A 72089-nucleotide genomic window follows, 5' to 3' on the forward strand; every position below is an offset into this window, starting at 1 on the left:
AATTTGATTCAAACAAATTCATTTTCCAATTCCAATTCATTTACAAACACTTTGTGAACCAAACAACGTCTAAGAATTATATATATTTCACTTTTGAAACTATATTTGCACTTCGAAATTGTAAGTAATATAAAATTAAAAAAGAAATATGTTCTTGTAGGTATTATGAAAAAAATATATTACATAAAAATATTAACAATTTGTTTTATGTAAAAGAAAATTCATTCACGATGAAAAAAAACCAAGGTTCTAAATGGCGTGCGACGTGACTTGTTAGCAAGGTCAAACCTATGTTATGGTGAGCCTTGGTGAGCCATGACGTTTTTCAAAGCGTGATAATTTTATATACATTAAAACAAATAAATCATATAATTATAGAATTATATCAAATATATCATGTTTTAGAAGTGTTATATTATCATTTAATATGAAAAAATTAACAAAAAAAGTCAATTGTTTTAAGTCCGATAAAAAAAAGAAATCCTGCGTCTTGAAAAAACTCACGTCATAACGCAATAAGGTACACCTTGACACGTTATTTGGTCGTCACGCTTAACAAACCCGTCTTAAACGTTTTCATAACGGCTACACCATGGCGTGCCTTTTAGAATCTTGAAAAAACTAAGGGTCGTTTGATAGTTGCTGACCGAGTTAGTGCTGACTGAGTTAGTGCTGATTGGGTTAGAACTTCTGACCGAGTCCACGTCTGACTGAAACCATGCTGTTTGATTATATCTCTGACCGGTTGTGATGAATGATGCAAAATAACCATATTATCCTTTGATGGAAATTTCTTTATAGTGCCAAAAATAATGAAGAATTTTATTCATGATTCCAATAAAAGCAATGAACTTTGATGATACATGTACATACGCAAAGTGAACATAATAAAAAAAAACATGAATTATTTGTTTTAATCAAATTATAAAGCAATTTGGAACACCAACTTTGACTTTCAATTCAATATTTCACCTTCATTTGAATCATTCTCAACTCTTCTCCCTGATAAAAATAAAAGTTTAAAATCAACAATAAAAATCTTTTTAACAAGAATAACAATATATATTAATATAAAAAATTGCAAGGCCATTTCTATGTTCATACGATTCTCCTGGTTCAACCTTTTTGGGTCCATTCAAGTTTCAATTCGCACCACTTGAGAGATAGAGATTAACATATATAGAATATATATCATGAAATCTGTGAATGGTTAATCTGTTGAGCAAGTTCGAACAACATAACATAGTGCAATATGATACAAGATTTATTTAATCATAATACCAAATCTTTATATTTCCTTACATGTGAATTAAAGAGTCACATGGAATCTATCTTGGTGGAAATTCAAAGAGTTGAACAATTTTTTTTTATCTCTTCCATTAATGTGGCACTGGAAATGGTGGAAACAGAGCAACAATAAACAAGTGTATCAACTGATTTTCACAACAACAATTGACAGCAAAAACCAAACAACAAAAAGGAGCAAAAATCGATCCTAAATTCAGACATATATTCATCAGAATTTCACACATAAAAATTATGAAAACCTGCTATTGATGGAGATGCTTACCTATCACACTATGTATATAGATTTCAAAAACGATTTAGTGAAACCGATTTCATGAACTGATTAAAGAAGAAGATTAAAAACGTCAGAGCTTACCAGCGATTGAAGAAGTCCCCGACAAATAAGATTCATGATGAAGAAGGCGTCGACGATGGCAGAAGGGAGTTGCAAACTCGATGAAGACAGAAGCAGAAGCAGGAGATAGAGAAACGGTGGGATTGTTGTTCACGTCCTCACGATGTAGCGTAAAAAGAATCAGGGGTAAAGTGAGGAAATGTTCCGGTCAGCTTCCTTTTTACCATGGACCGAATCAGCCAATTACCTAGGACCGAATCAGAACAAGGGACTGGGTCTGAAAGGATTAGCCCCTTTATCAAACAGGCTGACTGGACCGAGTCAGCCAAAAGTGCTGACCGGACCCAATCAGCTGCGTATCAAACAGGCCCTAACACTTACTACTGACTTGAACATGAACGAAAAGGAAAAGAAAAATTGGACCGAAACCGGTCTTTAAAAAAAACTCATATTTTTTTTTCATGTTTAGAAAAACCGAACCATTAAAAGTAAATTGAAAATGATATTTGTTCATCTCTACTTCCAGTCAAATATATTTTTAGTCCCACAACATAACATTTTGGAAATGGTAACTTAGCAAATTGCAAATCCTAAAAATTTAATCATTTTCCTATATTCCGCAATAAGATTTGATATGTTTTTTGTGAATATCTATGTATCAATTATTTAAAATTTAATAATCAAATGAATTGTTAGTTGTTTTGTAAAAAGAGATGGGAGACGAGGGCAGGGCGATGAAGGCGGATGTAACGAATTTGATAAACCGATCACGTCCGGATGCAAAAGCCAAAGGAAATCAAGGAACACCACTAATATCCCATTTGCTGGTATATAACGCTAAAGCCAAACTCCATTCTTTTTTCCATTTCATTCCCCCATTTTTGATTTTTCTCTCTCTACTTCCCACTTCTCCACCTCCCAAACAACCAACAAATGGCGGAGCAGCTCACCGATGATCAGATCTCTGAGTTCAAGGAAGCCTTCAGCCTATTTGACAAGGATGGCGACGGTATGTTACGTCTTCCCTTGTGTGACTGTTTTGTTATTGATTTGTGTTCTTAATGGTGTTTCTCCATAGAATCCTATTGATAGTTTCTGATAAGCTTTATATAGATTTCATTTTTTTTTTTTTTTTTTTTGAGAGAGAGAGAGAGTTTGTGTTCATCTGATTTAGATCACGATTTGCCTTTTGAATTTCTTAAACAATTCGAAATTGCTTTTTCTGGATAGGTTGTGATTTGAATCGTCGATGTATTGACAAAATTAGAAAGAAAAACAAAAAGATAACTGAGCAATACATATCGAGATTGAATTGAGTAATCATCGTTAGCCTATCTAGATTCTTTTAATTAATAGTTGATCTGATATTCTGATGATTATATATCATTTCTTAATGGGGCAAATGCCTTGTCCGTACATCCCGAACAGGGAATTCCGTGTTTTCTTGTATAATCGGTTGCATATATTCAATGATTTTGTTCTGGAATAGAATAATAAAAACAAAAATCCTTCAATTATTTAGACGAACTCGAAAATTGATTTGAAAACTGGCATGAATATATAGGTTGCATCACCACAAAGGAGCTCGGAACTGTGATGAGATCCCTAGGGCAGAATCCGACGGAGGCTGAACTCCAGGACATGATAAACGAAGTTGATGCTGACGGAAACGGAACAATTGATTTCCCGGAGTTTCTAAATCTGATGGCGAGGAAGATGAAGGACACAGATTCCGAGGAAGAACTGAAGGAGGCGTTCAGAGTTTTTGACAAGGATCAGAACGGCTTCATTTCTGCTGCGGAGCTGCGTCATGTGATGACGAATCTTGGGGAAAAGCTTACTGATGAAGAAGTCGATGAGATGATCAGGGAAGCTGATGTTGATGGTGATGGCCAAATCAACTACGAGGAGTTCGTTAAGGTTATGATGGCCAAGTAATAACCCTATAACCCTATATCTCTTTTCTTAAAATTAGTATTGTTTTTAAGGGCAAAAAGGGTTTGAAAAAAACGTTAAAACCTCAAGAGGATGATGACGATGATGATATGATGATGATGATTGAATATTGATGATGATGATAATGTTTATTCTACTGGAGGCCATGATGTTTAATTATGATGTATGTATTGTTGACAATTATATTCACATCTCCTTTTCACTTCCCCTCTTGTTCGTTGGCTATTTCTTAAAGATTTTTCAGGCCAAAACTTTCAGTCTGTTGTTTCGTTTCTAGGAATCGGTGGATTTGTTAACATTTTCTGATTGGTATTATTCATAAAATGACTCTTTTTTAGTCATACTATCATAAAATATGACCATTTTTTTTGTAAAATGAATTATGCGAAAGTACATCAGTTTGTGAAAATTTATTCTCTGGCGCAGAACAATTTGCAAAATCATAAATTAGACGTAGTCATCGACCCAATAGATTTTATACTTGAGGAATTTCGGTTTTTGATATGGGCTGTCATTTGAAAGCATATAAATACCACTTTATTTGACAAAAGTATATGTGTGTATATGTTAGAATCCAAAAGTCAAAAGCTAAACTTTCCGCATATAAATACCATTTTATTTGACAAAAGTATATATCTGTGTGTGTATATGTTAGAATACAAATTTCAAAAGATAAACTTGCTCTTACATTCGGACAATAAGGGGAAAGTTTAAACGAAATATAAACTCTCTCAAACCATAAGCACGTTAGGGTCTTGACATCGAAGCAGGAGATGGCATCAAGAATCAAGGTAAGGGAGAAGGGGGGGAAATTAAATAATGATGATCCTAATTATGAATTGGAGTTCGATCATGAGGTGCTTTTAAAAATATGCCCATGCATTACGAAAGGGAAATGGTCATAGTTGCAACCTTTAAATGTGTAACGAACTTATTTCCTATAACCCTTTGTGAAAATCAATATGAGTTTTTGGATGAAATAGATGAACATCTTGATGATTAATTGAAGATAACATAGCCCATCTTGATGATGATGAGAACTACTTAGTGGTGAAGTTACAGTCCATGATCCCACCATATACAAATAATCCATATCAATGAAAGTTTTCAAAAAAGTTATGTTAAATAATTAAATCGATCATTCCAAATAATTAAATCGATCATTCCATACAAAAGCTTTAACTTCAACAAATGTCACTTCTAAGTTGTAATCAACCATCCAAACAAATTTCAAAACCAAAAAGTTACAAAACCATTTGCAATCATTTTACACATGCATTATTATAGTCTAAGATATAAACCACAAAATTTAACAAAATCATTCATTACATTACATAACCTTTTTTATACCAAAAATACACATGAAGCATCATTTAGATGATTAATTTTTCCAACTTATTCTCAACTTAAACTATGCTCAAATTCACTCACAACACTCACTAAACCTTCACAAATCAACATGAGAAGCATGATGAACACACATACACCACCTCCCGTCAATCTTCTCAAACACATTAGTCGCAAACTGTCTTCCCCAACTTTTACCCGTTGTTCTAACCATTTCAACACAAGTAACATACCCCATCTCACCTTTCACAAAAACTTGCACATCCTTCACATCAATCGATAATGGAAACTCATAATCTGCCCACACAAATTCCCAACTTCCCATCACAAGTTCATACCCCGAAATCCCACTAACACCCGGATGCACCACACACACGTTTTCGTTTTTTGACCATAGTTCTTGCATGGCGGCTAAATCACCGTTTCTGAATGAGTTATAGAATCGGGAATTGGCGGCTAAGACAGCGGTTTTGCTGTCTTCTTGGAGGAGTTTAAGGTTGTCTCGGATTTTGGCGGCTTGGGTGTAGTTTTCATCGCGAATGGCGATTTGGAGTTGTTGTTCTAGGGTTTGTTCATCGTATATGATGCTTTCGCTGCTTAGGGTTTTATCCGAATCTTCTCTTTTCACTTGACATGGTTTTGGGAAATGTGGAGATGCGTGTCTCAAAGGTACTGCACTGAACAAGTATGAAATTAGACAGATGCAGAACACAGGACATGACATGACATGACAGTACAATACAAGACAAGGCAAAATGTTTTTTTTTTTTTCTTTTTCTTTTTCTGAGAGAAGGTAAAAAGTAAAGAACGCTTACTAGGAATTCCCTTTTGCTGATTGAAATGAGAACCAGAAAAATGTTTGAGCTTCATTTCTCTTTTAGGTTTCCAGATTGCAACCAATTTGTATTGCTTCCAAGAAGACTGCAAGGAAAGTTTATCTTTTTCCCCAAAACCACTTACACAAGAACAGGGTATGCTACTAAAATCCTTGTTATTACACCAACTCACCTAAGAATTAAAAGGACTAGCATTAGATATATATTATGGAACAAAGGTGATCATATACGTGTCTAAAAATCAGCGAACATACATCTACAAATAACAAAAAGGCTAACAGCATGCACATTATGATATTAGAAGAAATAGAAACGTACTTCTATTGATTAATTTCTTATATCATAAGCATCCATGTTCAAATCAATTTCATTGCTACAATTGGGTTAAGATTGTCTAAAGTATAATGTCTTAATAAAACAAAAAGAAAGTGCAATGCTATAATTGAGTAGTTTTTTCCAAAGTACGATACCTAATAAAAAAATGAAAGTATAATGTAGTAATAGAAGTAAAAGAAAGTAGGATGCTATAATACACAAATAAATAAAACTATGTTGCTATTTCTTGCATTTAGCCAATTAGCCCTATGAAATTATAATCATGTAAGTGCTGAAACAGAACAACAAATCTCACATATGTCACACAAGTCACAACTTCTATTGGTCTTGAATAAAGTAGAAAACAGTTTCCTCTTTTCCCTAAAAGAAGGTAGATTTTAACTTTTCATGTTAAATCTATTTACATTCCAAGGTCAAGAAGGTACTATGTATTTAAGGAAGGATCACCCAAGTTGAGTTGGCATGAGTTTAAATCAGAAAATTATGTATTGTCTCATTTATGTTTGAAGGGTATCCCATAGGAGGACTCAAGATCTGGCAATAAAGGAGCACAATGGATGAGTATCTCAAAGAAGGTTGTTTTTGAAGTAATATTATTTGTACTACATCTTAATCTCATCATCAGATAAATATATAAAAAGATACGTGATACAAATTAGGAAGAAGCATAACACTTTGACTTCTCTAGAAACCTTTCAAATGGTAATTTTTCTATATGACAAATACTAGATCCAAAATCAGATCAAAGCGTAGTTCCTTTACAAGAATAAGGGTATAAAGTTTTATCATACTAGTCAAACTCTTCTCCTATTCTTCGAGCTTTGCATCATGTTTAAAGTCAAAAATCTAGAAGTCAAGATGCTACATGATCAAAAACTAGAAATTGATGTTGCAGACAGTAGTAGAAGCTGCTACGATCTCAAGAAACTCCAGCAAATTCCATAGTAACAACTAAGATAAACAGCCACCGAAACTTCATAGTGAAATCATTAACTTAGGAGAAAATGGATTTGTAGAGAAAATAGGATATGTGTGTGCTTACATTGTTGATAAAGGTTGGTCGGATAATCCCAGGCCGCCCTGACAGAGTAGTGAAATTTGATACTTCCATCAATCGCGGAAGAAGACGATTGAAAGGATTTGCTGTCGATTCTCAGGGATAGGATTTCAAGGGATTTGTTGGTGGTTAGCAGGAAATAAGCCGTTGCGCTATTTCTAGGGTTTATAGCATTGACAATTATTTTGTATTTCATTAAATATTAATCTCATTACTTAAACCATTTTTTTTTAAATATCTTACTAGGTGTGAAAATATACGGGTTAATTTAAAAAATATATATTAAACATTAAAATGTAATCAGTAAATATTTTTTAATGTAAAACATTAAAATTAGAAAGGAAGAAATATATTAATTGCAATTTAATTTTATATATACTATATTTAATAATTTACATATATAAGTATCTGACTTTAATTTTAAAATTTGAAACAAATCAGAAATTGACAAGTGGATAATATTTATTTCAAAAATACCACAAAATGACAAGTGTCAAAAACTCAGTAAATATTTTTTAATGTAAAACGTTAAAATTAGAAAGGAAGAAATGTATTAATTGCAATTTAATTTCATATATATTATATTTAATAATTTACATATATAAGTATATATGACTTTAATTTTAAAATTTGAAACAAATTAAAAATTGACGAGTGGATAATATTTATTTTAAAAATACCACAAAATGACAAGTGTCAAAAACTAATGAGAGATTGACAAGTGACAAAATTATTTTCATTTATTAGGTAGGATTGATTCAACCCTAAATTTGTTTTCATTTCTAAAAGTTTCGAATTCTTAGCAAACCTATTATTTGGATTATGATAACTAATTCATGGTCTTTTTTTTATTAAAGAGTAATTGCATGGTTTCATAGGAACCAAATTAAGTAGAACTAGTTGATATGATATCCGTTTTGCAGAGTGCGTGATCTGTAAATTTTGTATTAGACAGAGATAATTTTTGTATTTTTTTTAAACACGTGAATCGTTTTCTGTGAAAAAATATGGATATAAACATTTTTCTATAAATTACAGAGATAAATTTTGTAATTTATTTTTCTAAACATGGACCAAACCTACCAAAATAGGAAAGTTTTAAATATGTGGACCTTTTCTAATAAAAAATCGGCTTATAAACATTTTCTATAAATTAGTAGGACTGTTTTCGTAATTTATTTTCTATGTAAGTACCAAGCCTCACTTTTGTAAATTTGTTATTAGGAAGGGGCATTTATATAATTCTTTTGAACATATGCACCATTCTTGTATATACCATTGTGCATAAGGACTTATTTTGTAAACTACATGGAACATTCTTGTAATTCATTTTCTATGTAGGGACCAAACATGTCAAACTTGAAAACATGCCAATATACGAAATGCAAAGGGATGGGAAATATAGGTGTTGAAATTTAAGAGTGTAAAAGTGACATTTTATAAAGTTGGGAGGTAGAAAGTGGCATTCGACAAAGTAATGGGGTGGAAAGTATGAACGTATGAAAGTCTAAGGACCTAATCTTCCAACATAAAAAAAATTTGTGGTCAAAATCTAAAATACAAAGGTTTTACGGTCATAAATTTATTTGTTGCCAAAGTCCTAAATAATAAATTTTTGTGGTCAAAAACCTAAAACCCTAAAACTATACTTTGTTACCAAAGTCTAAAATAAAAAACTTTTGTCACCAAAATCTAAAACAATAAAAGTATACTATTCAAGATCAATTGGTTTTAATACATATAGTAATATAGTAATGTCTAGTTGGTTATTGAATATGTTAAACTCAATAATACTAGAGCGATAAGTTGGATAAGTTGAGGCTCAATAAATCTGGATTTTTATAAGAAAAAAAAAAGCTTTTTATTAACTTTTTAAAAAAATATTTCACGTTTCACCGAAATTGGAGTTTAATGGGAAAAACAGATGCTTTAAAAAAAATTAAAATATGTTTTACTGCATTTACAAAGTCCATTTCTTTAGTTGAATCAATATTCCTTAATATTTAACCATTAAATATCAATTTTTCTTTAACTGTGAAACTTTTGAATTAATATAAAATTTAACAATAAAACTCTTGGTTGCTTGTACAAATTTATAAGTTTATGGTTTAATACAATTGTTTTTGTGAGCATCATAATGTCAACGGGATAAATAGTGATATTAATAATGAATTTGATGTTCTTAGTTATGAATTTAATATAGATGTGTTGTCCAGATGTAGTGGTATGCATTGACCACTTTATAATCGAAAGAGCAATTTAATTTTAGCTTCATATAATTTGTTAGGATGAATATATCGGTGGACATAATGATGCCAGCTAGGATGAAACTTACATTACTTGAAATGGTTTACATAATTTTATAACTTGGTACACAAAAAAAGTAGCACCAAAATAAAATTTTACAAATTTAAGCATGCAACCAAATATAGAAATATTTATAGTTCAATACATCTAGTAAGAAACACACTTGAATCCCAATTACAGAAAAAAAAATGATAGAGGTCTTCAACAATATGTAATATCCTGAGATATTAATCCAATAATAACTTGGATTTGAAGAATCAAACATATGTCTTTCATTTCTGTGTGAATGATGTGCATCACGCTAACTTTGGCGTTATATATTTTGTGTAACACCCACAATTTGAGAATAAATTTTTTACCTTTATGTGTGAGAACTTCACCAATGGTTATTCAATCAGACTTTAAACTGATGAAGTGGAAGTTAAACAATACATTTTGATGAAAACTTTACTAAGGAGAAAGGTGAATAATGTGTGCAACTTGATGAATAATGTATGAGAAAATTTCTAAGGAGAAAGTTGAAATTTTTTTCTCTGTGGATTTCAAGTTCAAGTATAGGTTCTATTCAATGAATTTGTCTCTTTAAAAACAACAGGTTCTATAAAAACTGAATCTTATTTCTATTAACACTTGCCACTATCTTCCAATTTTCAAGCATAACATATGAACCCAAACATGATAAAAAGATTACTATACCCTCCCAATATGTGAGACAGGTGGTATTTTATTATGTACAGTGGTTTGACTTTTGACTTTCCGATGTCTTGCAATTATGGGTTTACTGAAATCAAATACATCTTGAAAATGATTAACTTGGAAAATATGAGTTAAATTTTGGCTACTTACAACTGCAACACAAATGGAGAATACTTGCAACAAAGATATTGATGCATTGTATTCCACTGAGTAAACACCATTCTCAAGTGAAGCCAAACTAAAAGCACATTTGTTGTTCCCCATTCCCTGAAAATATAATCATTTACAAATTATAAACATATTTCCATTGTAGTTGGAAAAAAAAAGGCACATTGCTATTATAGGAAAGAAAAAAAATACCTGGTAAAAAAGATGAACACAATCTGAAGTAGATGGATTTAGAATTTCAGTTGATTCACTCTGATTAGTAAGAACTTTTAGCTCACAACCAATGTCCCACCCTCCACAATCACATGCTCCACCAGATTTCCATCTGCTAATCAAAGAAGAAGGTTTTCCAGTTTTTGGCAAGGTATGAATATCTCCAGGAAGAACAACCACTGTGCTTTTTGACCTCCCTAAACCTCCATACTTTTCTTTACTTGTGTTCTTGACAACAATGGCAGCAAGTTCGGATTGACCAAAATCAGGATCATACAATACTGATTCTCTTTCCACAAATAAATCTCTTTCTAGTCCACTAAACTCAGCATGATATGAACTAGAAATCTTCATATGCCCCAAAATCTTGTTCTTGATTTCATGAACAGAGTAGAATGTGTAAGTCAAACTTGAATCGTCTTTCCCAGATGGTAACTTTTTCACAGTGGCAACTAGAATGTTATTGGAGCTATCTGCCATAAGTTTGAAGAAAGGAATATCATTCTTCATTGTAAGCTGTAGAAGAGCTTGTAGATTAGATGATTTACTTTTTTGTGCTGGATTATTGATGGAGATTGATGGTTTTGTAATGCGATTTGTGTTGGACTTCCAGTTTTCTAGAAGATTCCAGTCAAGAACTCCAAAATCAAAAGTCTTTTCTTGGATATATCCAGTTTTGCCCCCACACTGGAGATAGCTAGGAAGATTGCTACTGTGTTTCACAAGATCGCCGACTTTATGTACAATACTTTCTGACCTCTGGTTCTTGTAAGCCATGGCACTTGTTTTTCTTTCATGATGTTTGCTAACATGTAACCGGTTTCCCATTTTAGAACATTCTGTAGATTCTCTAATCTTGTTTTCTTGTAAAGATGGAGTTTTCAATTTCTTCTTCACCTCTTTTGAGGTTTTCTGTTCCCCCTTTTGCGTCTTCATTCAATCATGCTGGCTGATGGAAGATAGTGCAAGAAAGGGTCTCAGTTTATGTGTCATGTAAAAAATCTGATAAGTTTCATGTATGTGTTCATATTATCGACATCAAAAAGACTTAGCATAGCACATAGCCTGGGATGCTACAAAAACAATATAATCAATTAATTGAATTCATGTTCAATACTATTGCAGATACCAAGAACTAAAAAATTCCTTAAATTTGGAGCTGTTGAAATCAAGAGTTAACAAGAAACATTTATCGAGAACACTATAGTTCCAATCTATCTCAAATTTGGTATTTCAGATGCTACAGTGGTTTTACCTGCAACTATTGGTGCATTACGTAATTTTATCTCAAAAACATATATAAATTTTGGAATGACTACTTTATAATAGTGATTTCTCTTTTGAAATAACAACCTGAGGGAGGGAAAAGAACCTAGAAAGTAGAAACCGATCAAAGATCAAACACAGATAGGCGAAATGAAAATTTTGGAATAACAAATTCAAAGAATGAAGGTCTAAATAAACTAAAATGTAGAAAATATCACTTACTTGAGTAGTGATCATGAAACGAAATCCAACAAAACAGAGAAAAGAAGACCAGAAAGGAAGAGAACATTATAAAGCAAGCAAAGAAATGAACAACTAGAAAGGGAACCTAGGAAGCTACTTTGATTCGACGCGTCAGGAGGTGAGGTTTCTTTCTTCTATGTACATAACATGAATTATAAACTACGAAAGGAATCGATCGCCGAAAACGCAAAAGGGAGTTGGAAGAAAACGATCTTACTCTACAGTAGTTGACCGATTGTTTGCTTCAGCGATAAGATGGTCCTTCTTATTGTTTTTGAATGGCGTAGAAATCATAGCAGATGGTTGTAAAACTGTGGAATCGCCGTGTGATTCGATGGTGGAAGAAAACCCCGCGAAATCAGCTCCACATTGACTGTGTTGAGAACAGATGAGAGATGCGTTTCGTTTTGAATCGAGCGGGTAGAGGACCAACGGTTCGGATAGGATCAGATATGGGCATGGGGTATGGAGCCTTTAATGCCATTAATAATTCCTCTTTGATTATTAATGTCTATTAAAACTTTCGATTTTGATAAAACGAAGAAAATGACATTTGAATATATGCCTTAAAGACTATTTATTGTTAGTTGAGAAGACAATTTTTTCATTAAAAATCTAGAAGACTACTTAATAGTCAAAAATTCCTTTCTTAAACACTTCATTCCAGTTCTCATGCAATTAACTCTAATATTTTTTTTTTTCTTGTAATTCATAAAACTCTACAGAAGTTCAATATATATAGTTCTATAAATAAAACATTTTTTTTCTTATAATAACTCTATATTTATTAAACTTAATTTATTGAAAGTATCATTCCATTAGACAAAATACTCATATGACAAAAGGACAGGCAGAAGAGCCATTCCAAATATAAAATATATGATCATTCCAATGTAACTACAGTCCAAGTCCCTACCTAAGTCAGAACCAATGACATTCACCACCCTCACAACTTGATGGAAATCAACCAAGTCTCCACTCGTCTAAACCTATCTTCTTCACAAATCACAATAGCAGACTCGAGAAATGGCAATCACAGGTCTGGATGTGTTCTTAGGGAACTTGAAGAGGTTAATTTACGATAGCAGTAATAAATTGATTGCAAGCAACCGACTGATCCAAGCCAGAATGTTAGAAATCCAACTATTTTATGAGGAACTTGGCTACCTTATTGAATCTGGTTTCAATAACATGATCAACAATGATGAAGATCCACTCCGTGAGGTTGACGATATTGAAATTAACTGGAAAAGAAGACTTATGGATGTAGCACACAAAGCAGAAAACATTATTGATACATTCATATCCACTGCCATCCACAAGCAAAAGTTATTCTTCATTAGTATACATGCTAATGTCGTTGATTGCCCCCTGCACCTTAAGGATGTTTTGGAAGACTTAAAATCTATCGGGGAAGAGATGAGTCATAATAATAATACTATCCAGCACCATGTGGAGTACTCTCCAAGTGAAATTAGACCACAAGTTTCTGAAACTTCGTTCCACAAAGTGAACCCATGTGAAACAGAGCATCAACATGAACAAGTCATTGTGGGCTTCGATGATGATGCACTGTCAATAATGGACAGACTTACCAGAGACGGCAAGCATCTAGACTTCATCTCGATTGTGGGTATGGGCGGAGTAGGTAAGACAACTTTGGCTACCAAAGTATTCAATGATCCGTATGTTGTATACTATTTTGGCGTACGTGGGTGGATTACTGTTTCTGAAACATATGCAAAACGAGATCTGTTGATAGAATTATTGGCATCAATTGGCAAACCTGTTCATGAAGCAACTACTGAACTCAAACTCTGTGAAATGGTGTACAAGAGCTTAAAGGGTAGGAAATATTTGATCGTAATTGATGATATGTGGAGGGCCACAGCATGGGATGATCTGAGACTATATTTTCCAGATGATAAGATTGGTAGTAGAATCTTGATAACCACTCGCGTTACAGAAGTCGCATGGCATGCAAGGCCTACAGGCGGTTTTACTCATCATCTACAATGTTTAAACGAAGAGAGAAGTTGGGAGCTGTTGCATAGGAAGACTTTTAGGGGATATGATTGCCCTGAAAGTTTGATTGAGACAGGGAAGCATATAGCTAAAAAGTGTGGAGGATTGCCACTTGCATTGGTTGTGATGGCAGGTGTATTGGAAAAGGGAGAGAAGAGCAAAGATCTGTGGGAGAAAGTTGCTGAAAGTGTGAGTTCACACATTGTCGAGGACCCTAAAGGATGCTTAGATACACTAGCTCTTAGTTATGAACATCTACCTCGACATTTGAGAAATTGCTTTCTCTATGCTGGCGGCTTTCCGGAAGACTGTGAAATCCAAGTATGGAGGTTGATCCGCCTATGGATGGCTGAAGGGTTTATTAAAGAATCATCTGAAAGAAGCTTGGAGGAACAAGCTGAGGATTACCTCATGGATCTTGTTGACAGAAATCTGTTGATTGTTGTCAATAGAAGGTCTGATGGTGGAATCAAATCATGTCGTATGCATGATATTTTGAGAGAGCTATGCTTGATAAAAGCTTCTGAAGAGAAGTTCTTTATTAAGAAAATAGATCTCTCATATGGCTATCTTTCATCTTATTTTACTTCCAGCATAAATGAGCAACACCACCGTCTATTCGCAGATTATAAAGTTTTATGTGAGATATATAATTCAGATGATTGTACCACACACATGCGATCAATTTTGTGTTTTTTTAACACTCACCCATTCATGAGATTTGAAATTACAAGGTGGGTTCCTTCCTTTTTGCTACTTAGGGTGTTGGATATACTAAATATTCGGTTGGCCGATATCAGTGACATATTCATACTAATTCATTTAAGGTACCTAGCAGTTTGGCGCCCGAATGACGACTACTCATTCTCAGTTGGCAATCTCTGGAACCTTCAAACTCTCATTCTCAAAGGTGAGGTTTTTTATTCCAAGGATCTAAATATGGAGAATATGGTGGATCTTAGGCATTTATGGAGTGAAAGGACCATCTCTATTGATTCCCGTTCTTATGTATTATGCAACTTGCAAACCCTGTCAAGGGTAAGATTAGTTGTTGGAGATCATACTTTGATGCAATCTTTTCCGAATATAAAGAAACTTGCATGTTCTGTTTCTGGGACATTCAGAGATCATGCATTCCTTAACTTTGCCTTGTTAGCTTATCTTGAAGCATTGGACGTGGAGTACATGGATAATCCATCACCTCTAGTGAATCCAGTCAGGTTGCCAGAAACCTTGAAAAAGCTTACTTTAAAAGGATTACGTCTTCCTTGGACTTATATGTCAAAGATTCGACTCTTACCTAAGCTTGAGGTTCTCAAGTTACTAGACTCTTCGTTTGAGGGAAGTCAGTGGGTTACCGGTGATGAGCAATTTCGCAAACTAAAATTCCTGAAATTAGAGAATCTGAACATCCAATTGTGGGAAGCGTCTAGCATGAACTTCCCCCAGCTCAGGAAACTAGAGATGAGAACATGCAAAAATCTTAAGCAAATTCCACTAGAAATAGGAGACATCTCTACACTTGAGCATATTGAGATTGATGACTCAAACTCGTTGGTACTCAGGTCTGTTAATGAAATTCAAGAAAAGCAACGTGAAATCGGAAACTATGACATCCATGTCAAGGTCGTTGACACTGCTCCACAGGAAGTTTTCTTTGAGGGAGACCCTTACTATGAATAATTTTTAATATCATGGTTGTATTCAGCTCTTTCTTATAGCAATAATAAGGCGATTGCATAGACAATTTTACAATATCTACTATCATGACCATTTTACCTCATAAAGACCGTATACCCGGTTAATTAACTTGATGATTTGGCTTTTATTACGGAACTAAAGCTAGCCACCTAATAAAAACAAGGAAACAATTGATTAAGGTTTGATCGTAATTGTAATCATCGAGCTTTGAGGGGCGATCGAAGGGTTTCAAACATTTGAAAGGGAATCAAACAACGTTTAGACATTCTAACATAACTTACTAAAAATGATACATTGTCATGTATCATTCCACATTGGCATCCATGTAGTTGGGTGTTAACTTGCTAAATGGATATAATTGACATAATTCAAATAAACTTGTGGTTTTTGTGCAAAAAAAATGCCCGAAATGAAATGCTAAACTATAAGGGTGCACGAAATTCATGTAACACCCGGAAATTTGAGAAACAATCTTGAGCATAATTCCCTTTTGAGAATTTGACACAGCATGTCATTACAAGAAAATGCATTTCCAGCAACGACTTTGTAGGAACAAAAATAAATGGTTGCTATAGATATATCCTATAGGAACAAAAATTTGTTGTAATAGGGTTTTAGGTATTTTTCATCGTTTTTCACCAACCCCTGCCTTTAGGAACAAAATTTTGTTGCAATATCATAGGCGGGAAATTTTCCCTCGCGTAAAAGTCATGAAAATTTTATAGAAACTACAGTTCATTTCTATAGATTTATGTTTTCTGTTTTTAAATTAATTTGTTTTCAAAAAATATAAATAAATGAAAATGATATTTATTAAGCCTTTGTAGAAACAAAAATTTGTTTGTACAACTAACCCTAAAAGGCCAAAGTCTTTCCCCTTGTTCACTCCAACATACGCCTAAACTAAAATCAGGAGACGACCGACGACCAAGGCGAAGGAAGCATCATCGTTTAACTATTTCAGGTGAAAGAAGCACCGCCGGCGACGAAGTATCTCCAGTAAGTATTCTTCAATCTTCTCGTCCCTGCTTTTCTTTCAACCCCTTCTTTTTAGATTTTGCATGTTTGTTTCTATTCATGATATAAGCTGCTATCTTCTTACCGGATTCAACTTTTTTTTTTCTTAATTTGCTGTTCTAAATAGAGAAGTAGGGTTCGACATTGACTTCCGTCAAAGAAAAGAATGCCTACATCGTCTCTCTCACCCCCCAATCGTCGATTGTGAAACTCAACTCACCCTCACCGCTGAGTCGCTGATCTCTGGCGACCCCTCCGACCTCCACTGTTTTACCATCTCTCATCGAGTTCTGAGCTCAAAAACTTCAGCTTTTAAGGTTGTTGTTGTTGTTGTTTTTTTAAATGTTTCTATGTTTTTTTTTTCGTTTTCAGAAAAAAAAAGTTCACTATAATCTTTCTGATTTCTATTAAGTTGTGAACTTGTGATTATAAGCTATTAAGTTGATGAGCTATTAATCAGTTTTGATCATAAGTTGTTAAGCTATTGTGATTATAAGTATTCACAATTTTTATCTATTTATTATTAAACTATTAATTTGTGATTCCATCACATGGACCTTTTTTTTCACTTTCTTTTTGTAACATTGTAATTTATATGTATGTAATGTACTAATATATACATACACTGTACTAATGTATCACTAATTAAGTATGTATGTGATTAATGTATATGTATGTACTAATGTATATTTTCAGTTTCCTTTTTCCTGTTAAGCAATAAACACTTAACTATTAAGTTGTTTATTCTTTTGATAGAAGTCTCAATCAAGGTTATGGTAGTTATTGCGCGAGGGCATGGCGGAGATGGCGGGGATAGACCACCTTTGGGGATGGAAATCGTCTCCTGACAGCATGTGAGTCTTGTATGCTATTTGCTTCCTTTAAATATATGTATTTATATTGACTAAAATTTTAAATTGTTAACGTTTGAATTCATGTGTTGATGTAGCAAAAAAACAAGTGTGGAAAGGGTAGAAACCTAAACCACATTCAAGACAAAAAACGATAAAACTCCTCTACCTGTACCACTGTTGAAACCTTCAAGTGTGTGAGAAAAAGTCATAGCATGTTTGTTAGGCTAATTTCCAACGAGATTGCAACTAGCATCCCACCCTATTATACGAGTTGGTATAAGGTTCCTGATAGTGCTAAAGACCGCATATATATGAGGCTTAATGTAACGCCCCGATTCTCAGGTATTGATTTAATGTGTGAGTTTCTTGATTTCAAGGGCTACTCGACGAGTTGATTTCCCTACTCGTCGAGTAGCAGCGGGTTGGTCCACTTATTTTAATGACCTACTCGCCGAGTCCAAGAAGGGACTCGACGAGTAGGAGCTGGCAGATGAAACCCTAAATCTCGAAGTTTTGCACCCTATTTAAAGGATCATTGGCCTCCCCCAGCCTCCCCTTTACTGCTTATTGTCCCTCTCAAACCCTAACGAGTGTGTGTGTTCCATTTGTGTATTTTTGAGCTTGGAAGAGGATTTTGTGGAGAAGGGAGCTTGGAGAGCAAGTATTCAGAAGCAAGGAGCTTGTGGGATCTGAAATCTACCATATTGGGCATCTTCTGGAAGGTATAAATCGTTACCCTGACCTCATTTCATTCTAGATCCCCTCTTTGGACAAATTCTAGGGTTTTCATGGTATGATTGGAAGCTATTCTTGTGTGCAAGCTAAGATCTGAAGTTATAACTTCAGAACTGAGCTCCCTTGGGCTTCTTAGTCCATAAAGTTTCCAGCTTGTGCAAGGATGAGACTCTCCCAAGGTGTAAAGCTCCATTGCAAGCTTAGATTGGTCATTTAGGGCCTTTAGAGCCTTGCATGTGCGTAAAGTTTGCAACTTTACGTGATAAACATGCCTTAGAAGCTTGGATCTGTAATCTGGAACCTTGCCATGGCTTAAAAAGCGTCTGCATGGATGAAGGTCTGCAAGGACTCGGCGATTTGGATGAACAACTCGGCGAGCCCGTTGAAGATGGCCATGAACTCGACGAGTTGGATGAACAACTCGGCGAGTCCGTTGAAGATTGCCTTGAACTCGGCGAGTCGTTCGAAGACTCGGCGAGTCGGCTAGGGTTTCTCCCAATTCTTGGACACGTATGAACTCGGCGAGTTAAAGGGGAACTCGACGAGCCAATCAAGGATTTCACGACTTCTCGAGTTCAGGAAGGACTCGACAAGTCGGTGAACTGCACTGGACGAGTCGAGTCAACATGGACTGTTGACTTTGAATGTGGACTTTGACTTGGACCAAGGGTTGACCAGTTGACTTCCAAGGGTATTCTGGTAATTTGGAGATTTATGAAAAAGGGTTTTATGGTAACATTCCAGACTCATACTGAGGACTCGAGAGCATTCCAGATACGAGTTGAGGGCCCGGTAGGCATTCCAGACTTGTACTGAGGGGTCGATGGCATTCCAGATACGAGCTGAGGGCCCGGTAGGCATTCCAGACTCGTATTGAGGGCCTAGGGGTAATCCAACTCTTAAAGCTGTGGACCCATACTATATGTTGTTTCAGTTTGTTATGATATGTTATTACTGATATGGTTATGTGGACTGTATGTGTATCGGTATTTTGGGGGTAACTCACTAAGCTTTCGGGCTTACAGTTTCAGTTTATTGTTTCAGGTACATCAGGGGATCGCGGCAAGGCGAAGGCATGATCGTACAGCTCCTCATATTATGTTTATGTTTCTGGGAATACTCTGATAAATAATATTTTGAAAACAAAGTTGTAAGGTTTTGATGAACTTGACATGTTTTAAAAGTTTAAATTTGTTTGAAATTTTTGGGTGTTACAAGTTTGTATCAGAGCCTTGGTTTGAGTGAATTGGAGGAACACTCGTGTAACTCCAGTCTCAAATCAAGGAAAGGGTTTTCAAAAGGATTTTTCAAAAGTTTTTCAAAATAAGTAAAGGAGGATGCAGGGTGTACGATCAGCCGGAGCCAGTAAGTAGACCCCAAAATACCATACAAGTTATTTGATATTATGTGATATGTTAGAACAACATGCTAGTAATAAGATAGGGATCCTTAGGACTCGTATGATAGAATTGCCTGATCTTTGATGCCTTATCTTATGTAGAGTACCTCAATTGATTGTTTGTGACTCTTTCGCGTGTGAACTAACTATTGGGTGAATACTCTAAGTCACATGCTACATGGGTTAAATGGTCTTAGGGTAAGGGATTTGGTCCTGCTGCGCAGCTCTTGTCTGAGTCCAACCGTTGTGGGGTTAAATCTTTTAGTCTAAGATTGTTTAATTCGTATGGTATGTGATTGTATTCATGCAATAGTTAACTGGCACCAATGGAGGGTCGTGTGGCAGTTGGTGGATGGATGGGTAGTGAGAGGCCGGGAGGCCAGTTATGAGATATTTAGCATTCCTCTAGGAGTGAGGATTTATCGCTCGCTATGTATATGTATATTGTTGGGTGTTGTGGTGATACTTGAGACAAATATGGGTATGTGTGGAAGGTAGTATGGGCCCGTACTACTGAAAGCACAGGACCCATACACGTATCAAGGAAGTCACAACCCCTAGGGTTTGGTTGGGAGTAGGTTCCCCGTCGTGTATGCGGATTATCTGATATCTTTCTGGTATATGTTTAGTATGGTGATGGCGAATCGATTTGAGGCGGGATTCGGATCAGGAGCAGGAGCGAGTGGCCAGGGTAGGCCGGTATTGTCCGTCGATCAGATACAGGAGATGATTTCTGTGGAGGTTTCTCAGATTTTGCGAGAAGAATTGTTCGGTGTCGTGGACCGGGTCACCGCCAGGGTGATCGCCAAGTTCGAGGAGCATGTTGCAGCATTGCAATCTGTGAGAGATGTTGCTACCGGGATGGCTACTGGGGGAGTGCCGGTGGTGGGGTCACAACTAGGAAAGAGGAGGAGGGACTTTTCAGCAGAGGACGAAGAGTTGGAGACAGCTAACGTAAGTACTGGAAGTCAGGAGGGTCAGGAGGTGTGTGGCAAGTGTGGGGGAACCCACAGATTTGCTTGTCACAAATTCAGGTGCTACAAGTGCGGGGAGAGAGGGCATGTGCAACGGGATTGCAAGAAGAATCAGATGTGCTTTCACTGTCACCAGCCAGGTCATTTCAGGTCCAGCTGTCCTGCGTTGAGGACGGAAGGAATTCAGATTCCAACGGTCATCGTTCCTCAGGAGGTCAAGGTCGAGCCGCAAGAAGTCTCTGGTATGTAATTGGAAAACCCCCCATTATGTAATAATATTGTGGTCAATCGTCCATGATTGGTATTTATTTTTTTCTGGTAATATTGTTGAATATGGATAAGCAGTAATTTCGGGTTAGTTGCCTGTCCTGTCTGATCTATGTGTTGTGGAGTTTCATGAGTTGTTAGGACATTGGAGGTGTCGGGATAAATTTTATTATCAAAGAATTGTAGGTGATTAGAGTTCAGGGATTCATTAGAAGAGGGGAGGTAGAGTGATTGATTAGAATTTTATCATCTATGGCAAGGGTTGTGCTCTTTCAATTTTTCGAGTTCGAAGGAGTGAGCAGGCTTGTGATACCAGGATCAGACTGTATTCCAGCTCGGGTCAGTTCGTTGCAGAGAATGGCGATATTATTTCAGCGCCGGTGAGCGCAGGTGGGTCGATGTGACATAAGTATTTTGTGAGGTTCGGTTTGCCTTGGATCTCTGTTATTAGGTGGTAAGGATTGATTGTGCGGTCTATTGCACTTTTAGGATTGCAGACTCTGTTTTGGGAGTTATTTGTAGCCCGGTTTAGGGCAAAGGTTGTTTCGGCTGCTGCAGTTCAGCTGTGGATGTTTAAGCTGGTAAGTGAGTCAGGGTGCGAACCCTGAAGAGAATGATTCTAGAGCCCGAGAACAGGAAACTTGTTTGGAGCATCTTGGGAAGAAGAGTATTATGTGGGAGGTCTACGGACAGGGTTCCACAGGATGGTTATTCAGCTTTGTCAGGATTCAGTGGTTCTAGCAGCCGTTGGTGGTTGACGGACTAAGGCGCCAAGGGAAGTAACCCGTCGACGAGGTATTAGTTGGAGCATCTATCTTTTGGTCTCCAGGACTTGAACGTGGGGTCATCCAAGCATTAGGGACTGTCGGTTTCACTGGGATTCAAGAAGTGTTCATCTAGTTATTAGAAGTGTGTGATCATTTGGGGCAGCTAGTAAGGAGTATTAGTGGGTGGGGTCTGATTGTCATCAGATCGATCGTTGGAAGTAAGAAGGATTGGGAACTCTTAAATTTCAATGTATTGTGAAGACTTAGTTGAATCTAAGTGGGGGAGAATCGAACCGGAATGCAGAAGTAGGATCGGTTTTGAAAATAGGATAAGTTTCGCATCGTTGTCAGGAAGGAAGACAACCCAAGTGGCTGCTTGGTTTGAGTGTTGTGTGAGTTGGGAGTTCTGTAAAGCTCCCCAGCATGTGAATCGCGTCTTCTCGGCGCTTGATAGAAGAACTTGGGGAAAAGCAGGATGGGATTCTAGCCATGAATTAAGTTCAGTTGTGTGTTAGGCTTAGCGCGTGTTCGACCGGTATGGAAGTGTTGTAAGACTGCGGGGGTAGCCGTAGCATTCACTAGCAGCAAATAGTGCTAGAGTGATGTAAGTCTGTGGGTGTAGCCGCAACATTCGCTAGGTTGGTGGATATTATGAGCGCGTTGCTAGGACGCGGAGGGAACAATAGTATCCACCAGTTCGGGTGTAGCAGTGAGGATATGGAAATCCACAGATTGGTTATGGGTTTCCCCAGAGGGATTAGACCTGGTTAAGCCAGCGATAAGACTGTAGGAATGCCACTACAGTTAAGAGATCAAGGGAGCAAGGAATTGCTTAAGGTCATTGTGATATAAGTCTACCGTTGGTCAGATAGCAATCACTTTTAGCCCTGGATTTGGTGACGTCAGGATTTGATGCATGGATCCGATCGGTTGGATCAGGAGGTTGTTAGAGTCGCAGAGGCATGATATCTGGTGCCAACTAGTTCCAGGGAAGGATTTCGTTCGGAAGTCATGTGAGGCAACTATGTGGGAATCCTTTAGCTCCGCGACGGGCCGGAACCCGGTATTTCAGATGAGTGTTACTCAGTTGTGATGAATCAGAGGATTTTGGATGAGATGCAAGGATAGGTCCTTGGATTTCAAGTTATGGCTTAGACCCGAGTTACGTATAAAGTGGTATTTCAATCTAGGGTATTCCATCGTGAGGATGACCAGACCCTACGATTGAGTGGAACTGACGGGTTTGTTATTCCAGCCCGAGGCTGATTGGGCCAGGTATGAGTATTTGTGCTTATGAGCCGATTATTATATGTATGAGGATAGCAGTGGATTCTTCGCTTGTGAGTCTGATCAGAGACGCCCAGGTTGAGGGCATGCGACCAGAAAACTGGAAGCTGGAGAGGATCAAGGGTGAGAACACTCAGTTTGTGCAGGATAGCCGGGGATTATTGACCCGATGCGGTCGGGTTTTGGGTTCCGATATCTGGTGGGGACAGACAGACAGTCATGGAGGAGGCTCACAAGTCTCATTTTTCTATTCAACTGGGGGCCACCAAGATGTATAGAGACCTGAGTTGACTTGCTGGTGGCCATGTATGAAGCAAGAAATCGCTTAGTATGTCGAGAGGTGCTTGACCTATAGGATGGTCAAGGCCGAGTATCAGAGGCCGCATGACAAGCTGCAGCCCCTGGAGAATTCCCATGTGGAAATGGGAACAGATCACGATGGATTTTGTTACCAAGTTGCCGAGGACGGCGAAGGGGTTTGATACTATATGGGTCATCGTGGATCGATTGACCAAGTTGCCTACAACAACAGCTATCATTCCAGCATTGGCGCTCCGCCTTTCGAGCTGTTGTATGAGCGGAGATGTCGCACCCAATTTGTTGGGGTGAGGTTGGACACAGGGTGATGGGACGAACGGAAGTAGTCTTGCGGACTACCGAGAAGATTCAGCAATTAGGCAGCGACTGCAAACCGCTCAGAGTCGGCAGAAGATTTACGCTGACAGACGCCGATCTGAGCTAGAATTTCAGGTAGGTGATATGGTTCTCCTGAAGGTCTCACCCTGGAAAGGTGTGATCCGCTTCAGGAAGAGAGGGAAATTAGGTCCCTGTTACATTGGGTCGTTCAGGATCATTGCCAGGGTTGGCAAGGCTGCTTACAGGCTAGAGCTACCGGAGAAACTTAGTCGGATCCACGGTACTTTCCACGTTTCGCAGCTGCGTAAAGTTTGCAACTTTACGTGATAAACATGCCTTAGAAGTTTGGATCTGTAATCTGGAACCTTGCTATGGCTTAAAAAGCGTCTGCATGGATGAAGGTCTGCAAGGACTCAGCGAGTTGGATGAACAACTCGACGAGCCCGTTGAAGATGGCCATGAACTCGACGAGTTGGATGAACAACTCGGCGAGTCCGTTGAAGATTGCCTTGAACTCGACGAGTCGTTCGAAGACTCGGCGAGTCGGCTAGGGTTTCTCCCAATTCTTGGACACGTATGAACTCGACGAGCCAATCAAGGATTTCACGACTTCTCGAGTTCAGGAAGGACTCGACGAGTCGGTGAACTGCATTCGACGAGTCGAGCCAACATGGATTGTTGACTTTAACTGTGGACTTTGACTTGGACCAAGGGTTGACCAGTTGACTTCTGAGGGTATTCTGGTAATTTGGAGATTTATGAAAAAGGGTTTTATGGTAACTATAGGTGGTGGAGTTCGTGTTGGTGATCCGGGAGTTAAGCTTTCTAGTTTCAGACGACAGTCGCAAGGTGAGTTATCCTCACTATACTAAGGGGTCTAAGGCACCAAGGCCGGCCCATTGGATGTGTTATCCTAGCAGTATTGGATGTTGAGTATGAGTTAGTGTTGCATGTTAGTGGTTATTCCAGTTAGGTGGATATGTAGGACTACCTATGATGGTATATGATTATTGCATGCTCAGTAGTTATGTTATATGTTACATGTTATGTGGGATGGGTTGAGGTTGTACTGCTCCGTGCGGTAGCTAACAAACCGTAGAGTATTCCAGATATGAGCTGAGGGCCCGGTAGGCATTCCAGACTCATACTGAGGACTCGAGAGCATTCCAGATACGAGCTGAGGGCCCGGTAGGCATTCAAGACTTGTACTGAGGGCTCGATGGCATTCCAGATACGAGCTGAGGGCCCGGTAGGCATTCCAGACTCGTACTGAGGGCCTAGGGGTAATCCAACTCTTAAAGCTGTGGACCCATACTATATGTTGTTTCAGTTTGTTATGATATGTTATTATTGATATGGTTATGTGGACTGTATGTGTATAGGTATTTTGGGGGTAACTCACTAAGCTTTCGGGCTTACAGTTTCAGTTTATTGTTTCAGGTACATCAGGGGATCGCGGCAAGGCGAAGGCATGATCGTACAGCTCCTCATATTATGTTTATGTTTCTGGGAATACTCTGATAAATAATATTTTGAAAACAAAGTTGTAAGGTTTTGATGAACTTGACATGTTTTAAAAGTTTAAATTTGTTTGAAATTTTTGGGTGTTACACTTAATGTAAGTATAAAATGTTTTATTTGTTTATTTGTTCATAATTTTTAAATATGTTTACTAGTTTCTTTTTTGCAGCATTTTTTTTAACATTGAGCAACATAGAGGTACTGATGCTTGGGGAGGGATTGTTGCAGAAATTCAAAGAGATTGTGTGAGTCGGTACAGGGGTAGGAAACGAAGTATCAAAGAACATTTTTTAAATTGTGGAGGTTATGGGGATGTAAACAGGACAAAAGCACATCCTCCATAAAACATGGATCTTGGGGTATGGGTGAAAACTATTGATAAGTTGTTTCTAGACTCAAAATATAAGAATCAATCTATAGAAAACAACAGTAATAAAAAAAAAGCAAAAGTATGGGAGTAATCATGGCACTTCGTCTATAGCGCAAAAACGATTTGAAGAGGTAAGAATCTTCAAAATATTATTAGTATTACTTATAAAATTATTATTACTTCAAGAATTCTACTAATATTTTTATTTTATAGGAGCAAACAAATCCAGATGAAGCAAGTTTGGTGTGTGGGTGGCAAAAAAGGCATATGAAGAATGGGCACTGGTGTAACCAAAACGCGAAAGAAGATTTTGTAAGTAACAATGCTTTACTGTCCTAGCCTCATCTTTGACACTCCTGACCCCAATCCCACTGTAAAGATCATTGGTCTCTCCTTGAGTGCCCTGCTGGTGTTTTTCAAATTCTTTTCATATTTTGACTATTTTTCCCTTGGTACCTGTGTGAATGCATTATGACTTGCTGATGCATTCTTTCTGGTTCATTGTTGGAGTATGTGCTCCATACATAAGAAAAGTCATATGGTGTGGTTCAGGTGGTTGGCCTTCTCATCTTTGGTTTTTGTTTTGACATTTTTTCCCTTACGTATAGACACATTTTAAGGTTATTCCTTCCATGAGCTGCTTAGCCTATTGTTAGTTGTTTCCCTTTTTGTTATATTTTTTTACTTGTTCAAACTAACTCTTGTACTGGTATAGCTTCCCATTGACATTTGTTTATTTTTCTAATAATAAGCTCAACATATATCATTTAAGTTGCTATTTGTTTTTGACTTGGTGAGCTAAATGGGTTAAGAACATAAAACTTGGACAAATATATATGATGGTTTCTTTTTCGCTAATTAACCTGGATATGATTTTATTTTTCCATCATTATTACTTACTGATTAATTCATGCACCAATTATGCAAGGGAAGATTTTGGTGGAGTTGGAGGCACAACAACAAGCCGCTGGATCATCTTTGGTGGATGAGGTTGTTGCCCTAAAAAATGCTCTCGGGGAAGGCCCAACTACCAACTGCCAATGGAATTCAATGATCTGACACTAAGATTTCATCAATTTCGAGAAACAAATGACCAAGAAAATACTAGTGACAATGAGTAATTTCACATTTTAGACATTGTACGATTTTGTTTTCTTAATACCTTGACCGGTTTGTATGAAATTGGATGTTAACTTTTGTGTTAGCTTTGATAGCTTTTGGATTTAATGGATAATATTATGTTTTAGTACAAAATCTAAAAATATAATTAAAACGCTTTGGTACAAAATCTGGATATTTAAATAAAAATATTTGTGTACAAAGTTTTGAAAAAAAAACGTAATATATTTATTTAGAACATGCTATAGAAACAATTTTTTTTGTTTCTATAAAGTAGTAAACAAACATATAAAGAGAAATCTATAGAAACAAAACTTTGTACCTACAGTACGATTATGTTGAAACAAAATGTTGTTTCTATAGAGATTTTAAAATAAATAAAAAAACATGCTATTGTTCCGGGAAGTATTAAAATAATGAAAATTAAACAGGCTATAGAAACAAAAGTTTTGTTTCTACAAGGGGAGGGGACCTATAGCATCGAGCCTATAGAAATGACACTTATAGAAACAAAATTTTATTTCTAAAGCCTATAGGAACAAAATCACGACATCTAGGAACGAAAAAAATTGTTTCTACAAGTGACTTTTCTTGTAGTGTGTTGGAGGCACCAACACGGCGTGTCTAGTTAAGGAAAAGGCGCGAGTTTCATATAGGCAACACGACGTGTTCCTCTTGGAACAGGGCGTGTTGATGGCTGGGAATGAAACCCTAATTTTTCTGGGTTTTGCCCCCTATTTAAAGGAAAGTGGAGGCTAGGGTTCATTCACCCTCAGCCCCCATCAGCGCCTCAAGCCATGAAGGAAACCCTAATCATATTTCCCTTTCATTTTGAGCTAGTGTAGTGTTTTTGAAGCAAAATGAGGAAGAAGGTGGAAGAATGAAGCAAAGATCCAGCAAGCAAGCTTCCATACATCAGTTTGGCACTCTTCTGGACCTTTGTAAGTGTCCAAGATCCGATTTTTATTCCTCTATGTTGCTAGATCTTGAGTTTTTTCCCTTTTTCTTGCTGCTCTTGAGTGGGGGAATGGGTGGATCTCATAAAATCAACAACTTATGAATCTCCATGTATAAGTGACCTTGTAGAGTCTTGGCTCTGGCCTTTAGTCGAGTTTTGATGAGTTTTGATGCCATGCATGGAGAGTATGTCATAAATCCCCATTTTTTGACCTATTTTGGGTTCAAGACATGCATTGTACATGCATGACTGTAAAGCACCGACCTTTGGGGTGGTTTTGGTGCTAGAATCTCTTCTAGAAAGGATGGATTTCAGACTTCAAGGATTTAGTGCTTATTGGTTAAGCCCTTGAATCTTCAAGCCTTGTGGTTGGGTTTTTGGACCTTTGGAGTAGTTCCAATGTATAAAGTTGGAAACTTTATCCTTTTTGTTAGCATTTGGGTCTAGATCTGAGCCTTGGAGTGAAACATCCCAAAAATACTGTCAAAAAATTTCATTTTTAATTTATGTATAAAGCCATAGTAACTCAAATCATCTCAGAAAACATAAGTGATAATATCTCAAAACTGTTGGGTTTTAGTATACTACAACATCCTATGGTGCACATACAACCCTAAATACCTTGGATCTATGTTTTCTCTATTATACATGCAAATGGTTTCCAAGGCATTAAACCTTTAACTACCATGCATTTGACATAAACCATATAATATACTAGTTAGGGAAACATACCTTTTATGTGGCTTGAAGTCTTGATGTATTTGGCCTTAAGAGCTTAGCACCAATAGTATGAAATGCCTCAAATGGAATCACAACACACCTAGGACAAAGGTGGCTCTTGAGAGAGAATTCCATGCACCAAAACACCTCCATATTTCTCTAAGAAAAGAAGTGGTGATTTTGGCTATGGAGTAACCTATTTATATGTAGGATTCCAAGGGTCATGGGTATAACCCATAATCCATACCCATGGGTTTTACGATCCATGGTTCATGTGGCCCAACTCTTTATGTATCCATACATAAACTTGGTCCAACATGGATCATAAGCCCACCACATATAAATATAACTAATTATCATAATTAGTCCCCATAGATTTAATTAGTCTCTTTTGATCACTAAATTAATTCCAAATTAATTCTTGATCGATACTAATTAAAACATATGATTTCATATTAATATATTATAACTTATAATATATTAATAAACCATAAATAACCTTCTCTCAAAAGTCCATCCTAACAAATTGTCCTGATGATATGCAACCCAAATGGATCATGCTACTCTCGGGTCAAGTACATACCAATAATAGTTATGGGCTTAGACATCTAATCCAACATAAACATCATATCAAAACACTGTATCAAAATCACATGTACAAATATCAGACTAAATCATCCCAGGCTAAACATTGTGGTGTGTGCAATGCAGTCATCCCGAGCTCTTCCCCTTGCTACCGGAAGTACCTGAAACCCTATGAATATAAATAAACACTTTTATTTATCACCATACTGATTACTCATTATTCATTGTTTCGGTTTTATCAATTTTATACTTGAATTAAAAACACTAGTTGTCCCATACTCCAAGCATGTACACTATGTTTTTCTTAAACAATAGCTTTACCATACACCAAGTATGCACTCTATGTTTGTCTATGATCCTTACTTTGTGAAATAAACCAATTGAACATAATTTCAATGATTCTAATTTCACACTCCCAAATCCTTATCGAAAAATGTGAGAATTTCAAATTCCTATCATTTATCGAAATCTGTTTAGATTTTAAACTTATATGCGCTGACCCTCCTGTAATGAATATGTACAAAGTCACAAAGACTTGTCAACAGTCATTATAAGGTATTCCAATGGAGATCAACTCCATGGAAACTAAGTCTCATATTCAAAGTACATTGCTTTGGACATGCTTCTTGCATTAAGTTTTCTAATCTTACACAGATAACTTCCACCTATGGAGACAACTCCATATTCTCATTTTGACTATCACTTCTGAATAAGAGATGCCTCTTTTCAGAATATGTCAATATGGTCCTTCCAAAATTAGCACTATACTTCCAACTGTTCCTGAGCAACCAATCTTTGGTAAACCTCAGATTGTCCTCGACAATTGCTTAATCATTTTAGTCATATCCAATTCTAGACCTTTTCCCTTCTTAATGCCTCTGGGCATTTGGAAAAATTTAGAAATGACAAATATTATAGCACATGCAATCGATCTTGTACCCAAACCAAATGGTACACGATTCATGATGTCTCACATAAAGACATGATTCTAGACCAGTCTTTTGCTACAATATTTTTATTTGCCATGTTTTCAAAATTTGACTATGAAGAGGGATGTCGTAATCATAATCGAATTTTGAGAACGCAATATATAGAATTTCCTTAAGTTGAACCAATCCAACATGAAATTCATATATATATTCTTGACTAAAGATGATTAAGGTCTCAATCTAAGCCTTTAGAACTGAAATGAAGTATATCCTCTCCCTTAATTATAGCAAAATAACTTTTTCAATCCCTGCAGCCTCACGAATTGAAACTTTTGTTTTCTATAATTAACATTGCTAACTTGCAACACTAACAATAATTATCATGCTCCCACTAACATGATGATTATTAGCATAACACTTATGCTCCCACTAGCTTTGACATGTACTCAGAAATCAGTTGGACTTCTAGAAATCAATACTTTATTGACTTTCTTACCAAAGTTCAGATTTCTGATACGAGATGCTTTGATAAAACTTTATCAAAATCATACACCTTTCCTTAGATAGCATGCATGTGTGTCTAAACAATTTCAGAACTATGAAAAGGGATGACGTAATCACAGTCTCAATTGTTTATACCTTTTGCCATCTGCTTCAAATCTACTTGGTGGAAGTGTTTCCTCACCATCATTTTCATGAATCGGAGAGAAACCTTATGACCCTTAGATTTTATGGTGTATGTGTTCTTATCCATGTGAATCGTCAAAACCATAGTCACAAGACAAGGATAATGACAAATCCAATCTCATATGGACTGAACTTATGCAATCTTAACTTCTTGCCACCTGGCAGTACAGGGCTTGCCATTGCTTCCAAGTTGTTATGCAACCAATTGAAAACTTTCAGAACTCCTATGCAAAGCCAACTTTAACTGGAATGGGTACAGAATATGTCAACACGATAGGTTATAAACCTCAAGTCGTGTGCTAGTGAAGAACCTCAGGTTTTATTCTTGATTAGTTCTTGAAATTCTTTTTAGGATCTTTAAGACTCCCACTATCCTCTTGACATATAAGACTATCTTGCCAAATATTCAAGAGATAGTGCGGATTCTTTATCAAGACAAACACTTCACACAATTGGCCTTAGTTGGTCTTTGTTTTATCCAAAACATCACAACTTACCAATTTCAAATGTACAAGAGTAGGACACTTTTACTCTTACATTTGACAAGTGTTTTAAACCTTTCTTTAAGATATGTCACTCAAGTTACAATCTTGGAGTATGACTCTAAGAATTGTTTTGGAACGAAGTATGACTCATCTTCTTGATCTAACCATTTCAACAATTCATGACTCCTCTTCTTAGTCATAAGAATGCACTAAGATGACCTTTAGAGGACTAATTGTGATATGATTTCTAAATCATTAAGATGATCACAAACATGATACTAAAGTACTCTCCCATCTTTTCAGATTTGAGAAACTTTTATCTTTCTACCTAATTTGATTCTTCCCGTTCGTTCTGCCATACATTGAGGCTTTTCCAATGTTTCAGAATTATACTTAAACTTGTAAGTATAACCATATTTACTAAACTTTAGTAAATCAAATAGTCTTAACGAGCTTTGTGGTGGACATGACCAGTGCACAAGAATGTGTACTCGATCCCTTTAGTCCTTCACTTGACTCACACATCCATGTGAACAAGTAATTAGTCTTGATTTTCCAATGCTTGAAAGTTCTCATTCATCATACTATTCAACTTGCATGATTCCAAGTTTCGGTCCAATTGAAACTTGGGTGATGAGGAACTTTCCTGATTTGGTAAATTTAGACACTACCACAAATGAAAGAATCAAATCCATTTTCCAATATTGCTGTCAGTGGAATCATATAAGCAACAATTTTCCACAAATGCCATTGTAAGGATACTTCAAATAAATAAAATTAAACAATTTTCTTTTATTTTAAAACTTTGCGAAAAAACTTATCCTTACAATCCACATGGAAAATTGTTGTTATCTATTCCTTAGCAATATATCATAACTTCTTAAGCAACTGCTCAAAATTCTGATGCGATCGAAATCCACCTTCGCAATCAGAATCAGCATATACTTCCTTTAAGATTTCTCTCTATTCTTTGATTCTTAAAACATCAACATGTGACCTAGTCACATCATGTAATGAGGATCTCAGAATAGAAACTTAACAGAGTTAGATAATGGGCTCTACCTGATGTAGAGTCAAACTTATTGACTTTAACATCCTTAGGTAAATTTGGCAGCTTTGCAATCAACGCCCCTTCCTTTGGCAAAATAAACATATGGACCCTTTGGTAATGGGACTATCTCAGACTTAGCCTTTTCTCTTTACCATTTGGTCAACCGGGTTGACTATGGCCAATCCCTTTCCATTGGGAAGAGAATGCTTTTTTTGGATTTCCAGTGTCACCATTGTCACTGTCCATAAAGTTTTTGGGAAGTTGATCTTCTAATCAAATTTGCTTTACTATCGTTCCAAATCATTGCTGATTCAGCAGCACCAAGCAAATAGATATGATCATTAAGGTTCATGTCATAGTCTGTTTCATAGTAGTCCCAAAGGAACTCACTATGTGACTTAGAAAGTGATTGAACATCCAACTTTCTCAAGACTTTGACACCCAACTCTCCCGGCTTGTCAATATGTGACTTCATCTCTAAGATGTGATCACACATAGACCTTGCTTGCCATTAGGGCTTGAGTGACCTTGAACTTGTGGGTTAGGGAGAATAATTGGAGGAGGTGGAGGAAGAGAAGTATGACTTCCATGAGCCAAACTCGGGAAGTCATATTCATTAGGAAAGCTTGGTTTGGGAAGATCATTGTTGTCTAAACCAGACATCAACAATGGGAGAAATTCACGTAAAGTTGATTTAAGTCCTTAATATAACACCCAATATGATATATTAAGGCTAGGACCCAACAAACTATTTTATAACTTGGAAGATGGATGCCGTAATCCAAGCTATAAAATATTTGAAGGTAGGTGAATGACGATTCACCAATTTCCACCAAGATAAACGAAATGTATTATTAGGTTTTAATTGGTTTTGAAACTCCTAGATTCTTTTGAGATTCATTGAACTTTTCAATGGCATGTTTCAATCTCGAGTGTGCCCTTCAGGTTTTGTGACTGGGATGCCGAGGATCACAAAACAAGGTGTGAAGTAACCATGCAAATATACTTGGTACCCTTAATATTTACCCCTCAATCGATGTGCCGGTTAACCACACACGCTCCAACGATACTATGATAAACATTAAGTTACCCTTTACCTACCTTGTTAAGTCCAGGTTAGTGTGCCGGTTAACCACACACGCTCCACTAACAGCTTAAACAAAGTGCAAAGTGTAATTTCATGGATTAGCACCTTATTCACATTTTCCTAAGTAACTAAGATTGGGAATTTATAAGTGTTCAGTTACTTAGTATTTATCATTATACTTATAATGAAGGGAGAATTATAGTCCTTATCCTACCTGTTCGGCTAACGACCCTCCACCGGTCAAGGAAGCGGTGAGTGAGAGTGGACACCCATTAAACTGCCATTTTATAGGCATTAACCTTATACCCCCCTTATAGACCGGCTTCGTGAATGAGGCCTACTAATGGTAAGACGACTTGTTCTTATACATATAATATATTAAACTTTTAATATTATAATAGTATAAGGGTGTATTTTAGACATTTAAAATACTTGGTGGTTTAATCTATTAATTAAACTAGACTTTTAATTTAATTAAACTCAAACCATATATTTATGGATTAATAATACTCTTTTAATTAAACGCTTTAATTAACTATTAATAAAGTCCATAAGAGTTAATTGAATTATTCAATAAAAACATCATAATTCCAATTATTAAATTCAAAATTAAAAACATTTAATTAATTGTTTAAGTTATGAACCCAAGAGTTTTAGAATTCAATTCCTTTTTTTTTATCATAAAAAAACTTTTTCCAAATTCCAAAACTTGAGGGCAAGTTTTGTAACTTTTGAAAACTTTTGGATTCCATAACTTATGGAGTTAAATACTTGTTTTATGATGAAACTTTTCATTTCCATAACTTAAGAACAAGTTATGGAATTCTTTAAAACATTAAGACCAAGTTTTGTAACTCCATAAAGAACTTTGAATCAATTTTTTTAAAAACCTTTTCATATCCATAACTTATGGAGGTTTCAAAAAACTCTTTAGATCAAACTTTTAAAATTAATAAAATAATCATATCATTTTATCTTTTACTAAATTTGACCTGATTCAACTCATATAGCAAATGATTCAAATTTTACAAATAATTAGTTTTTCACAAAAACAAGTAATTATCTTAAAATTTGACAAATGTCATGTTTTTTTTTTCCTTTTTTTTCAACTTGAAAATAAAACATTTGCATCAATATAACAGAAAACAACTCATGGCTCTGATACCACTGTTGGGTTTTAGTATACTACAACATCCTATGGTGCACATACAACCCTAAATACCTTGGATCTATGTTTTCTCTATCATACATGCAAATGGTTTCCAAGGCATTAAACCTATAACTAGCATGCATTTGACATAAACCATATAATATACTAGTTAGGGAAACATACCTTTTATGTGGCTTGAAGTCTTGATGTATTTGGCCTTAAGAGCTTAGCACCAATAGTATGAAATGCCTCAAATGGAATCACAACACACCTAGGACAAAGGTGGCTCTTGAGAGAGAATTCCATGCACCAAAACACCTCCATGTTTCTCTAAGAAAAGAAGTGGTGATTTTGGCTATGGAGTAACCTATTTATATGTAGGATTCCAAGGGTCATGGGTATAACCCATAATCCATACCCATGGGTTTTATGATCCATGGTTCATGTGGCCCAACTCTTTATGTATCCATACATAAACTTGGTCCAACATGGATCATAAGCCCAACACATATAAATATAACTAATTATCATAATTAGTCCCCATAGATTTAATTAGTCTCTTTTGATCACTAAACTAATTCCAAATTAATTCTTGATCGATACTAATTAAAACATATGATTTCATATTAATATATTATAACTTATAATATATTAATAAACCATAAATAACCTTCTCTCAAAAGTCCATCCTAACAAATTGTCCTGATGATATGCAACCCAAATGGACCATGCTACTCTCGGGTCAAGTACATACCAATAATAGTTATGGGCTTAGACATCTAATCCAACAAAAACATCATATCAAAACAGTGTATCAAAATCACATGTACAAATATCAGACTAAATCATCCCAGGCTAAACATTGTGGTGTGTGCAATGCAGTCATCCCGAGCTCTTCCCCTTGCTACCGGAAGTACCTGCAACCAAAACTGAAAAACTGTAAGCACGGAGCTTAGTGAGTCTCCTCAAACTACCACATACCATGCACATAACATGCAACTAGGAGATACGGGCCCCGCCCACAATCAATGAGATACGGGCCCCGCCCACACTCAACTACTATTAGATACGGGCCCCACCCACACTCAGCTACCATGAGATACGGGCCCCTCCCACACTCAGCTACCATGAGATACGGGCCCCGCCCACACTCAACTACTATGAGATACGGGCCCCGCCCACACTCAACTACTATGAGATACGGGCCCCGCCCACACTCAACTAGTCATGAAAATACATACAAGTATCACACATATAACAAGTATAACTAAGCATATAAATTTGTACCATATCAGCTACTGTGAGATACGGGCCCCACCCACACTCAGCTACTAATCATATCACATATACGAGCCGACCTTGGTGTCGTAGACTCGTTCCTACTGAAGGAAACTCACCTCATTGTCATGAATAGTTGAATATCCCTGCTCCGCAACCGGCTCTACTCACACCCTATACAAAACAGCCTCTAAGTTAACATTCCATACTCAAAACCCCTTCACGGGTCAACGTTGGTCAAAGTCAAAGTCAAAGTCAAAGTCAAAGTCAAATTAAATATTCTAGGGTGACTCAACTCGCCGAGTTGGTCCATCAACTCGTCGAGTTCCATGAATCATAAACCCTGAAATCGTGATTCAACTCAACGAGTTCTTTCAGAACTCGTCGAGTTCCTCCTATCTACAGAATCAGGACTTTTCCAGTCAACTCGTCGAGTCATCCTTGAACTCGTCGAGTTTTTTCCCTTAACAGAATCGGGACACTTCGTACCAACTCATCGAGTTCCTCTATGGACTCGACGAGTTCTTCAGTCTGTTAAGCCATCTTAATAGATTAAGCCCCTAATCTTCAGATCTAAGCCCTATACTCCACTTATACACTGAAATTGTCCTTTTAAGGGTAAAATTTCCAACTTTACCTGTTACTACCCTTATTTGAAGAATCTAGCTAAAACCCTAATTCTTTAGAATCTAGATCTTGGTCCACAAGCCATCCATACTCCAAACTAAAGCATACAAACAGAGATCTAGACCCTAAACACTACATGAACACGTAAATATTCCACCTTTCTCTCCATGTATGGCCTTTTGGAGCTTAAAAGGCCAAAAGGACATCCTATAGCTTGCATGGGGCTTCAATGGCCATAAAGTTTGCACCTTTATGCCATGAAAGCCCTCCATGCTTCCAGATCCTATGATATACTCTCTTAGGACGTCCATAACCCAAAGATCAAGCTTCTTGGACCAAAAACCCCATAAAATGATAATAAAGAGATCTAAGAAGTTACTAAGCAAGTTTGAGACTTTCTTACTAGAAAATGATGAGAATGAAATAGAGTCTTTGGATCTACTAGCTTCCTCTTGAATCCTCAAGCTTCGCCTTCTTCCATAAGCTTCAAACACACAAAACTCTCTCAAGAATGGCTTAAAAACTCACACAAAGTATTAGGGTTTATGAATCTAGGGTTTGGGGCTTGGAGGCTGTAAGTGAGGCTGGAATAAAGGGATTAAGATGCTTAAATAGGGTGCAAAACCCCGAAATTAGGGTTTCATTCTGCCAGCCCTACTCGTCGAGTTGAAGCTTCCAACTCGTCGAGTAGACTTCAAAACCCGTGTCCAAATCCAATCCATACTCGACGAGTTTGGGGCCTTCAACTCGTCGAGTTCCTACATAAAAATGAATAAATTAATAATTTAAATGTGTATTAGGAACCATGCGTTATAATTCTCCCCCACTTGTCTTAGACTTCATCCTCAAAGTCTGCTACCTCGAATAACTCTGGATAGTGCTCCCTTATCTCCTCCTCTGGCTCCCAAGTCCACTCTGAGCCCTTACATTGCTTCCATTGCACATTCACTAACTGAACAACCTTGTTCCTCAAGGTTTTTGTCTTGCGATCTAGAATCACCACAGGCCTCTCAATGTAGTTCAGGCTATCGTCAACCTGGATATCCTCTAAAGGAACAATCACTGAATCATCCACTAAGCACTTCCGTAGCTGGGAAACATGAAAAGTGTTGTGGATCTGGCTAAGCTCTGCTGGAAGATCCAATCGATACGCCACCTTGCCCACCCGGGCTATAACCCTGAAAGGACCGATGTACCTGGGGCCCAACTTACCCCGCTTCCTGAACTGGATAACACCTTTCCAAGGTGACACCTTCATGAGAACCATGTCACCCACCTGAAACTCCAAGTCTGAATGACGCTTGTCGGCAAAGCTTTTCTGCGGACTCTGAGCAGTCTGGAGCCTGCTCCGGGCCTGCTGGATCCTCTCAGTAGTCTGGAGTACCACCTCAGTACTCCCCATGACTCTCTGACCGACCTCGCCCCAACAGATTGGGGTCTTACACTTCCTCCTGTAGAGCATCTCGAAGGGAGGTCAGTCTATGCTGGTGTGGTAACTGTTGTTATACGAAAATTCCGCTAACGGAAGATACGTATCCCAACTGCCACCGAAATTCAAAACACATGCGTGCAGCATGTCCTCAAGAGTCTAAATCGTCTTCTCATTCTGCCTATTCGTCTGAGTGTGGAAAGCGGTGCTGAAGTGGAGACGAGTACCCATCTCATCGTGAAACCGCTTCCAAAATCTGGAAGTAAAACGAGCGTCTCGGTCTGATACAACCGAAACTGGCACTCCATGACGTGCCACCACCTCTCGAACGTAGATCTCGGCTAGCTCGGTCTGATACAACCGAAACTGGCACTCCGAAACTGATACTCTCCTGGATCGGGATGAAATGAGCACTCTTGGTCAGCCGATCCATGATGACCCATATCGAATCCACTCCATGTGCGGTCCTGGGAAGCTTCCTAATGAAATCTAGAGTGATATCTTCCCATTTCCACACGGGAATCTCCAACGGCTGCATCTTGTCGTGAGATCGCTGGTGCTCGGCCTTGATCTTCCTGCAGGTCAAGCACCGCTCCACATACCATGCGATGTCCCGCTTCATGCAGGGCCACCAATAATCAGGGCGAAGATCCCGATACATCTTCGTCGCCCCGGGATGGATGGAGAACCTTGACTTGTGATCCTTATCCATCAGAACCTGTCGTACCCCGCCATAGTAAGGAACCCATACCCTCCGATGTTGGGTCAACGACCCACAACTGTCATAATTAAATGAGGCTACTTGGCCTACGATTCGCTCACACTTCCGCCGCTCTTCCTTCATATCCTCTACCTGCGCCTCCCGAATCCGTTCCAGCAACGGAGTAATCACTGTCATCCTCAGACGTATATCCCGAATCGGAGTTGCCACCACCTTGCGGCTAAGAGCATCAGCCACCACATTGGCCTTCCCCGGGTGATAAAGGATCTTACAGTCATAATCATTTACCACATCTAACCACCGACGCTGCCTCATGTTCCAATTCGACTGATCCACGAGGTACCTCAAACTCTTGTGGTCCTTGTAAATGGTACAACGAACCCCATAGAGGTAGTGTTGCCAAATCTTGAGGGCGAAAACTATAGTCCCCAGCTCCAAATCGTGTGTCTGGTAGTTCGCCTCATGAGGCTTCAGCAGCCTCGAAGCGTAAGCTATCACATGACCCTGTTGCATCAACACTGCACCCATGCCCGTGATCGAAGCGTCACAGTAAACCATGAAGTCATCAGCGCCCTCTGGCAAAGTCAAAATCGGTGCCTCGCATAACCGTTGTCCTAGTGTCTCGAAGGCTGCCTGCTGCTCAGGCCTCCAACGGAATGTCACCGACTTCTTGGTCAATCGGGCCAAGGGAACAAGAATCTTGGAGAAGTCCTGGATGAATCTCCGATAGTAACCCGCCAGACCAAGAAAACTCCGAATCTCAGATGGAGACCTCGGAACCTCCCACTGCATCACGACCTCTATCTTGGATGGATCGACCAGAATACCCTTCTGGTTGACAAGGTGTCCCAGAAGCTGCACCTCGCGCAACCAGAACTCACACTTGGAGAACTTTGCGAAAAGTCTCTCCCTCCTCAGTGTCTCCAGCACCTCCCTCAGGTGCTCCTCGTGCTGCTCCTGAGTCTTGGAGTAAACCAAGATATCATCTATGAAGACTATCACAGACCGGTCCAGCATCGGTCTGCACATGCGGTTCATGAGGTCCATGAACGCGGCAAGAGAATTGGTGAGCCCAAACTACATCACCACGAACTCATAGTGACCATAGCGAGTCCGAAAGGATATCTTCGGCACGTCGTCGTCCCTGACTCACATCTGGTGGTAACCTGATCATAGATCAATCTTGGAGAACCAATATGCACCTTGTAGCTGGTCAAATATATCATCAATCCTCGGGAGGGGATAACGGTTCTTCACCATTACCTTATTCTGCTCCCGGTAATCTATGCACATCCGATGTGACCCGTCCTTCTTCTTCACAAACAGGATCAGGGCTCCCCATGGCGAACTGCCCGACCTGATGAATCCCTTGTCTAACAGCTCTTACAGCTGTGTAGACAAATCCTGCATCTCGGGAGGAGCCAACCGATATGGTGCCTTGGCTATCGGAGCCGCACCAGGGACTAGGTCAATCCTGAACTATACTTGCCTCTCCGGAGGTATCTCAGGCAGATCCTTTGGGAACACGTCCAGGTATTCCCTCACGATCGGTACATTATCCACGGTCGCCTTACCCTTATCCTGGGTATCCATAACATAGGCGACGTAACTTGCGCAACCCTGCTGAAGGTAGTGCCTCGTTCTCGCTGCTGAACATAGGGTCGGTCCATCCTGCGGCCTCTTGCCCTGAATCACTAACCCTCCCCCACTAGGAGTCCGAACTCTCACTAGCTGCTGCTCGCAGTCGATCACTGCTCCATAAGGACTCAACCAGTCCATACCCACAATAACCTTATTCCTTATCAGGGGAATAGGGACCAAATCTACTAAAAACTGATCGTCTAACAACTGTAGTGTACACCCCCGAGAATCCTGGCAACCCGCACGGTCCTATCATTTGCTATCTCTACATCCAGCGGACAGTCTAGCTCCCTCGGAGCTCCAACAAATCGCTTACTTAGCGGGTAGCCCCTGAATCAAACAATACCAGAGCAGATATATCGTTCACTAAGAACGATCCTATAATGAAACACATAAACATGAGTGACAATAAATATAAATAAAGAGATAAGGAGAATATACATAACCGTAACGACATCATGAGCTGCACGTGCCTCCTCTGATGTCAACTGGAAGGCTCTGCTCTTCGCCACTGGCGCCTCTGTCCGGCCCTGTCGGCCGTCTGTAATCCTTAACGTAGCAGGGGCGGGTGCCGCCACCTTCCCTGCTGCTGCTAAACTCGGACACTAGGACCTCTTGTGGCCCCTCTGATTGCACTGAAAGTAAATCAGACCAGATACAATGGTGGTGGTGGTAGCAGTGCAATCCCTGGTAACATGTCAAGTTCGGCAGCACTTGAAGCAGCCCGAACTACCCGCCCTGCACGTGCCCTCATGCATAATACTACACTTGTTGCAGCGGCCACAACCCTGCTGAACTTTCCCTCGGGAATCTACCTTGGGCTTTTTGCCCGAGCCCTCCACGCCAGGCACCGCCTCTGGCTTCCTCTTCCTCTCCATCTCTAAATCAATCTCTCTCTCACGAGCCCTCGCTATCATATCCTCCAGCATCTTGCATCTGTCTGATGTCGCTCCTCAACATCTCATGATATCGGGCCTTTTTCATCTCCTCGTCCGCCACATACTGCGGAACGAGAAGGGCCCTCTCCCTGAACCTGACGGTGATATCCGCCACTGTCTCAGTCGTCTGCTCGAGGTCCTGGTACTCCCTAGCAAGTTGTTCCACCTCGATCACAGGTGCAAACTCGGCTCTGAACCTGGCCGAAAAGTCACTCCAAGTCGTCGTATCTAGAGCTGCATCATCTCCAATGGCATGTCCGACCTCCTCCCACCAGTCATGTGCTTTGTCCTTCAGAAGACATGAAGCAAGTCACACCTTGTCCCCCTCGGGACATCTGCTTGTACGGATAGCGTTGGCGACATCAGCCAACCATCTACTGCTAGCAATGGGGTCCCAAGCCCCATGATAGCCTGGAGCTCCGCAAGCTCGGAACTCCCTGAAATTCATAGTGTGTGCCCCTAGCATGGCCGCCACCTCAGTGTGGAAAGCACTCAACCTCTCGTCAAGAATGTCCAGGATACCCTCATTGACCGTGCCAAAGATCACAGGAGTCTGACCAAAATGTTGCACGTGTTCTCGGATGAGATGAACTCTCTCATCTGCTCATCAAGCTGCCCGACTCTAGATTCCGAGCATGATCCCTCACTGGCTCCCGAAGTGCCGACTGGTGTAGTGCGTAGCGTCACCATTCTGAAAATACACAATAACAAACATCAGAATACTCATCATAACTCGAGGGATCACACACACTATTAGTTCCCTGGATTCATCTCATCATTCCATGATTCGAGTACGGATCCTCTACTTTCAGTAGTATGGGCCCATACTACCTTCCACATCTATCCGTACTTTCCTCAAGAACTGCCTTGACTCCACCAAGTCCCTTCTACTGCTACTGTTGTTCTCACGCTAATCTCATCCTAGGCTTGCCCTAGGGTAATCACCAACCCACTCTCCTCCATCAGCTGCATAAGTAGTCCCTGCTATCTCCCCCTAACTAGCTTGCGAATACCATTACATATCACTAAGACTAGATAATTCTTCGAATGAAAGCTCGTACCCTACAACGGTTAGACTCAAACGAGACCTGCAAAATAGAGCTAAACCTAACCTTCTGAAATTATTTAGTCCTCATAATATGTAACTTAACATATTCGTTTACTAGTTGGTTATACATAACTAGGACTCCTAAAAGCACAAAGCAAGCAACATTTGAGCATCGAGTAAACATAATCAAGCATATCCTTATCATGTCATCCTATCACTGGCTAATCAGTACTAGCATGCAGTTCATAAAGCTCATACACATATAACAGGCACATAAGGCATCCTTCCTAGATCCTTAGTCCTAATCTAGCATGCAGTTCTCATAATCATATCATAACATAAACTTGTATGGGTAATTTGGGAGTACTTACTTGAGCTCGGCTGATTGCATGCACCACACCCTTTCTCTTTACAAAATTCTTTTCACTTTTCAAAATTCTTTTTATAAAAATGATTTTCTTTTGAAAATTTTCATACCAAGTCCTCAGTTTGAGTTCAGACACACCCGAGAGTGTGCCCGAATCCCTCAAACCAAGGCTCTGATACCAACTTGAAACATCCCAAAAATACACTCCATAAATTTCATTTTTAATTTATGTATAAAGCCATAGTAACTAAATCATCTCAGAAAACATAAGTGATAATATATCAAAACATCATATCAAAACACTTTATCAAAATCGCATGTCCAAATATCAGAGTAAATCATCCTAGGCTAAACACTGTGGTGTGTGCAATGCAGTCATCCCGAGCTCTTCCCCTTGCTACCGGAAGACCTGAAACCAAAACTGAAAACTGTAAGCACGAAGCTTAGTGAGTCTCCCCAAACTACCACATACCATACACATAGCATGCAACTAGGAGATACGGGCCCCGCCCACACTCAATGAGATACGGACCCTGCCCTCACTCAGCTACTATGAGATACGGGCCCCGCCCATACTCAGCTACCATGAGATAAATGCCCCGCCCACACTCAGCTACTATGAGATACGTGCCCCGCCCACACTCAGCTACTATGAGATACGGGCCCCGCCCACACTGAGTTAGTCATGAAAATACATACAGGTATCACACAGACAACAAGTATAACTAAGCATATAAATCTGTACCATATCAGCTACTGTGAGAAACGGGCCCCGCCCACACTCGGCTACTAATCATATCACATATACGAGCCGGCCTTGGTGCCGTAGACCCGTTCCTACCGAAGGAAACTCACCTCAATGTCGTGGATAACTGAATATCCCTGCTCCGCAATCAGCTCTACTCACACCCTATACAGAACAACCTCTTAGATAACATTCCACACTCAAAACCCCTTCACGAGTCAACCTTGGTCAAAGTCAAAGTCAAAGTCAACATCCTGGGTTGACACAACTCGCCGAGTTGGTCCATCAACTCGTCGAGTTCCATAAATCATAAACCCTGAAATCGCGATCCAACTCGACGAGTTCTTTCACAACTCGTCGAGTTCCTCCTATCTACAGAATCGAGACTTCTACAGTCAACTCGTTGAGTCATCCTTGAACTCGTCGAGTTTTTGCCTTTAACGGAATCGGGATACTTCGTCCCAACTCGCCGAGTTCCTCTATGGACTTGACGAGTTCTTCAGTGTGTTAAGCCATCTTAATAGATTAAGCCCCTAATGTTCAGATCTAAGCCCTATACTCCACTTATACACTGAAATTGTCCTTTTCCAACTTTACCCTTTAGTACCCTTACTTGAAGAATCTAGCTAAAGCCCTAATTCTTTAGAACCTAGATCTTGGTCCACAAGCCATCCATACTCCAAACTAAAGCATACAAACAGAGATCTAGACCCTAAACACTATATGAACACGTATAGCTTCCACCTTTCTCTCCATGCATGGCCTTTTGGAGCTTAAAAGGCCAAAATGACATCCTATAGCTTGCATGGGGATTCAATGGCCATAAATTTTGCACCTTTATGCCATGAAAGCTCTCCATGCTTCCAGATCTGATGATATATACTCCCTTGGGACGTCCATAACCCAAAGATCAAGCTCCTTGGACCAAAAACCCCATAAAATGATAATAAAGAGATCTAAGAAGTTACTAAGCAAGTTTGAGCCTTTCTTACCAGAAAATGATGAGAATGAAATGGAGTCTTTGGATCTACTAGCCTCCTCTTGAATCCTCAAGCTTCTTCTTCTTCCACAAGCTTCACACACACAAAAATCTCTCAAGAATGGCTCAAAAATCACACAAAGTATTAGGGTTTCTGAATCTAGGGTTTGGGACTTGGAGGCTGTAAGTGGGGCTGGAATAAGGGGATTAAGATGCTTAAATAGGGTGCAAAACCCCAAAATTAGGGTTTCATTCTGGCGGCCCTACTTGTCGAGTTGAGGCCTCCAACTCGTCGAGTAAACTTCAAAACCCGCGTCCAAATCCAATCCCTACTCGATGAGTTTGGGGCCTCCAACTCTTCGAGTTCCTACATAAAATGAATAAATTAATTATTTAAATGCGTACCAGGAACTAGGCGTTACATGGAGTCCCTGGAATCGAAGAAAACAGCTAAATGTTTTAAGTTGCTGGAAATCGGGAAAACATGACGTATTTGCAAGCCAACACGACATGTTGGCTGGAGTTTTCCCGATCGTCTGGATGCTATCGAAACACAGTGTGTTTTCTAGTAAACACGGCGTGTTGGGTCAACATTGATTGTTGACCTTGATCGTTGAATTTGACTTTGACCAAGTTTGACCTTGAGGGTATTTGAAGTATTTTGGAATTCTGATGGAATTTGAACATTTGATGGATTTAGGTATCGTGTAGAGAGCTGAGATTCGGAGTCAGGCCTCATCAGTTCTACTCAGTTTGCGAGGTGAGTTTTCCTCATTGTACTTGCGGGTCGAAGGCACCAAGGCCGACCCATTGGTTTGATAACCTGATATTGTTGATATGTAGAGTATGGAATAAATAAGCATGTTAGTTTTGATATGCTAGTCTGGTAGACCTGTATGACTACATATAATATTGTCTGTTTATCTGTATATGATATTATCTGTTATATGTTGACATATTGTGTGGGTTGGGTTGAGGTTGTACTGCTTTGTGTGGTAGCCAACAAACCCTGGAGCAATCCAGATATGAGCTGAGGGCCGGGGAGAGCATGTCAGACTCATACTGAGGGCTCATGAGCATTCCGGATATGAGCTGAGGGCCGAGAAGGGCATGCCAGACTCGTATTGAGGGCTTAGTGGTATTCAGTCCAGGGACTGATCTGGTCAGGGAGCAAGCTAGACATAAGCTGTGGGCTAAAGGGGCAAGCCAGACTTATGTTGTGGGCTTAGGGGTAATCTAGTCTGTTAGTTGTGGACTCATTGCATGCTGTTATTGTATATGTGTTATTTGTTGTGTTGGTATTTGGGGGGAACTCACTAAACTTTGAGCTTACAGTTTTGGGTTATGTTTTAGGTACTTTAGATAATCGCGGGAAGGCGAAGGCGTGATCGTGCACCTCCTCGTGTTTTGATTTATGATTTTGGGAAAACCCTGATATTTAACATTTTTGTAAACAATGATGATTGTGGATTGATTTTAAAAATTTAAATTTTTCATGAATTTTCTGGGTGTTACATGTCACTACTCTGAGACAAAATTGGTACCGCTCCGATGGTTGTATGCGGGTTGATGAACCCGTGAATCTTCCAAAGTTAGAAATTTTGAATGTTTTATTTTTTTTAATAAAATTTCCTATTATAAATACCTTCTACCGTTACAAAACCATACATTTCTTTCGTTCAATTTCATTCCATTTTACTCAATTTTCTCTACATTTCAATTTAAAATTTGAAAATAGATATCATTCATAGACCACTTATATTCGCAAAATGGTCCGAAATCAAAGAGGTGACGTTGGCTAGAACATACATCATTGACACTTTCGAAAATAGGCAGATTACTCAACATTAATCGTTATATTTTTTACGATTAGTTTTGGATCATTTGAAGCAACAATTTGGAGAGTCGGATCGTTCAACACATCAACTTGCTTCCAAATGGAAATGTATGCATCAAAAAGTAAAAGAGTTTAATGATGTTCTCACTCACAAGGTGAACACCCGGTAACTAAAAATTTTGAACGGAGAAGTTTTAAGCGCAACAAATGTGAGTATCGCAAACACTATAACGTGAAAGATTTTTTATACGATGTGGCGTGAAATATTTTAAAAAAATCATTATCTTTTTTTTTTTAGAATTTAAGTATTTTTGTTAATTTGTTGTTTGTCGTTTGTAGTATGGTTTTTTAGTTATTTCGTTTGTCGTTTTAGGATTTAATTAATGTTAAATGTTATTTTTAGGGAATAAAAAAATAAAAAATGTTATGTTTTATTTTATTTTATATTTTTTAATTTAATTAAATAAATAATGTTATGTTTTATTTTCTTTTTATATCTTTTAATTTAATTAAATTAAAAATAATGATGTACCAAATGGTTTGGAAAAATTATCATTTTCATGTATCGTTGGAAAAAAAAAAAAAAAAAAACTGATGTTGAATCACTCCTTCCATCCTATTGCAATAGTACTTTTTAGGGAAAATAACTCAGGAGGGTAATAATTTATCGTTTTTTTCATATTTTGATCACTTTTTTTTTGTATACTATTTACCATTGAACATGTTTTTTATGTTTACAAAACATTATGAGAAGTTATTATAGGTTTAGCAGGTCAAGTTGAATTTTCTGGCCAATATATGAATTTTTTGGTGACTATATGAATTTTTCGGCGAAAATATAAATTTTCCAGGGAAGCTATGAACACTATTAATGACTTCATTCCAACATTAGATCGACCTCAATTCTCTTTTTGTATATCTGGAAAATTGACCCATATCTGTTAAAAAACACAAGCATGTGTGTGTGTCCGATCTGATAAACCCATATATGTTCCCATGTTCATCATCTTCCAAAACACCACCTGATACAACCCTAAACCCCTTTTCCAGTCGAGCAACAACCAACATAAACCATTTGTTTCATTCATGCATTTTATCAATTTGTAGATCTGAAAAACATAGAAGAAGAAAAATCGAGCATTGGAAGTAGAAAATCGAGCTTCCTTTCAGATCTAAACACATCGATTTAGGGATTTTTTTGGGTTCTATACACACGATGAACACAAGAACAAGTTATTGGTTTGTTTTTCATATTCATGCTCGTTTTCGTTTGGTCGTATTCCAGCTTTGATTTTTTGATTTAGTGTGTGTATGTGTGTCTTGAGATGGGTTTTAAAGAATAGACTCATAAATTGTTCCCAAAATCGTTTAGTTCTTTGAAGATTTGTGTTCAAACCAAAACTTTTGTGAAACTCGTTCACAGATGAATATGAGTACATCAGATTTCTGGTCTTCTTTTAGCTCATCAGATTTATTATCTTATCTATTTGAGTTCATCAAAGTTCGTTTTGGGTTGAGTACATCTAAACCTTTGAAAGAGACAAACCCAGATCTTCATTTGAACCTCTGAAACAAACTGAGATCTTTATATGAACCTTATGAGTACATCTAAACCTCTGAAAGAAACAAACTCGGATCTTCATTTACATTTGGCCGGAAAATAGTCAGAAAACTCATGGTGGCCGAAAACTCGTCGGAGAAGACAACTGGAATGACATACTCGCCAGAAACCTTCAACACCCGGTAATAATGATATTTTTTAACACCTACAACAAGTTTAATGGTAAATGGTGTAAAAAAAATGACCAAATATGAATAAAAGCCATAATTTGTTATCCTCATGAGTCATTTTCCCTATTTTTATTGTTTACCATTTTGCACTTTTATATGATGTCTAAATTTTCATCTATATTGTGTAATTTTTATTTGTTTTATATATTGTTATAATAAATATAAAATAACAATCTCCAAATTCTTTTCTAATGGTATATGTATATGAGTTTTTACTTATACGAAATACGGTAAATGTCACTATTAGTGTCAAACTAATCCGTTAAGAATTTCTTCTATGTTTCTTAAATACGTGTGTTGTTATCGGCTATCTTTGCAATGGATGGCGTCCATCGCAAAATACATGAACATATGTGTTCAAAGTTCAAACATATCCACTATTGAAAAAAAAAAGTAAGACTAGTAGATCATTATTTTTTTAAAAGCATGGACTATTATATATTATGGCATGATTAGAAAAGAAAGAAACAAGTAAATAAAGGATTAAAGTAGATTGATTGACCATCATCATTAATTTCACTTTCTTTCTCCTTCATCCACCTCAGTCTCTTTTCCCCCCCACGCCCCAATTCTTTTCCTTTTCCACCTCACATTTTCAAAGACGTAATGATGATGCTTTTCTCCTTTTTCCAAACTCAACACCTTCTGAAACAGCCAATGAACCCACATCATTCATCAATCACCACCTACAAAACACCCACAATGATCCTTGTTTCTCTCGTCGTCATCCACCTCACAATCACAGTCACTTCAAGTTCACTCACCGGAAAGATTATGGACGTCACTACACCTATAACAACAGTTCCGACCATAACTACCGGAAACCCAAACCCAACTACGCAACCCAAAACGACAACCTCCCCAGTATCATCAACTTCATCTGCAGGCCGAAGCTGGTGCGTTGCAACCCAATCTGCTTCACGAACGGCATTACAAGAGGCTTTGGATTACGCTTGTGGTCACGGTGGCGCTGACTGCTCGGCGATTCAGCAGGGTGGTGAGTGTTACAATCCTGACACCCTGCGCCACCATGCTTCTTACGCGTTCAATAGTTATTATCAGAAGAATCCTGTCCCAAGTAGCTGCAATTTTGGTGGCACTGCGATTACGACGAGCTCTGATCCAAGTCAGTAAATTTCTACTCTGTTTTTAGTAATTTTCTTTGTATGCTTTGAGTTGAAAAGAGACATGAAGAAGAGAACATTATAGGCTCAAAGTTTTGGTTTGAATGTGCGTAGTATAACATAGTCACTGCAGCTACACCTAAAAAAGGTTGGTGTACATCGCCGACGAAAAGGGCCGTGACACCCGGCTTTGCCCAAAAGCATCGGCTCCATGTTCGCGTCGTCGTAGGGGATGTTATAACTTTTAAGAGTTAACAGAAGTTAGTCAAAAGAGTTAAATTTCTAAACCTTGCTTTATATAAACTCATACAGTAGTCTAGGCCGGTTTGTCGGACTAAAACGTTTTTACTAGAAAAATATTTGGCAGCTGATAAGCTACTTTATGAACTAATAATGTTTGTTAAAAAAAAATAGTTTATAAGTTCCATTGCAAACGTAAAATGACATATATGGACATTGAAACATACAGTTAAACGAACAATTAAAAGTATATTTTAAATATTTTTGAAAAAGCTTTGTAGGTTGTCAAAAATCAGGGTCGGTCCAAATATATTTTGAGTCCAAATATATTTTGAGTCCGAGATAAAAAGAAAAAAAAAGGCCCCCTAAAGTCATTAACATGATAAAGATTCGAAACTAAACATACCAATTACAAAAATCATAAATAATAGTATTATAAAAAAACACAAATAGAGCCACAATATTCACAAAAATAAGTTAAAAGAAAAATATTTCTCTTAGTTTTTGTATATGCAAAATCATTAATAATAGCATTAAAATCAATTTTACCTAACATATTTTATATACATAATATTGTCAAGTCATTCAACTTTTATTGTGATATTGAGGACCTTAGATAATTTTCTACAGTAACTTTAGGTTGAAAAACTTCTATCTCCATAGTTAATTAGATGTTATATGTTAATTCAAATCAATATCTTCTTCATTTAAATTATCAATTTATTATCATGTTCATATAAATCAGAAGAAATGAATGGTTTAAAAAACTTATCGATATATGCTTTTTGAAATTTTATAGAAGCATGAAGAATTTGTTGTTTATTCCTTTTTTTGGCTCTCAAATAAATGTTTTTTAGGAAACATTGTATTGATTGTAAATAATTAAAAGCTACTTTTAAGGAAAGAATAGACATGATTTTTTTTTTTGTATCAAATTTATGGAAACTGAATAACAAGCACGCTGCAAAAAAAAGTATGAATCAAATTCCCAAATCAGATAAAAAAAAAATATATATTATAACAAACAATTATGCTTAACATTTTACCTTATCAAGTCAGAAATATGATATATTAAAGATGAAACTCAACAAGAATTAAATCACAAACAAAATTCAGAAAATTTAAAACATAAACTTCTATTATACAAATGCTTTTATCATAAAAAAAATGATATCGAGGAAGAAACAAAATCAAAACCTAATGGATTGAGAAATCAAGAAACTAATGAATCCAGAAATTAGAATGGGAAACAACAAAAAAAAAACCAAAAACAAAAAGTCAGAATTCAAGAGTGATAATGAGAAACTAATCAATTCAGGACGCCACCACCAACAAGCAGATCGCCTCATTCAGAATCTTCGGCAAAGCTCTACGCCTCTTCTTCCATGACTGCTTCATTGAGGGTTGTGACGCCTCTGTCAGAAACTAATCGACGAGATTCAATGGAACTGATCAACCGAATCAGATGAAGGCGAGATTAAGGGTGGTTATATCTTGTAGATGAAGTCGGAATTCAGAAAGTTTGGACGTCGTCTTTATGATGAATAAGACTAGTGGGTGTGATGCCACACTTGTCACAGTTCACGTAGACGTCACGTCATTTTTGTCACACTTTAGCCAAAACTTGTCATTTGCATGACGTGGGTTGCCACACTGGCCATGCTAAATACATATTTTCTTTAATTAATTTAGAAAATAAATATTGCAAACATATTATTTTTTTAAAACTTAAATTCCATTAAAAAAACATATAGATTAAAAAAAACATTGAAATTCAAAAAAAAAAAACATTGAAATTAAAAATATCACAAGACCACTAGAAATTCAGAAACATCACACTAGAAATTCAAATACACAACCCACTAAAAATTAGAAGACAAAGACTTCAAATTTGACGTCATTTGGGGCTCTGCCTCACAATTTGCCAAAACTCAATAAACTTGAAATCTTTGTCAGTTTCAATACGGTAAGCCTCAAGAGCATTATTTAGCAAAATATTTTCGATTTCACCATTTCCGACATCATGCATCACCTTATGAAACACAATGGTAAACCGAGTTGCGATTGCGTGTGCGTTTCTCCATTTGGCGCAGAGTAGATCTTTTCTTCGAGGTTGAAGGGCTTGGCGGTTGTATATGTCGGCGACTCTACTCCAAAAGTAGTCGAAGGGTAGTCATTGTGGTGTGGATCTTCTACTACATCAATCCATGAACGAGCGAGTAAGATCTATTCGTCAGTAAATAACCATTTTTAGGGATGAGGTGTAGAAAATGATGGAAAAATAAGAAAGTTAAGAGAATAGAATTAAGGAGATTTGAATGGGGGTGAAGAGTGAATAAGGATGAATGTATTTATAGTTGAAGATTGAGGGTTTAAAATTTGAAATTTTGAAAAAAAAAAACGGTTATATTTTTGAAATTGGGTGTTTTTTTGGAAAGAAGGTAATTAAAAAAAAGAGGTTTAAGTAATAAATGGGTTAAAAGAAAAAAAAAATCAACAATCTCTCTCATCGGTGAACCATCGCCGAGTTTCCGAGCTAAGCTCGGCATGCCAAGGCCTCAGCCCGGTGTTCGCCGAGGTCACCGAGTTCGTAGCCGAGTCCACACCTGCTAGCCTAAGAGTTAATGAAAAAGAGATGGAGAGAGAGAAGTAGATCTAGGGGATGAAGAAGACAAGATCAGAATCAAAATGAGCAGATGGGAGAAATCTTCTAGGTGATGTTGATTTACGGGGTTAACCAGTAAAAGAGGACCTCGATTCACAAATTGAGGACGTTGATTCGATGCTCCCGCCTCTATGGATGTGCATTTGTGAAAGGCGCGTTATATTATCCATTGTGACTTCATAAATTCTAATCGATCCATTAAGTCTTTTTTTTTCTTGAGCTAATTTGAAGTTGGGTTTACTTGGGCTCCTAATAGACATAAAAATAAATTATATATATATATATATATATATATATATATATATATATATATATCCTAAAAACTTTAGGTTCCTTAAAGACATGGACCTTGGATGATCTTCTGGGTTATCCACCGTTAGAATCTCAAAGTAGTTTAAAAAAAGAGAAATTAAACATTTTCCTATATTTCCTCCATACTCATCCTTATATCCGTGTTAAATATTGACAGGTGTTATATTTAATGAAATTAATAATATTTTATTTATCATAATTTAACATGGGTAAGAAGATGTCAAGATGAGTACGAAAAATATGATAATGATATTTAATTTCTCTTATCAAAAATTAACTTATAAATTAGTTCATAAGATAAAATAAAGAGAAAATTGCAAATATAACCAAATTTCTTAATTACTTTGTGGAAAATAGCAAAAAAAAATCCAAATTACAAAAATAGCCATTAAAATCGCAGATGGACTCAGTCCATCTGTGCTTTAGCGACTTGTACGTTTGCAGATGGACTCAGTCCATCTGTGATTTTGCGTCTATTTGTGATTTCCCCTTATTCAGGGGTATAAAAACGTAATTTTTTTTCTTCTTGCATTTTTCAAACTTTTTTTTGGAGAACTCTCTCTCTCTCTATAGAGGCACTATGAACAATTTCATTTTTCAAATATTTTTCAAAGTTTTTGTTGGAAAATTTATTTTATTAAAGATGTTTTAAACAAATATTCCAAAGAAATAAGAACTAAATTGATAATTTTTTGCAAAATTGCAGGTGGGATGAGAGGAAATCGCAGATGAACTTAGTTCTCTGCGATTTCAGGCTAAGATTGGGGTATTTATACGGAAAAAAAAACACATGCGAACGTACAAGTCGCTAGAGCATGACTATGCTTTAGCGACTTGTACGTTCGCAGATGGAATGTTAAAATCGCAGATGGGCTTAATCCATCTGCGATTTTCATGACTATATTTGTAATTTGGGTTTTTTTTTGGCTATTTTCCACAAAGTAATTAATGAATTTGGTTATATTTGCAATTTTACCTAAAATAAATTATTTTTATGCAAAGAGTAAATTACAAGGAATTAGCTTAATTTTACCAAAAATGTATAAAGGTTGAGTGTGAGTCAAATTGGATTGCAAAAGAGTCAAAATGTGTGAGTTTAGGTTGGTTTATCCTTAAACACAGGTTTGTCCTTTTCTTTTTAATTTTTTATTGATAAGTAATTCCTTAAAATATTATAAGCATAAAAGATTAACACAATAATTCTTTTTGTTTTAACTAAAAAATGTAACATTTTGTATATTTTTTATACTTATAATTTAGACAACTTTTGACAAATAACTTATTTTACTCATTTCTGGATGTTTCGTTTTTCATAAGGACCCATTAAAGATTTATAAACCATGATCCATGTAACTTAACTTATTATTTGATTAATTAATAGATAAATATTGAAATCATTAATTAGTTTAAATAATTAGTAAATTAAGATGTTTAATTATTAATTTTTAAATCTTATTTTAAAATCAACTATAATAAATTAAGATTCATTTTGTCACATGTCAATCTCTTATGAGTTTTAACATTTGTCATTTTATGATATTTTTGAAATAAATAATATCCACATATCAATTTCTAGATTTTTTTGATTTTTAAAATTAAAAAAGCCACAAAATACTTATATACTTATATATGCAAAATATTAAATGTAATAAATGTGATAATAAAATGCAATTAATACGTATCTTTATTCCTTATTTCAAAATTTTATTTAAAAAATACTTATTATTTACGCTTTGATATATAATATTTTTTTAATCAACCCGTGTATTACACGGGTTTTATACCTAGTGTTTAAAATACACCATTCTACTTATATATTAAATGTTAATATTATATGTATGATATGAGTCAGTCGAATCACTAGTATGTCTCATTCACGAAGTCATGCTATAAATATGATATAAAGAAACCACCTATAAGCTGACCGTTGAATGAGTGTCTTTTTCACCCGTCTCTCTCCTATGTGATGGATGGTCGTTAGTAGAACGGGTTCGGAATGACATAATCTTATTAAAAGTGTAGTGTTATAAAGTAATAGGACCTTTAAAAAAAATCTCACTCTAATTAGTAATTAATTGAATTAAAGTTTTCGGGTTTTTGATGCTTGAATTAAAGATAACAGTAAACACAATGCAAGAGAGAAAATATAAAATTTTCGAAGAGAAATTATGGTCATCAATTATATATTTATATATCCCTCAAAAGTAGCCGCTCTCGTCACATAATTAACAAATACAGAAATACTCCTGCTTTTGACAAATATTAGATTAATGCATATTCTAATGAATTCTTTTTACTAACGTAAATATTCAAATTATTTAACAAATCGAAATAAGAAAACACAGGCAAGATAAAAAGTTAAAGCTACCAATATCTTCTAACATTCTTAACTAACATACACATGAATTTGGATTGTAATAATCATTAAAAATAAACTCCTATAAGACCATTCAAACTAATTCAATATCACTAATCTTTCAAATATATAACATGAGTTTTTTGCTATATTTCAGTTAGTGCAATATCAATACGTTTCCGAAAGTGTTTTACAGTAACAACAAATCAACAACTAGAGTATAATTTTTAACAAATTTCTTCTTCTTATTATTATTTTTATAATTAATAGTTATTTATTTTATTTTTGAACGGTATATCGTCCCAATGTTGAAACCTATGAGATTTGAATAATAAGTTTAAATAATTGTTCAATATTATACTAATAAGATGTAATTACTTATAATTTAAATAATAAATTGATATGCTCCTAAGCAAAAAACATAATGCCCTAACTAATAACTATTCAATAAAAAATATGTAATTTTATATACATATTTTCATCAATTACTTGTATTTGTATGACTTATATTATTGTAATTTTATTAATTTATTTTATAATACAAAATTTAATTAGAAAATATTGATAAATGTCAAATAGTTTTTAATATATAAATATGTTTATATAATAATAAATTAAATTATATAATTAACTAATTAATTAAATATAACACTAAAATAAAAATAATATATTTTTATTAAATAAGCGATCATTGTGACGAGTTGTAGCTCTGCAAGCCTTGAAATATTCATAGGGGAAAACCTGACGGATATATATAGAAAACACAACCAATATATATATATATATATATATATATATATATATATATATATATATATATATATATATATGGAAAACGTTTATATTATTTTTATGTTTAGAAAAACTCTTATATTATTATTTACATTTCAAATAAAACCAAATTGTAAAATTCTAAGAAAAATGACCGGCTAAAAATATGATATATATATATATATATATATATATATATATATATATATATATATATATATATATATTTTCTTGATTGTATGTGACAACATTTCAAAACATACATTTAGTTCAATTACTTTTGTTCAGTTGTGTTCTCCATATGAAATTATATGATTGATTTTCCCTCCTTAACTAATCGTTTATCATAATTACTATCAACGTCGTATAAAGAAAAACAAAAATATAAGCCACATCAGGTTTTTAGTCATAAATTTATCTTAAAAACATATTTTTTGTCTTTTTCAAATGATAATTATTAATATAAAAATTTTTCTCAACATAAAAATAATATAATGATTTTTCTGCATATATATTTATAATTAGTTGTTTTTTTTTACATTATATTGGAATTGCAATGAGTTTGAAAAAGCCCACATGGAAGCTCATGTCAATTACTTACTATTTCCTGTTTATTTCTCAAAGTAACAACCAACTTTATCATTGGCACATATAAAAAGTAAGTGATTTTTGCATGTCAAAATGTGACATAATAAATTTGTGATTACAATTTTTTGAAATGCTTTGATGTTAAATTTATTTATAATTATGAACGTTACAAATGAATTATGTCATTAATAACGAATCGTTATGGAATGCCTTATTGATTATGTGCATCATCGTTTATTTGATTTTATAGTCTCATATAATTATTATTTAGACAAAAAGCTTTCTATCTCATCTAAATGTTTTGTTATATTTGTGCAGGCTCTAACACATGCCAATTCCTATCAACAAGGTCAACTATCCAACTTTTTCTAAGACTAGATTGAGATTTTTTATTAGTCGATAACGTTTTAATATATTTTTTTGTTTATTTATCTTAAAATAATAATATTTTATCTAAAAAATTGATTATTTAATATCTTTTGCTAAGTTTTAACTGATTTTCCTTTTGTTTATTAACAATTATTAGACGATAATAACAAAATTGATTGTAGTTTATTTTTATTTTTCCTTTTTTAATAGCAAATCTACGATTACACACTTTTGTTATTTTAAGACCAAATTAATTAAATACTATTACTAAAGCGATTACTAAATTTTAAGATTACGCATAATTGATAACTTCTTAATACGTATAATAATTAAAATATAAGATCTAATTGTATATAATTTATTTTGCACTGCAGTACAAGCTCATCGATTCTAAATACCACAAATTCAAGTGGAGCTACAGTTTTCGGCTCAGGACCCTCGGTTCCCATGTCCAGCATTGCATCCCCCATCCTCTTTCCAAAAGCAATTCTTTGTCTTCCATTAATCACTCATATTTTCTGTATGCGTATTGTGTTTTAAGACATATATTCTCTATTTTTATTATATAAATAGAACTACAAGTAGATCATTTAAACTATATAATCTGATTTCAGGGTGAAACACACAGGTTTGAGAATGATGGTTTACCTTCTCATTATTAATTGTGTATATACACTATAATAAGTATCTAAATGGAATTTAGCAACGGATTAAATCCGAATATCGATGGAATTTAATATTCATATTTTAAGAACCCCCACCCCCTTCATCTCCTTTCTTCATGTACCCACCAACGTTACCACCACCATCTGATGCGGGTTGATAATCAAATGGCCAAAAGATCACAAGAACTCAAGAACGCCAAAAAAGATAATACATCTAGGTTTAGAATCAAAATAATATTCAAGATAATCCCTCAAAAGAAAACACCCAAACACTTATAGGTAACAAAGAAAATCGAAGTAACTCCCACTTCCTAGGAACAAGGTTTTGGATAGGAATATAATTTCCTAAACAACTTTTATTATTAAACACAAATAATAGGAAATAGATAAACTTATTATTGGCCAATATTGGATGCTCCCGCACCATCCTCCCCAACTTGAAAAACGTCCCCATCCAAGTCCACCTCATCATCTTAATCACCATCATATGGAGACAAGTCAGCTACATTAAAGGTGGCTGACACATTGTAATGCCCAGGGAGCTCAATTTTATATGTGTTGTCATTTATCCGCTTAATAACCCGAAATGGACCATCGGCATGGGGCTTTAGCGTGCCAAAACGACCAGGTGCAAACTGTTCCTTACACAAATGAATCCAAACGAGATCACCCTCCTTGTACAAAACCTGCTTATGATGCTTGTTAGCTCGTGTCTGATATTGTTCATTGTGTTTAGTAATTGTGTCACGCACTCGCGCATGAAGCTCTTTAATCTGCTCAGACCGTTCATCTCCAGTAACACTAACATGTCCGGAAAGTGGAATTGGTGTCAAATCAGGTGGCGTAAGTGGATTTTGGCCATAAACAATCAAGAACAGGCTAGGCTACTTCTGGTGGTGCGATTAGTGGATCGATTATTAGCAACTTCAGCTTGTGGGAGAGTAAGGTCCCATTGTTTTGGGTTATCACTGATGAGACTACGTAAAAAATTAACTAAACTTCGGTTAGTAACTTCGGTTTGTCCATCGGTTTGCGGATGGTGAGAACTACTAAATTACAACTTTGAACCCATACGTGACCAAAGTGTGCGCCAAAAATGACTAACAAACTTGACATCTCGATTTGATGTGAGAGTTCAAAGAACACCATGGAGCTTAACAATTTCAACAAAATATAGCCTTGCAATTTGGCTTGCATCATACGTCTTAGAACATGGGACAAAATGGGCCATTTTAGAGAACTGATCAACTACAACCACAATCGAGTCTTTGTGTCGTTGGGTGCGGGGTAGTCCCATAACAAAATCCAAACTAACATCCTCCCATGGGGCTTTGGGTACATCTAATGGGGTGTACAAACCACATTAGTGTGGTGAGTTTTGGCAACATGGCAAGCACGACATATTGCAATGATATGAGAAACATCACGCTCCATTTTGGGCCAATAAAAGCGACCACGAATTAAGTCGATGGTCTTGTCTCGCCCAAAATGTCCTGCTAAACCACCTGCATGAGTTTCCAAAATAATCGAGTCCCGAAGAGAACATAATGGAATACATAACCGAGAACCTTAAAAAAGATACCCATCATGTTTTGAAAAATCTCGAAATGGTATAGTGGTGGGATGTCAAGTCCACCAAGCAAATTACACCCTTTGTTTGCAAATAAAACGTAATATAATGGTAAAAAGGGGTATCGATCCTCGGGAAAATGGTTGTATTCAATCACCAATGCAATTCAATAGAACTAGTGTAAATAAACTAACTAACTACAATTAAACTAAAAGGGGGGGGGGGGTGTTGTGATTGCTTGAAAACTAAAAGACTTGAATAACTAGAAAACTTGCAATTAAGCAAGGTGATGAGATGCTCAAATATTGAAGAGAATTGGTTAACCAAGGCAATTCAACACAATGAACATTTGTGTGTTTATCATTAGGATTCAATATGAAGCTTATCATTCATCCCAAATTGGTTATAGCAATCATGAAGCATGATATGCCAAGATTCCTCATAGGTAGTCTGGAGGTTGGGGAAGCCCACAACACACCTTCTTAATCAAAATCAAAGATCCAATTAAAGCAATTGAACCCAAGAAGTTGATTAGCCTTAAGAATGAAGGAATCCCCAATTCCTAGAGGATGTCAATGCTTATACATCCATAAAGGAGCTATGATTCATAAGCTAGAGATGATTTCTACCATCATAAAGCTCTTGTTCTAAGTAAATTCAATGATTCAATGCTAAACCAAAGAAATAAACCAACTATTGCTCATTCAAGTACAAAGCTCATGATCAAAGTATTAAACAAGCATAAGAAATATGAACTAGAATAATAAACATAATATATATGATAAATAAACATGAATCCTTCAAAAACCCACAAACATTCAAAGGTTTTAGCCAAAGTTAACCAAAATAGAGAGTTTAGCCACTCATGGTACTAGAATAACAATCACAAAAGTCTAATTGCATAAAGAAACTACCAATAACTTGGAAAAATGAAAAGAAATGAGTTTCAAGCTTCAAAATCGCCTTCTTCTGGTCTCCAATGGTGTAAAATCGAAGTGATAGCTGATAGATCCAATCCCCAAAGGTAATGGCAAGCCAAATGACCAAAATGCCCAAAACTGGGCAGTTGTGCGGGTACCCGCGCAATGAAGATTCCACCCGCGCAAGTGCTGCTGGAATGCTATTGGCTCATTTTTCCTCCACTAACCATCCCACTACCAAAGATTCCCTTGGTCCCCTCTATATCCCACATGATTCAAATTAACCAATCATCTTTTAGCTTCAAATATGGATGTTCCAAGCCCAAAATAATAATCCATGGCCCATCTTCACAAGCCCACTTCATCCAAGTCTTTAGCTTTTTAAGCCCAAATCTCCTTTAATGGATCCGCAAAGCCCAATAATGCCTCGGAAGCCCACAGAGCCCATTCCAGGTTAATCCACAACCGCAACATGCTCCAAAACCCTACAAAATTTCTCATGCAAAATAGAAAGTCTCCGATACGATCCATGATAAAGAAAAATAAAGAATATACAATGCAATACTAATAAAAAGAGCTAAATATACTAAAATAAACTAATAAAAATAAGGAAATAAAATAAGCTATCAAATCACCCCAAACTTAAACCTAACTTGTCCTCAAGTTAGAACAAGACTAAAATGAGCTCGGGATGAGCTAAACTAAAAAGGAAAAAGAAAGATACCATAGAAATTGGTCAACATCAGTCAATATGGTTAGAATCAGTCTTTCATGGACCCTACGCATCTTCAAAATGTTCCCCGCTTTAGAGCCATAAACCACATTCTCGAACCACTTGATGGGCGAATAGATCACGGTTGGATGTATTCGTGGTGTGCAAGACAAAGGAAACAAAGGATGCGCCCAGTGGGGGCACTTTAAATCACCAATGTAGACCATAGTGCACGAAGGAAAGACGCCTCTTCACATACTATGTTTCGTACATTTGTCAGGCTAAAGTGTATAGTACGAGATAAGGTTTTTTGTAGCGTGGCCTCCAGGCAAACATCCGATTTCAGAGGCTTCTCCCTTGTACTGTCCTTTACAGTGTACCGTCTCATCGTCATAGCCTTTTCTCACCAAAATCAAAAATAAAATAAAATAAAATAAGAAAATTCTACTTAACCTAAACTTAAACCTAACAACTTAAATCTTCAATCTTGAACTTCTGTTATTTGGTCTTCAGCCTCTTTGTAGCTCGATCTCTCTTTTTTTTTTTTGAAGAGAAATCTTGAACTTGGATTCTTGTTTTTCTTTTTGTGTTGCTCTTTTTCTTCATTTTTCTTCTTTGTTTTTTTGTTGCTTTTCTTTAATCTTTTTCATTGTTTCTTTTTGTCTTCACTTTTACAATTTCTTCATTTTTTTGTGTTTTCTTCTTAGAAGGTTTAAGGAATTTCACCATGCAACATAGGATGGGGGCTAACATGAACACCTAATGATCATTAACAATGTGCCAAGATCAACTAAAAAGGGTGATATATGACTCAAAAATGGGTGTTACCGAAAAAACTTGGTCCCAAAAGATGTGAATTGGGGGACCCACTTCAAAGTTCATCAAGCACCTCAATGCAAGGTGTGATAAACAAAATCTATCTAACTATCTACTCTAGACTCATAGAAAAATGATGATCTATCTTAAAAAGGTGGTGAGAATCTAACTAAGTAAGGCTCGGACGAGACTCGGGAGTACTAAGGGGTACTCCCCCCAAAACCAAGATGCGAGTCTTCAATGTCTTCAAAATACCTTACCGGGCTAATCTTTGCTCGCACGCATCGGTTTGACCAACCACGTCCCTCCGCACCTAGACCCAATCAAGCTACCTGCATATGACCCCCACACAAGCGGTATCAAAATGGTTTGTGAGGCTCAAAACGTGTCCCATTTATCCAATATAAGGAATTCTATATCAAGACCCTGGACCAATCTATGATTCAATACTTATGACTCGACGCTATGGTAACTGTAGGGATGAGAAGACAAGAGAGAACAAAAATGCATGAACTTAAACTAGAATGCATCTAAAAAGTATGAAAATTAGAAAAGAAGGAAACAAAATATGCAATATTTTTGAATTTTTTATGCAATTTTTATGAATGACCTAAATGACTTACTCTAAATGCAACTATATACAACCTAAATGCAATCAAAAAAATAAAAGATAAAGAATACCTCACCCCAAGCTTAAAATTAAGCATTGTCCTCAATGCTTAGGATGAGAGTAAGGAAGGATCATACCGGGATGAAGGTGGAGGAGGCTCGTGAGGACGGTATGGAAGCAACACATGGGTTGTACAATGATGTGTGGGTGGAGTTATTGGCCGCCTAAATACATATGGGTGAAGGCTTGGTCGCGCAAAGAAAGCCGGTGCAATGACTCGAAATTTTATTATAAAGTGGTAGATTTGCGCGGGTACCCTCGCAAACTTTGCGCGGGTGGGGAGCAGTCGCGCGCATACATCAAAATGCAACTTGTGTGGGGGTAATTTGAGCTCGGATTTTGCGCGGGTAGGGTTGGGTCATGCAACATTTATGCGGGTACCTGTGCAAGTTGTAGATTTTGACATTTTTTGCAATTTTTCGCTCCACAAGCTCTAGTTTTCTTCCATAATTTACTAAGATCATTGCTAAACCTCAAGATGCTTATTTTTGACCAACTTCGAGCCTGGAAACATCAAAACTTCAAGCGGAGATTATTTATTTACAATGCATTTATTTAACGTCTTTGCCAAGACATAGCCCCGCTTCCGTCAACCTTCGTAAATCGGAGTTTCCAATGTTACGTTGTCGAATTCTCCCGTGTCAAAGCCTTAATAAAATGGTTTCAAACGGTGCCCATTCACTTTGAATATTTGATTTGTTTCCAAACTCTTAATTTCAACCACACCATGATTAAACACTTTTATAACAATAAAAGGTCTGTGCCATCGAGATCGCAATTTTCCCGGGAATATCTTTAAGCGTGAATGATAAAGAAGAACTTCTTGACCCGGAATAAAGTGTTTTTGGGTTATGTGCTTGTCATGAAATACCTTTTTCTTCTCTTTGCATCTTCTGAACCTTTTAATTATCTTCTTCTTGACCACTTCCATCAATGGAGGGTTCAATCTTCTTTGAGCCTCTCTCTTAGGCTTGCAATCATCTTCCATGAGAATCTTGTGTGTGCATACATTAGGACTTATACTGTTTATTGGCTCAATCACATCAACCCGGTACAATGGAGAAATGTTGTTAGGGTACCTCATTGCTTCAAAGATGTTGAAGTGAATGATCTCTCCATCAAACTCCATAGTAATTTTTCCTTTATGGACATCAATGATCGTGTGAGCGATATTCATGAAAGGTCTTCAAAGGAGGATCATAGATGATTTGGAAGGAGTCTTCTCTTCAAGATCAATGACATAAAAATCCGCGGGAAAAACAAGTTGATTAACTTGTACTAACACATCCTCCAACACTCCTCTTGGAGACACACTTGACTTGTCCGCTAATTGAATGATTACTCCAGTTTCTTCCAAAGGTCCAACATTGAGAGATTGAAAAACCGAGTATGGCATCACATTGATCGAGGCTCCAAGATATAACATGGCACTTTCGACATGCAAATCACCAATGGTACAAGGGATAGCAAATATTCCTAGATCCTTGCATTTGGGAGGTAACTTCTTTTGGATAACCGCAAACACGTTTGCATTGATTTGAATCTTTTTATTTGCCTTGAATTTCCTCTTCTTGGTGTACCAATCCTTGAAAAATTTTGCATAACTTGGAATTTGCTTAATTGCATTCAATAGTGGAATGTTGATTTGGACCTTGCGGAAAGTTTCAAAGAATTCATTTTCTTCCTTGTTTTTCTTTGAAGCGGCTAAATGGGAAGGGAAGGGTGGTGGTATGACCAATGGCTTGATGGTCTTGTTGGAATATTCGGGTTGCTCAATATTTGTCACAATCACCCTTGAAGGTTCAACAACAATAACCTCATCATCTTCTTCTCTTGAAAATCTTTTAGGGTTGCTTTCTCCAAGTGTTTTCCCACTTTTCAAGGTTATTGCACTCACATTTGGATTCTTCTCGATTTGAGATGGAAGTTTACCCCTTTGTTCTATCTTGTTGAGAGCGGTGGCCAAGTCTCTAATTTGTGCTTGAATGTTGGAGAAGGTGTTCTTGGTCTCTTGTTGAAATTGGGTTTGGCTTTGATCAAGAGAAGTAACGAGTTCTTGAAGACTCATTTGATGGTTACCACTTGATTGACCTTGTAGTTGAGGTTGTTGGTAATTTGGAGGGGTATAAGATGTTTGTGGATATGGAGGTGTTTGGGAAGGATATTGTGGATATTGAGGTCTCGTCATAACATTTGGTGGGTTTTGCTTTGGTGGGTATGGGTTGTTTGGGTTATTCCTCCAATTTGAGTCGTAGGTGTTTTGAAATCCTATGGGTCTTGGTTGACCTTGATATCCTCCCATTGCATTAACATCCTCCGGTTCACTACCAAGTGTGGGACACTTATCCGTATAATGTCCCGTCATTGCACAAATACCACACACCATCAATTGTTGACCACTTCCCACCACCATTTGACTTAACACATTAGTCAAATCCAAGAGCTTTGATTCCAAGTGTTGGGTGTTGCTAACTTCACCAACCACTTGTGGAGAATTTCTCTTCATTTCATTTTGAGTCCCAAAGTTCCTTTGATTTTGAGAAATGGTTCCAAAAAGTGATCTTATCTCTTGAGTTGTCTTGTTGAAGATGTCACCACCACTTGAAGCGTAAATCATCCTGCGATCTTTTTCATTCATACCCTCATAAAATTGTTGAAGAAGTAGTTGTTCGGGTATGTTGTGTTGAGGACAACTTGTACACAAGTTGTTGAATCGCTCCCAAAAATCATGAAAAGTCTCATTCTCCCCTTGACAAATCCCCAAAATGTCACTTCTTTGACTTGATATCCGGGAGGTGGGATAGAACTTGCTATTGAAGGCTTTGAGTAACTGTTCCCATGTGTGAATAGATCCTGGTGGTAAGTTGAATAACCACTCTCTAGCTTTATCTTCCAAGGTGAGCGGAAAGGCGGTTAACTTGAAATCATCCAATGTCACATGTTCAGGCAACATGCTAACACATATCATATGAAAGGACTTCAAATGCCTTTGAGGATCTTCTCTATCCAAACCATGGAACTTGGTGAGATGATGTATGAAACTTGACTTCAATTCAATTCCTCAGCGGTTTGCGGGATAAACAATACCAAGGGGTGTGTGAGTAACATCCGTCTCCATCATTTGTCGAAGTGTCAACTCTTGATGGGATTGGGTGGATTGGGGTTATTGGGATATTGTTGCATGTAATTGGGAGGTTGTTGGTAAGGTGGGTATGGGTATTGTTGGTGATTGTACATTGGTGGAGGATAAGGTTGGTAGTTAGGGTATTGGTTGTAAGGAGGTTGTTGTTGGGGGTACATTGGTTGTTGGTACATTAGAGGTTGTGGGTAATGAGCTTGTTGTTGTGGAACTTGGAAAGCATTGTTTTGAGGTTGGTTGTTTTGATGGAAGTTTTGGTTTTGTGGTTGTGGTTGTTGATAATTGGGTTGATTTGGTTGATGAGGGGGTTGATTCCAAGGTGGCATATCTATGATAGGTTCTTGGTGTTGTTGTCTTGGTTGTTGGGGTGGGGTATTGGCATCTTGATTGTTTGGGTTTGGGTTGGGATTGTGAGGTGGAGTATGATTCATGGCTATGTAGTTTTCAAACGGAATTTCTTCAAAGGAATGACCAACAATTGGAGAACTCGGCTCGGTATCGGTATCACTTGAAGTATGAACTTCATCTTCTATGTTGATTAGTGGAGAAGAGGAAGAAGCTTGAACGAGTTGTTGTTGCTTTACTTGTTTGGCTAACTTTTTCAACCTTTTTGCTTCTTTTTCAATCTTCGGATTGTAGAGTAGTTCACCGGTTCTTGTAGATCTAGGCATAAACAATCAAATAACAATAACCAATTTCCCCGGCAACGGCGCCAAAACTTGGTGGGATGTCAAGTCCACCAAGCAAATTACACCCTTTGTTTGCAAATAAAACGTAATATAATGGTAAAAAGGGGTATCGATCCTCGGGGAAATGGTTGTATTCAATCACCAATGCAATCCCATAGAACTAGTGTAAATAAACTAACTAACTACAATTAAACTAAAAGGGGGGTGTTGTGATTGCTTGAAAACTAAAAGACTTGAATAACTAGAAAACTTGCAATTAAGCAAGGTGATGAGATGCTCAATATTGGAGAGAATTGGTTAACCAAGGCAATTCAAAACAATGAACATTTGTGTGTTTATTATTAGGATTCAATATGAAGCTTATCATTCATCCCAAATTGGTTATAGCAATCATGAAGCATGATATGACAAGATTCATCATAGGTAGTATGGAGGTTGGGGAAGCCCACAACACACCTTCTTAATCAAAATCAAAGATCCAATTAAAGCAATTGAACCCAAGAAGTTGATTAGCCTTAAGAATGAAGGAATCCCCAATTCCTAGAGGATGTCAATGTTTCACACATCCATAAAGAAGCTATGATTCATAAGCTAGAGATGATTTCTACCATCATAAAGCTCTTGTTCTAAGTAAATTCAATGATTCAATGCTAAACCAAAGAAATAAACCAACTTTTTCTCATTCAAGTACCAAGCTCATGATCAAAGTATTAAACAAGCATAAGAAATATGAACTAGAATCATAAAAATAAGATAAATGATAAATAAACATGAATCCTTCAAAAGCCCACAAACATTCAAAGGTTTTAGCCAAAGTTAACAAAAATAGAGAGTTTAGCCACTCATGGTACTAGAATAACAATCACAAAAGTCTAATTGCATAAAGAAACTACCAATAACTTGGAAAGATGAAAAGAAATGAGTTTCAAGCTTCAAAATCGCCTTCTTATGGTCTCCAATGGTGTAAAATCGAAGTGATAGTTGATAGATCCAATCCCCAAACGTAATGGCAAGCCAAATGACCAAAATGCCCAAAACTGGGCAGTTGCGCGGGTACCCGCGCAACGGAGATTCCACCCGCGCAAGTGCTGCTGGAATGCTATTGGCTCATTTTTCCTCCACTAACCATCCCACTACCAAAGATTCCCTTGGTCCCCTCTATATCCCACATGATTCAAATTAACCAATCATCTTTTAGCTTCAAATATGGATGCTCCAAGCCCAAAATAATAATCCATGACCCATCTTCACAAGCCCACTTCATCCAAGTCTTTAGCTTTTTAAGCCCAAATCTCTTTTAATGGATCCGCAAAGCCCAATAATGCCTCGGAAGCCCACAGAGCCCATTCCAAGTTAATCCACAACCTCAACATGCTCCAAAACCCTACAAAATTTCTCATGCAAAATAGAAAGTCCCCTATACGATCCATGATAAAGAAAAATAAAAAATATACAATGCAATACTAATAAAAAGAGCTAAAAATACTAAAATAAACTAATAAAAATAAGGAAATAAAATAAGCTATCATATAGCAACACAAGCACCCCAGATGGATCTAAAATCTAGATCACCTTGGCATAAATCACGAAAGGAATCAAAACCACATTCCTGGACTTTTAATGACGGAATGAGAAAATGGCGACGACTCAGTGCATCAGCAACAGTGTTAGCAGAACCTGCTTTATGGCGAATAACGAAGGAGTTGGCTTGTAAAAATTCTACCCACTTGGCATGACGATGGTTGAGCGTATGTTGACCATTGATATATTTTAGGGCCTCATGGTCGAAGAAGAGAATAAACTCATTAGACATTAAGTAATGACGCCAATAATCCAAAGTCCGGACAATTACATAAAATTCTGTAACGACGTAAATTTTCAAACAAATTTTCATTTTTCAAACATAACATATCTCATATAAATCATCTCAAAACTCAAGTGTATCAAATGTTATCACGGTAAAACATATCCCAGAATCTCAAATACAAAATCCTCTGTCAGTGTGTACAAATCATGTCGGCGCCTTCCCGCGATCCTTGCTAGTACCTGAAACACATATCACATAACACGGTAAGCATAAATGCTTAGTGAGTTCCCCAAAATACCACATACAGCACATAAGCCACTCGAGGCTATAACTCGGTATGACCCTCCGGTCAATGTGTCTCAGCGGGACCCTCCAGTCCCGTAGCTCGTTGGACCCTCCAGTCCGGTCTAGCTCGTTGGACCCTCCGGTCCGGTCTAAATCGTTGGACCCTCCGGTCCGGTCTACTCGAGGGCCCTCTGGCCTCGTAAGTCGTTGGACCCTCCGGTCCGGTCTATATAACACATGACATACATATATCACAATGCACATAATCTCAAACATACACATAACACATAAGACCCTCCGGTCTCCACATAGATGCCACTCTAGGTAATGTATAGTGAGAAGACTCACCTCGTATGATGTCTTGTAAACTCTCGTGCTCGATATCCCCGACCTAGCCTCCGCCTATCAAAATGATAATATCTCTAATCAATACTCTCCTCATGTTCTCATCTCTAAAGAATGGGTAGAAGACCATTTTACCCCTCCATGGCCTCTCTTGAATCAGTGTGACCAAAACCCCACGGTCAACTGAAGTCAACTCCAGACGACGGTCCAACTTTGACCAGACTCGTCGAGTGCACTCGGGTGACTCGGTGAGTCCATGCATGTCCTCTGAATCCTCCTAAGGCCTCACTCGACTCGTCAAGTTAACCTTTCACTCGACGGGTCACCACTGATCACGAATCGCGGGGCAACCCGATCCGACTCGTCGAGTCCTCTTATGGACTCGGCGAGTTTCCTCCATGGCAACACTCATTTGACCTTCTGAGGTCAGATCTGTTTCTCTAACTTATAGATCTTGCCTTCTAGCACCCAAAAGTCACGTAAAGGTTCAATCTTTATGTCCATGCACCACACAACAAGCTCTATTTGAAGAAATAGCTCTTAAAATGACAACCTAGACTCAAAACCCCAATGGGAATGCATAAAGCTGGATGATTGGGACTCTCTGGACCTCTCAAGGTCCAGATCTAATGTCTATCTCTCAATGGGACTCCACATGCTCCATATTCCAACTAAAGAAGGGGTAAAGAAACCCTAGATTCATGAGATCTAGTTTATACACGAAAATAGGCATGGATTCGTACCTCAAATAGCAACCTTTGATGAAGTGATAGAAGATCTGAGCTCCTCAATCAACCTAGCTTGAACCCCCTCCTTCTTCCTTACAAGAATGCTCTAAGGTGAAGAAATTAGCTCCCACTCTCTCTCTCTCTATGCTCTCTTGTTCGAATGGTGTCTCTCAAGGGTATGAGTGGCCGCAAATGAAGGCCATAAGGACCCTTAAATAGGGCACAGGCCCAAAGATTTAGGGTTTCTGTCCACAACGCGGACTCGTCGAGTCGACTCTCCAACTCGTCGAGTCCATTCATTAATCCGAGTCATCAGTCGCGATCCTACTCGACGAGTTTAGGCGTCAACTCGTCGAGTCCCTCTTCTCATCTCAAAAACAAATATTAAATTATGATACCTGGAAATCCGGATGTTACAATTCTTCCCCACTAGAATCATACTTCGCCCTCGAAGTCTTACTCTGCAAACAACTCTGGATGCTGCTCCCGCATCTCCGTCTCCGGCTCCCAAGTCAGCTCGGACCCTCTCCGATGCTGCCACTGGACCTGAACCAGAGGCACCTCCTTGTTCCTCAGAACCTTGATCTTCTAATCCAAGATCGCGATCGGCCTCTCAATGTAATTCAGGCTCGCATCCACCTGAATATCCTCTAGCGGCACTACTGTCGTCTCATCGGCTATACACTTCCTCAACTGGGATACGTGGAAGGTATCATGAAACTGGATCAACTCCGCATGTAGCTCTAAACGGTATGCTACCTTACCCACTCTCAAGGTCACCCTGAACGGACCAATGTATCGGGGCCCCAGCTTGCCCCTCTTCCTGAATCGGATCACTCCTTTCCAAGGAGATACCTTCAGGAGTACGAAATCTCCAACCTGGAACTCGAGCTCGGATCGCCGCCTGTCCGCATAACTCTTCTGGTGGCTCTGGGCTGTCATCAACCTCTGTCTGACCTGCTGTATCTGCTCAGTCGTCTTAAGCACTATGTCAGTGCTAGCCATTACTCGCTGCCCTACCTCTCCCCAACAGATGGGAGTTCGACACCTCCTCCCATATAAAAGCTCAAAGGGTGGCATACCTATACTCGAATGGTGGCTGTTGTTGTAAGAAAACTCAGCCAAAGGTAGGTATGTGTCCCCACTTCCCCCGAAGTCCATAACACATGCTCGAAGCATGTCCTCGAGAGTCTGTATCGTCCGCTCACTCTGTCCATCCGTCTGTGGGTGGTAAGCAGTACTGAAGTGCAATCTTGTACCCAACTCCTCATGGAACTTATTGTAGAACCTGGAAGTTAAACGTACATCTCGGTCTGACACAATCGAGATCGGCACTCCATGCCGCGACACCACCTCCCTCACATATATCTCTGCCAGCCTCTCTGCAGAAGAGCTCTCACTGATAGCAAGGAAGTGAGCGCTCTTCGTCAACCGATCCACAATCACCCAAATTGCATCAACACCTCTCGCAGTCCTCGACAATTTGGTGATAAAATCCATAGAAATCTGTTCCCACTTCCACTGGGGAACCTCTAATGGCTGCAATTTGCCATGCAGACGTTGGTGCTCGGCCTTAACCCGACGACAGGTCAAGCACCTCTCTACTACCCATGCAACATCCCTCTTCATACAGGGCCACCAGTAGTCCCTCTTCAGGTCCAAATACATCTTAGTGGCCCCGGGATGGATCGAGAATCTCGATCTATGCACCTCCTCCATCAGAGTGCTACGTGCCTCGCCTGTATACGGCACCCAAAACCGACCATGAAAGGTCATAAGCCCTCGGCTATCCGTCACAAACTCGGATACCTGTCCAATCACCCGCTCTCGTTTGCGGTTCTCCAGTCTCACAGCCTCTGCCTGGGCCTCTCGAATGGTATCCAACACCGAAGTCATCACCTTCATCCTCATACATATATCTCGAATCGAGGCACTCTCCGCCCTGCGGCTCAGAGCATCGGCTACCACGTTAGCCTTGCCCGGGTGGTACAGGATCTCACAGTCGTACTCCTTTACCACATCCAACCATCTCCTCTGGCGTATATTCAGGTTGGGCTGATCCATCAGATACTTCAAACTCTTGTGGTCCGTGTATATGGTACACCGAACCCCATACAAATAATGGCGCCATATCTTGAAGGCGAACACCACTGCCTCCAACTCCAAATCATGGGTGGGATACCTCATCTCATGAGGCTTCAACTGCCTCGATGCGTAAGCTATCACGTGCCCTCTCTGCATAAGCACCGCACCCAACCCCGATATAGACGCGTCACAGTACACCACAAAATCCTCCATTCCCTTCGGGAGGGCTAACACCGGTGCTTCGCATAATCTCTGGCGAAGAGTCTCAAACGAGCTCTGCTGCTCGGGACCCCAAATAAAAGCAACGCCCTTTCGGGTCAATCTGGTGAGGGGAACGGCAATCTTGGAGAAATCTCTGATAAATCTCAGATAGTAGCCGGCCAACCCCAGAAAACTCCTGATCTCGGTGGGGGATCTCGGCACCTCCCAACTCATGACAGCCTCAATCTTGTCCGGATCCACCAATATCCCACTCTGATTAACGAGATGTCCCAAGAGCTGGACCTCTCGTAACCAGAAATCACACTTGGAGAATTTGGCATAAAGCCTCTCCGATCTCAGCACTCCAAGGATCTCCCTCAGGTGCTCCACATGCTGCTCTCTGGATCTCGAATACACTAGAATATCGTCGATGAACACAATCACCGATCGATCCAACATCGGCCTGCATACCCGGTTCATGAGATCCATGAACGCCGCTGGTGCATTGCTGAGCCCAAAAGGCATCACCACGAACTCGTATTACCCATAATGAGTCCTGAACGCCGTCTTCTGGATATCCTCATCACGCACCCTCATATGGTGATATCCAGACCTCAAGTCTATCTTGGAGAACCAAGACGCTCTCTGCAACTGATCGAACAGATCGTCGATCCTCGGTAGTGGATAACGGTTCTTGACCATCAACTTGTTCAACTCCCGGTAATCAATGCACATCCGGTGTGAACCATCATTTTTCTTGACAAAAAGGATCGGCGCTCCCCACGGCGAGCTACTCGGTCGGATGAATCCCTTCCCCAACAGCTCATGAAGCTGCGAGGATAAATCCTGCATCTCCGATGGCGCAAGGCGATAGGGTGCCTTGGCAATGGGCGCTGCCCCCGGAACCAAATCGATGCGGAACTCCACTTGCCTCTCGGGAGGCACACCCGGCAACTCCTCGGGGAAAACATTCGGAAACTCTCTCACGATCGGTACCTCACCGACAGAACTCGGCCTCTCTGCGGCAACTCATGTATCCATCACATTGGCTACAAACCCTCTACAACCCTGCTGTAGACTCTGTCTCGCTCTGGCAGTCGAGCAAAATGTTGACCCAGATCGAGTACCCTCACCATACACCGTAAGTACTCCCCCACTAGGGTCTCGTATGGTTACCAACTGACGCTCGCAGTCGATAACAGCTCCGAATAGGCTCAACCAGTCCGTGCCCACGATGACA

The 72089-nt window shown here is 37.8% G+C and overlaps 5 protein-coding genes across 9 annotated transcripts; 3 read left to right on the forward strand and 2 right to left on the reverse strand.

Annotated features, from left to right (window-relative positions):
* The first annotated feature begins 2453 nt into the window (after positions 1-2453).
* On the forward strand, positions 2454-3805 carry LOC145136585 (calmodulin-7-like). The gene is made up of 2 exons (XM_079070702.1): positions 2454-2651; positions 3207-3805. The coding sequence occupies exons 1-2, from the start codon at positions 2576-2578 to the stop codon at positions 3578-3580; spliced, it is 450 nt and encodes a 149-aa protein (XP_078926828.1). The 5' UTR covers positions 2454-2575; the 3' UTR covers positions 3581-3805.
* Positions 3806-4853: 1048 nt separating this feature from the next.
* On the reverse strand, positions 4854-7328 carry LOC145138833 (Nuclear transport factor 2 (NTF2) family protein). Its single transcript, XM_079072853.1, has 3 exons — positions 7160-7328; positions 5761-5953; positions 4854-5617 (listed from the first exon to the last, which is right to left on the reverse strand). The coding sequence occupies exons 1-3, from the start codon at positions 7226-7228 to the stop codon at positions 5046-5048; spliced, it is 834 nt and encodes a 277-aa protein (XP_078928979.1). The 5' UTR covers positions 7229-7328; the 3' UTR covers positions 4854-5045.
* A 2829-nt stretch (positions 7329-10157) lies between these two features.
* On the reverse strand, positions 10158-12503 carry LOC145136075 (uncharacterized). 4 transcript variants are annotated; one of them, XM_079070272.1, is made up of 4 exons: positions 12285-12503; positions 11107-11507; positions 10538-11031; positions 10158-10444 (listed from the first exon to the last, which is right to left on the reverse strand). In XM_079070272.1, the coding sequence occupies exons 2-4, from the start codon at positions 11492-11494 to the stop codon at positions 10172-10174; spliced, it is 1155 nt and encodes a 384-aa protein (XP_078926398.1). In that variant the 5' UTR covers positions 11495-11507; positions 12285-12503; the 3' UTR covers positions 10158-10171. The 4 variants fall into 4 exon arrangements, with proteins under 4 accessions (XP_078926398.1, XP_078926395.1, XP_078926396.1 ...); XM_079070269.1 differs by having other exon boundaries at positions 10538-11507; XM_079070270.1 differs by lacking the exon at positions 12285-12503 and adding an exon at positions 12047-12278 and having other exon boundaries at positions 10538-11507.
* A 501-nt stretch (positions 12504-13004) lies between these two features.
* LOC145138015 (putative late blight resistance protein homolog R1A-3) lies at positions 13005-15847 on the forward strand. The gene has a single exon (XM_079072158.1). The coding sequence runs from the start codon at positions 13094-13096 to the stop codon at positions 15773-15775; it is 2682 nt and encodes an 893-aa protein (XP_078928284.1). The 5' UTR covers positions 13005-13093; the 3' UTR covers positions 15776-15847.
* A 32520-nt stretch (positions 15848-48367) lies between these two features.
* On the forward strand, positions 48368-56854 carry LOC145136021 (uncharacterized). 2 transcript variants are annotated; one of them, XR_013720181.1, is made up of 4 exons: positions 48368-48918; positions 52840-52899; positions 56167-56197; positions 56592-56688. XR_013720181.1 is itself a non-coding variant. In XM_079070221.1 (3 exons), exons 1-3 carry the CDS (start codon positions 48399-48401, stop codon positions 56755-56757), a joined length of 717 nt encoding a protein of 238 aa, XP_078926347.1. In that variant the 5' UTR covers positions 48371-48398; the 3' UTR covers positions 56758-56854. The 2 variants fall into 2 exon arrangements, 1 of the variants encoding a protein (XP_078926347.1); XM_079070221.1 differs by lacking the exon at positions 52840-52899 and having other exon boundaries at positions 48371-48918; positions 56592-56854.
* Positions 56855-72089: the final 15235 nt, after the last annotated feature.

This window comes from Lactuca virosa, chromosome 9 (assembly GCF_052849685.1).
Source record: "Lactuca virosa cultivar CGN04683 chromosome 9, Lactuca_virosa_CGN04683_v6, whole genome shotgun sequence".
In the NCBI taxonomy this organism is placed as follows: Eukaryota; Viridiplantae; Streptophyta; class Magnoliopsida; order Asterales; family Asteraceae; genus Lactuca; species Lactuca virosa.

What these genes read in the sequence shown, in the direction of transcription:
- LOC145136585 (XM_079070702.1), top strand. Translation starts at nt 2,576, where the DNA reads ATGGCGGAGCAGCTCACCGATGATCAGATCTCTGAGTTCAAGGAAGCC. An exon ending in ATTTGACAAGGATGGCGACG is followed by an intron (nt 2,652 to 3,206) that starts GTATGTTACGTC and finishes ATGAATATATAG; the next exon opens with GTTGCATCACCACAAAGGAG.
- LOC145138833 (XM_079072853.1), bottom strand. Translation starts at nt 7,228, where the DNA reads ATGGAAGTATCAAATTTCACTACTCTGTCAGGGCGGCCTGGGATTATC. An exon ending in GACCAACCTTTATCAACAAT is followed by an intron (nt 5,954 to 7,159) that starts GTAAGCACACAC and finishes TTTAATTCTTAG; the next exon opens with GTGAGTTGGTGTAATAACAA. An exon ending in TCAGCAAAAGGGAATTCCTA is followed by an intron (nt 5,618 to 5,760) that starts GTAAGCGTTCTT and finishes TGTTCAGTGCAG; the next exon opens with TACCTTTGAGACACGCATCT.
- LOC145136075 (XM_079070269.1), bottom strand. Translation starts at nt 11,494, where the DNA reads ATGAAGACGCAAAAGGGGGAACAGAAAACCTCAAAAGAGGTGAAGAAG. An exon ending in GTGTTCATCTTTTTTACCAG is followed by an intron (nt 10,445 to 10,537) that starts GTATTTTTTTTC and finishes TTATATTTTCAG; the next exon opens with GGAATGGGGAACAACAAATG.
- LOC145138015 (XM_079072158.1), top strand. Translation starts at nt 13,094, where the DNA reads ATGGCAATCACAGGTCTGGATGTGTTCTTAGGGAACTTGAAGAGGTTA.
- LOC145136021 (XM_079070221.1), top strand. Translation starts at nt 48,399, where the DNA reads ATGATGATGCTTTTCTCCTTTTTCCAAACTCAACACCTTCTGAAACAG. An exon ending in TACGACGAGCTCTGATCCAA is followed by an intron (nt 48,919 to 56,166) that starts GTCAGTAAATTT and finishes ATATTTGTGCAG; the next exon opens with GCTCTAACACATGCCAATTC. An exon ending in TGCCAATTCCTATCAACAAG is followed by an intron (nt 56,198 to 56,591) that starts GTCAACTATCCA and finishes TTTGCACTGCAG; the next exon opens with TACAAGCTCATCGATTCTAA.